Below are 72,089 nucleotides of genomic sequence, written 5' to 3' on the forward strand. Positions count from 1 at the left end.
ACAGAAAAAAAGTTGTATAATTTTTTAGCTTTCAATGCAAGCCTATGGGGGGGGGGGAAAACGGAGCTCCGGATCCGGATCCGGAGCTCCGAGCGGAGCGGAGCGGAAGTGGGCGGAGCGGGGGCGGGGCGGAGCGGCCCGATCCGGAAAATGGCGGATCTGCAAGTGAAGCGGAGCGGGGGGTCCGTGCACACCCCTACTTAAAATGAATCCTGATGTAGACATATTCTAGGAGAGCTTTCTCCAACCTGGGTCTCTCCAGATGTTTTAGATGATAACTTCCACCATCCCTGGACATTGCCTGGGCTGGCTTGGGCTGACGGTAGTTGTAGGCCCAAAACATCTGGAGGGAACCAGTTTGGGGAAGGCTGTCCTAGGAGAGTCTATCACCTTCCTAGGTGGTGATTGTATGGCTTGATTTGTCCTGCTCCCTCTTAAACTGATATCTCCCAAGCCTAAACCTGATTCCTTCACTCTTACTCATTTCTAGACCTTGGTTCATCTACCGTATTTCTTTGATTGTAAGACAACATCGATTGTAAGACGCACACTAATTTCAGTACCACTAACAGAAAAAAACACACACCCTAAGACTCACCCACGATTCTAGGACGCACCCCATTTTTAGAGATGGGAAAAAAGTGTGTCTTAGAATTGAAGAAATAGGGTAAATTAATATCTGTCTTACATCCTCTAAATTCGTATCTGCCTATCATTTGTTCAGCAAGGCCAGGTGGGGATGATTTCAGTTGTCTTCAGAAGAATCCTAAATCTGAGTGACTATTTCCATAGTCTGAAGGACAATGCATTCTTTCCAGAGACTGCCTCAATTTGCTAATGCTGTCAAAGTGAAGAGCTTAATTGCCAATGCCTTGGTGGGACTTGAGACAAAAATGTAGCTCGTCAAATAAACTACGAGCAATTCTTCCTCTTCCTTCCTTCTCCCTCCTTTCTCCCCTGTCCATGAAGTGCCAAATAATTAAATGGAAGAAATAACAATCTGTATCCTAGCAATGTTGGCCTTGGAAGCCACCAATAAAGGGAACAATTATGAGAAGATCACACATCATGGATTCTTGCAAAAAGATGAAATTAATGGTATAAGCAGAGACCCTTTGCTCACTGCCATATCTTCTTTTCATTATCTTCCTCTACAGTTTCCCTTCCTTTTCTCAAATACTTCCATCTTCGACACCCCACAGCCTCTGCCCCCATTTCATTTACAGATACCACCTAACCATTTATCTGTCAAATTTGAAACAGTAGCTCTGCAGATGCAAATACAAGTGTCAGCGACAGGAAGAAAGATCTCTAAAGAAACAGGAAAAGAGGCAAAATACTGACCAGCTCAAGAGCAAGGAGAACTATGATCAAGGCTGATTCAAGGGGTACTACTTCAGGGGGTGAATTTGAAGTGTCATTAAGGGAGCAGGGCCATAGCTAGACCTAAGGTTTATCCCTGGATCATCCAGGGGTCAAACCTGTTCATCTAGGTGACTCACAGGTGATCCAATGCTCAGGCACGGGTGAACCCTGGATGATCCCAGGATACACCTTAGGTCTAGCTGTGGCCCAGGTTAAGAACAGAAGAAGAGCCATGCTGGATCAGACCAAGGGTACGTCTAGTCCAAGGGCTTGTCTATGCCTAGGGAGGGAATGAGGAGGATCTCACGATATGCTGATCGTGGGATCCTTCCCCTGGATTCTCACAAGGTGCACGACATCCAGAGAGGAAGGAGGATGTTGTGGCTGCCTTTTTCTTTTTCTTTTTTTCTTTTTTTTGAAGCAGTGGGGCTGGTCACACAAGAACAAAAATGTAAGTCTTTTTTAAAAAACCCGACAATAACAACAACCCCCCCCCCCCAAATCCCCTCCTTGCTATCTCAGGGGTGGCAAAATTGCTGCCACCCCCACCACCCCCGATAGGCACGGAGCTGTACCATGCAGCTTCATGCCCATTTCTGGTGCTGTGCTTCCTTGCGAGTACGTGGGCACCAAGCGGAATGGTGTGAACCGCCCAGAGAGCTTCGGCTATTGGGCGGTATAAAAATGTAATAAATAAATAAATAAATAAATAAAACTCCCGTGGTCTCGGGATGGTCCCGGGACTGCAGGAAAATTGAGGGGTTGTCCCTGGTTGCCCCCGGGATCCCCTGTGTGATCCAGGGACAACCCCGGGATATAGGGCTGGTGTAGACATGCCCCAAGGTTCTGTTCTCAGAATGGTCAACCAGCTGCCCACGGGAAACCCACAAGCAGGACATGAGTAGAATAGCAAGAAGAGACGGTGCAGCTCTGTAGTAGAGGACCTGTTTTGCTTGCAGACATTTCTGGAATGTCACGGCCAGTTTGACCAGACCAGGAGTGTTGACCTGCTTTCAGCCTGAGGGCCAAATCCCATTTTGGGAGAAGTTCCTGGGGACTGCATTCCAGTGGGAGGTGGGGCTGAAGACAAAAGGAGCAGGGGCAGAATACCTAAAAATAACCAGCTTACTGCCGCTAACTCATCCTCAGGAAAGGCATTTCAACCTTTTAGAATGGGGGGGAAACTGCAGAAAAGTCGGAAACTGCCAAACCATCAGTGGTTGGTGCAGGAGCCTGGAGAGTCAGACCAGGATCCCAGGACCACTGAGTTTGGCCCTTGGAACTGTGCTTCTGTACCCCTGAAGGACACAAAGCTAGGCAAGATGGAAACACAGACTGACCTAGTATAAGGCAGCTTCCTATGTTCCCTATGGTACTCTGAAGCCTTACCTACCTGGATGAGGCCTTTCTGGGATACAGCAGTGGTGACCATCGCACAGGTCAGCAGTCCCTACCCACCAGCACAGCTCCCATTTTTTCCCCTCCTGTAAGGAACCCAAGGTGGCTGACCTGATCCTCCTCCTCCTCTCCATTTCATCTTCCAACATCCCGTGAGGTAGGTTAAGCTGCCAATCAGTGCCCAAAATCATGCAGTGAGCTTCGCACCTGGCTCACACCTAGAACCTGGACCTCCTGAGACCCAGTCCAACACTCTAACTACCACATTGACATTCTCTTGGAGTCATAGAGCAAAGGTGAGGCTAAGCTCAGGATTGCCACATGGTTGATGCAGTGCATAGTAGCCATGTGCCCGCCCCCCCTTTTTTTTTTACAGAGGGCAGTTCTCTATTTGAAGGGCTGCCAAGGGACTGTTCTCTACTTTGAAGGCATCCTCTAAAGGACCATCCAGTTTAAAGGTAAAGAACCATCCAAAAGAAGGACTAGGCGTTGAAGCTTGCCATCAATAGCACCACCTGGACACAGCTTCCCACACCATGGTGAAATGTACTGTATTTCTGCTTTAAATATAATAGTAACGTCTAAATATGCATATATACATATAAATGACCCTATGCAAATTTTATGCAAATTGGCATCTCATTTTGTCATCTTTTGTGGTGATGCATTTCCTCATTTTGGGTGAATCATAAAAGTCCAGCCCACCTCAGTGCTGTGGTTCACAACACTTGGCCTTTTAACTTCTGCTTATCTGGTAGGCTCCAAAACTCCCCACCCCAACTGCTATAAAAATCTCATTATTTTACCTTAAAATTTTTTTAAAAAACCAACTGCCCCAAGAACGCTTCGCTAATTCACCTTATCAGCACATAGAACATCCTTTGCGTTTATCATAGGGACTAAGTTAACGCCAGAGCCGTTTGTCTTTCCATTCTTGCCTGCTCCGTTTTTGAACTTTCAGGGGCTTTGTTAAAAGATAATTAGAAAATTGAGGGCATGGAAAGAACATTTGCGAGAAAGTGGTTGAGCTGATGTGAGAACACTACAGAGGCTATCTGGTCCCTCTCCAGTGGAGTAAGAAAGTATTCTTACCCATCCTCACTCCATCCACATCCCTTGATGAAAAAGAAAGAAAAGATGTCTTTGTTTAGAAGGTAAACCTCCTATTAAATTTAATTACTTCCCCTGTGGATTAAGTGGTGAAGGTGTGATTTCTACATGAAAGGTGGTTTTGTCTTTAAAATGCCATGGCAAAAGGATGGCTACTGGCAGGGGAGATTCTAAAATAAAGTGCTTCTCCACATGGGCCCTGCTACCTTTTTCTAAGATGAGGGAGAAGACTCAAAGGTTTGAAATACTGAGTATTAGGGGTCCCAGAGGGACATAACAGAATATGCCTCTTAAAAAGGACAAAGGGTACGGAAGTTTGATATCTTCCCTTCTCAGCCTTCAGAAGGGGAAAACAATACATTAACCAAACGTCCTCCTTCAACGATAAGTTTCTTTTATGATTGACAAATATAGCAAATGACTGAAGAAATTGCTTGCTCACTTCCCCTTCTTCAATTCAGCCAATACGTTTCTCATTCAATTTTGTTGCCATGATTTATTGCGTTCAGGATAAACCCTGAGCTGGATGTTCGTAAGGATGCCGCAGGAAATGGCAGGCCTGTGTTAAGTGCCCACTCCTCCCTCCATGGTTGTGGTTGGTAAAACAAGTGTGCCCTCGTCTCTGCTTCACATTATTGCCACTTACACAGCAGCTGAAATATAATGTATCTCACCCTCGTGGGAAGACTGTGTTCAGACTGGACTTCTTCAGTTTGTTGTCCAAGTGCTTCTAAGTGTTGATGGACAAACTAGGCATCTGCTGTTCTCTCTTCTTAGGTTTCTTTATTTAGGGTGACCATATGAAAAGGAGGACAGGGCTCCTGTATGTTTAACAGTTGTATTGAAAAGGAAATTTCAGCAGGTGTCATTTGCACTGTATGTATGGGGAACCTGGTGAAATTTCCTCTTCATCACAACCATTAAAGCTGCAGGTGCCCTGCCCTCTTTTAAATCTGGTCCCTCTAGTATAGCTCCTGCACCTTTAACTGTTGCGATGAAGAGGAAATTTCACCAGTTTCTCCATACATAAAAATGACACCTGCTGAAATTCCCTTTTCCATGCAACTGTTAAAGATACAGGAGCCCTGTCCTCCTTTTCATAGGGTCAGCCTACTTTATTGCTTAAACTAAATTTGGATTGAACAGTCCTTCAAATAGAGGACTATAAAGTAAACATAACCAAGCTAGCTACAAACTGAGTAGCACTCTGCTTCTGAGTTTTCTTTAGAACGAGAGGTATGTGTGGAACCCTTTAAGTCCAAAGAATGATGTTGGAAACACGCTGTGTCCCTTTCTACACCTGCCCTTTTCCCTGGGATCATCCCTGGATCATCCCTGTGCATCCAAATGATGTACATGGGATCCTGGGGGCAGGCAGCGACGATCCCTCCATTTCCCCAGGATTTCTGGGGCCTCTTTTATTCCGGTTTTACCAATGGTCCTGGATGATCCCAAGGACCGGGGGCAGTGTGGGTGCCTGCCTGGGCTTATTCCCTCCTCCCCATGAGTAGCAGGGGTCAGCTGAGGGAAGGAGCTGTTTGGGGGGAGTACAGGGACATCAGCGGTGGGGAGAGGAGTGGGGCTCCCCCCCCTTTTTTCACTGGCGCACAAATGCACTCTGGCTCCTGTGGGTTAAAAAGGAAATGGCAGCTGTGATGGACATGACGTCCTTCTTCACTTCTGGACCCTCTGCGTCCCTCTACACCCTTAGGTGTAGAAAGGGCCTGTAATTGCATATGCTCAATGAAATTCCTACCTGAAGCTCTCTCGCATTTCCCCTCCAGTGACAAAATGGTGGAGGAACAGCCATTTTTTCTTATGGGGCAGTTGTTGTTAAAAAGCAAGAGGAGGTATTCATTCACGTTAAATTGGGCCCTGAAAAGCTTGGCTTATGTAAGTAAATAAAGCAAAGGAAGTGTTCATAGAAACCTGTATCTGATCTACAATAGGGTGACCATATGAAAAGGAGGACAAAGCTCCTGTAACTTTAACAGTTGCATAGGAAAGGGAATTTCAGCAGGTGTCATTTGTATATATGGAGAACCTGGTGAAATCCCCTCTTCATCACAACAGTTAAAGCTGCAGGAGCTATACTAGAGTGACCAGATTTAAGAGAGGGCAGAGCACCTGCAATTTTAAGTGGTATGATGAAGAGGAAATTTCACCAGGTTCTCCATATATACAAATGAGACTTGCTGAAATTCCCTTTTCTATGCAACTGTTAAAGATATAGGAGCCCTGTCCTCCTTTTCATATGGTCACCCTAATCTACAATAGGGTGACTATATGAAAAGGAGGACAGGCCTCCTGTATCTTTAACAGTTGTATTGCAAAGGGAATTTCAGCAGGTGTCGTTGGTATATACAGAGAACCTGGTGAAATTTCCTATTCATCACAATAGTTAAAGCTGCAGGTGCCCTGCCCTCTTTTAAATCTGGTCACTCCTGCAGCTTTAACTGTGGTGATAAAGATGGAATTTCATCAGGTTCTCCATATATACAAATGACACCTGCTGAAATTCCCTTTTCTATGCAACTGTTAAAGACACAGGAGCCCTGTCCTCCTTTTCATATGGTCACCCTAATCTACAATCTCTTGGGCTCACTGGAGGCTCTAGAAAGTTTGATTTGAATGCTTCTTGTTCTCTGGCAGGGAGCACATATTGAATTGGAATGTTTTGAAACAGGGTCGAAAGCAGAGAACCGTTGCTAAAATGATATTCCATTGAAAATTTTATTTCTTGTGATTGATCTACACAAAGTGTGGAAGTTCTGACATACATAGGAATATATGTGCTGATGAATACATATTCTGTTAAAATAAATATTTGTCTCTAAGCGTTCTTTAAAGACAGCCCCAAAGCAAATAATAATAATAATAATAATAATAATAATAATAATAATAATAATAATAATTCCCCCTCCCCCCCTTATGCTGCTGAAATGAGGAGAGCTTGGAGTAATCAGGAGTGGATTTTCATGTGAAAGGACTGTGAGCTCTGTTCAGTTTTGGTACTAAAAACAAATCTTCAGACTGAGAATTCTTTACGTCTATTGAAAGGGTTGGCACGTCACTAGGTTTCAGTTAGCAGAACTTGAGGTTCTAATAATAATAATAATAATAATAATAATAATAATAATAATAATGTAGATTCCATAAGCCTGAAGTACGCCCTCTCCTGCTTCAGGGCTTGGTCAGAAACTTCACAGCTTCAAAGCTGAGAAACTGGTCCCCGCAGCTTTGAAAATATGCAATTTTCATTTGTCAGCTTTCTTTTTTTTTTTTTTGCTGGAAACTCCTACCTACTCTGAAATAGGTTTTTGTTTTGTTTTTATCCTTGGCTGGCCCTAAATCACACCCTGAACTCACCAGTGTCTGATTCACTGGATGCTTGCCCCACTGTCTCAGTCATCACATAGAATCACAGAATCATAGAATAGCAGAGTTGGAAGGGGCCTACAAGGCCATCGAGTCCAACCCCCTGCTCAATGCAGGAATCCACCCTAAAGCATCCCTGACAGATGGTTGTCCAGCTGCCTCTTGAAGGCCTCTAGTGTGGGAGAGCCCACAACCTCCCTAGGTAACTGATTCCATTGTCGTACTGCTCTAACAGTCAGGAAGTTTTTCCTGATGTCCAGCTGGAATCTGTCTTCCTTTAACTTGAGCCCGTTATTCCGTGTCCTGTACTCTGGAAGGATCAAGAAGAGATCCTGGCCCTCCTCTGTGTGACAACCTTTGAAGTATTTGAAGAGTGCTCTCATGTCTCCCCTCAATCTTCTCTTCTCCAGGCTAAACATGCCCAGTTCTTTCATTTGCTCAGGAAATTGCTCACTTCCCCATTGGGTGAATGGCAGCCGTAAAGGAGCATTTAGACCTTTATTCTTGTGTAATTTGGGCCTTTACACCTGCCATTTATGCAATGGGGAAAATATGTGATGGAGGCTGCCAAGTGCTCATCAGGCCTTGTGGATGATTGGAGCATGTGTTCGCAAGTGTGCTGTGGGTGCCTGACTGGGTCCAGAGGGGTGGAATGTGTGGGAGTTTGCTGGACTCCCGGACTCAGTTGGGCACTGTGACAACCACCCTTCACTGGGTTTACTTTGGACCACTCTTATTCTTTCTGGAACCCAAAGGACTCTTGACGAAGGCTCAGGTGCCTTAGTCAAGAGTTTGGGATGCTAAAGCCATCCTGGTGGTGCGCCTACTTCTGCTTCAGCCCTACAGCTATACAGAGCCACACCCTCGCCACAAACTTCTCCCACCATAGATCAACCTGTACCCCAATGACCACACCAGGAAGGGATCTACACTAGTCAAGTTAGAACGTGTCTTACCATTTTTAAGTGTGGATTTGGTAGTATTTCGCCACATGACGTTCAGTTTGAGACGTTTTATTGTTGTCTGTTCTCCGTTTTTTTATTTTGAACTTCTCTGAAATAAGTCGTTGTATTTGGTATGATGTGGCCGATTTCAGTGTATTAAATGGGTTTCCTGTAATTCTTAATTAGCCAATCACATTCCGGGGGGCGGGGGCATGTTTATGTCATTTCCATGCCCAAAGCTGGAGCCGTTTCCCCCCCCCCCAGCCTCTTTTTTGCAGCCTTTTTTAAGTTTCAGTTTTGGGAGGCTGCTTCCTGGTTTGTTTGCCGGTGGAGAGAAGAGGACGTGGGAGGGAAAATTGGCACACGGGGTGGGGTGGGGTTGGGTTGGGTTGGGTTGGGTTGGGTTTGGGGGGGGGATAACAAACGGATTTGTTTTGTTAGTGTGGCCAAAAGGAATGCATTCCCATGGAAACAGAAAAGTAAGTAAACGTTTTAAAAACTGCTACGTTTTAAATCATTCAAAAACAAAACATTCAATGACTGCAAAAACAATGTTTCATGTACTAGTGTAGATCCCCTCCAGGTGTAAATGAATGTATTTTTTTTAACAAGACGTTAATGCAAGTTCAAAAGCTCAATGGTTTCTCTCAGCTCACAAGCATATGGTTTTAAAGTACAATGTGTAACGGTTTAACATGGTAATTTCACTTCAATGTTTCAAATGTAACTGTTTAAGTACTAGGGATGTGCTCCGCTTCTAATCAGACCAGCGAATTAGAAGCGGAGCGGGGTGCTTCGCCTCCCCTTAAAGCGGAGGCGAAGAGGATTGGGGGGCCGGCGGAGCATTGCGAAGAGGATCGAGGTGAAGGCGGATCCTTCGCCTCAATCCAGAGCTCCGCAAGAAAGGTAAGTGGGGTTTACGGGGCCCCGCCGCTGTCGCCCATGCGGCGACAGCAGCAGGGCCCGGTAACCCCCCTTCCCTCCTCTCCCTTACCTGCGTCCGTCCGCGGTCCCTCGGCTTCTTCAATTGAGCCCGTGGCTCAATTGAAGAAGCCGAGGGACCGTGGACGGACGCAGGTAAGCCCCCCCTCCCCCTTGGTCCCTTACCGGGCTCTGCAGGTAAGGGAGAGGAGGGAGGGGGCCTTACCTGGCGCCACTCCCCTCCACTGCGGAGCTCCGATTCGGAGCTAGAGCTCCGCGGCGAAGAGGAGCGGACTATGGGCGGAGCAGCACGGAGCAGGCCGATCAGAAATTTTCAGATCGGCCCATGGGGCGGATCGGGGGGATCCGTGCACACCCCTAATAAGTACTCCTACCTACTCTACCCCTTCTAAACCACACTATTCTCCTTCCCACACACTAATCCACCAAAACATGTAGACCCTTCCCATCTCAATTCCACATCTCTCTCTCATATATTCCCTCACATCATACCTTCTCTCTGCAGCAGCAGCATATATAGTCTCCACAGTCCTCTGACTCCTCCCCTTCTCTCACACCAATCCAGATGCTCCACTCAAACATCCAATCAGCACTCTCCTTCCATCCAGCACTCACTCCACCTCTATGGCTTCATACTTACCACTCTGCTACAAACACCCAGTGAGTACCTTCTTTAATCTCTGCAAACCTTAATAAACTTCTATGTTACACTTAACAACATAGCTATATGCAGTAAAACATCACAGGCACCCATATCATCCCTATCTGAAAGAGATTCAACACCTTTGCCCTGGGCAGGGTTTAGGAAGCATACCTCCATCCAGATAGGTTACTTTAGAGGCAGAGAAGATTGAAAATAAAACATCTCAGCTAAGGAGAATCTGGAGACAAATAGACATAGTAGAGAAGGAGGCAGTTAAGGAGGATGGTGAACAGGCAGGGGAGGGAGACTTAGGCTGCATCTGGGAAGGCACACACAAAATATGAGAGTGTGCTTGTTACCCAGGCAACAGCCAGGTCAACTGAGATGCATCTGTAAATGGGAGGAACCAATGGACTTCTAGGGGTGGTGAGGCAACCAAGCTGGAATGGAAAATGCTGGCCCTTCTTTCTCCACTCTGCTGCCTTGAGTGACTTAGCCACAAGGGGGCTCCAGTGCACAGCCCTACAGGTTCCCGGTGTGAATTGCTCCTGGTATAATGAAGAAGCTTTAAACAGTCATTAAAGGCATCTCTCTCTTTTCAAATGTTGTGCTGTTTCCTGGTCCTACATATGAAGAGGATACCAGGTTTTCTGCCTGGAATTGCCACCAGGATTCTCTGATGCTAATTACGTTTGATTGGGCTTTTGTTAGAAAAACCATTCATGCATCATTTGATGTTCCTGCCACAGCCTTTGCAAATGGCATACCCTTGTCATGCGAGCTGGCACACACAAAAATGTAACTTGAATCTCACTTATTCTGTACACATTGCATGGGTTAGCTTTTAAAAAGGCTCTCCCTAGGGTCTAAATGGTGCATAATTACATTGTCGCATTGGCCCTGGAGCTATGAATTAAATTAGATGATAAAAGTGCTGACATCATGTTTGAATGCATCTATTCTGCTACCGGGAATGAGCTTGTCCCAGCTTGGAAATTCATTGCTGTAGGTAATGTTTTCCATGCTGTGTTGGGAGGGTTTCTCTTTCTTTTCAGAAAGAACATCTATCTCGTCCAGCACACAGTGGCCAACCAGCTGCCAATGAGGAACCCACAAGCAGGACATGAGTACAACAGCCATGTTCCCCAGCAACTGGTATACATAGTCATACTGCCTCTAATTCTGGGGGTAGTGTAGTTATCAGGACTAGTAGCCATTGGTAGAGAAGCAGAAACTCATAATCAGGTTTAACGTTGCTTGTTCAGGCTTGGGCGACCACCTTACTTCTTTATTGGCTTGGCTCCTGTTCCTTTCAGAATAGCCCAGCTATTGAAAAATAAATTGGGGAAGGTTTTTCTTGTCATTCATCTGCTTATGAAGACAAATGTCATCTGTCCAGGGATTTGGTGCCTTTGGCCAGTATGCGTAGGAAATCTCTCTCTCTCTCTCTCTCTGCTCATCTACACCAAGCAGGATATTGCACTATGAAAGTGGTATGTGGTATGTGTCAATGGGGCCCAACAGTTGTCAGTGCACTTCAATACCATTCTAAAGCAGTAGTGTGGCTCCTGCCTTTTATATACTGTTTTCATAGCAGAATATCCTGCTTGGTGTAGATGAGCCCCTCCCTCTCTCTCCCTCTCTCTCTCCCTCTCTCACGCACACACACAAACACACACCCCATTGTGGGAATTGTCACTCCATGTATAAAAACAATGAGTTGTCCCAAGAAAACCGGCCACCGCAAAAGCTGAAAGTTTGGGCGGGAAGCCGGCCGTTGTGTTTGGGGAGGAGCTATAATAAATGCTCCCTAGCTGCTCCCGGGTCACGTGCAAGGGGCTAGGTGGGGCTGCTCTATATAAGCAGCCTGTGCCAGCCACTCGGCCTCTTTTGGGATTGCTGACCCCCATCCTCCCTCCGCTTCTAGTATGGGATTAGTCGTTCTCTTTGGAGAGGGGGCTGAGTAGGAATTTTTTACCCACGGGTTTTTTGCCTACTCCATACTGGAGGTTTTAGGGGAAGGATGAATAAATAGGTTAATCTGTTGGCAGGGATGTGCGGGAATTGCATAGTTTAGCTAGGACGGTAAGCACACTGGCACCTGTTTTGGTGATTGGGATATCCAGACGGCCTCCTCCATGGGGCTCCGCGGCTTACATGTCAGGATATGGTATGCCTTTGGAGACCCTCCTGTTTCATCTACTCGCTGTCGTTACGGCAGCGAGCGGGGGTGGAACAGGGCGGTATCCCCACACTCACATAAGTGACTGATAAGCAAGGAGCCGGGATAACCGGCTGCTTGCTTGGAGTGTGGCTTGCCCACATGGACAGGCAGAATGGCCTGAGTTATGATTAATTCCCGCACAGTCGCATGAAGATCCAGGGAGGGTTGAATTCCCCAGTTAATTATCAATAAAGAGGCCCAAGTTGTATCCTAGCTCTGTGTCTGTGTCTTATTTACTGCTTCATCCTCCAACACGCAAATAGCTGGTGCAGATTAATAATAACACGTGATTTAGAACATAGCCTTGAGTATCCCTTTGGCACACTTGACAGTTAGTTGTGTCTATGTCCTGTTGAATTCAAAAGGCTTTAGGTGCATGGTGACATGGGCATGGTGCAGACATAACAATGGTAGGGTGACCCTATGAAAAAGAGGACAGCGCTCCTGTATCTTTAACAGTTGTATTGAAAAGGGAATTTCAGCAGGGGTCCTTTGTACGCATGCAGCATCTGGTGAAATACCCTCTTCATCACAACAGTTAAAGCTGCAGGAGCCCTGCCTAGCATGACAAAGTACAAAAGAGGGCAGGGCTCCTGCAGCTTTAACTGTTGTGATGAAGAGGGAATTTCACCAGGTGCTGCATGCATAGACCTGAGACCTGCTGAAATTCCTTTTTTGATAAACTGTTAAAGATACAGGAGCAGTGTCCTCCTTTCCATATGGTCACTCTATCTTATGACCAAAAAGAGGAAAGAATTGATAGTGTCTAAAAGCCCTAGCAGGAGCAGACCAATAGCAGATGAAAAGGGGCTGATGGTGGGGGGAAAAAAGACACCACTCTTGAACAATTCAAAGTTTCTAAGGTCTTGAAACCTCAACAAATGATGTTTACTTGTCGGGACCTCCCCATGAGTCCTCAGTAATAGGCACTCCGCTAGCAAAGCTCCTGGATATTTGGAAGTAGGTGTTGTTGTGTTGTGACAATAATTGAGAGCTCAGAGAGTTATGTGTGAGGGGAAAGAGCAGCCAGCCTGGGGCCTGTCCTTTAGTTTGCTGCTGTGAGGTGGTGGTGGTGGAATGCTGTTATTGTCCGAAGGCTACAAGCCATTTATTTCCCCTCTTGAAAGAAGCCACCTCGAGAGTGTGTTCTTTAAAAGGGTTTGAGTGTAGAGACAAAAGCAAATCGCCGGCTGGCTTGAGAGAAGTATCCAGTGAAAACATCCACAGGGCCGTAGTCTGCACTCAGAATTCTTGCGTTTGCCACCTGTTTGGCTGGGCGTATTCGTCCACTCTTTGGCTCAGTTTTGTTTGATGGTCTTCTGCCCCTGTGCTGCCCTCCCCCACCCACCCATGTGTAGAAGAACTTGTAGGTGTAACTGAGGGGGTGGCAGAAGCACGGAACGTCATCGTAAGCACTCCGATCCCCACTGTGGAGCCACTGAGCCTGGGAGATGCCATTTTAATTTCCTGCTGTGCCCCCAATGTCACATTATTCAGGGTTTTGTGGGAAATCAATATGGCAGCCCCAAGACTTGGGTGGGCAACATTTTTTGCCCCATTCCGCTTGCCCCACTCCCTCAAACTCAAACACACACACACACACAGAGAGAGAGAGAGAGAGAGAGACTCCCTTCCCATTATATCAATATGCATGGATAGGTCAGCTGCCCAGATATCTGTTTCAGGAAGAATCATTGGTGCACATCTTCTTCCCCATCTCAATCATGTTGGGATGGGGAGGCACTTCTGTTTGGTGAGCAGTACTGAGTGTGATACAGCTATGGAAATGAGGACTAGGCTCCTGTATCTTTAACAGTTGCATAGAAAAGGGAATATCAGCAGGTGACATTTGTATATATGGAGAACCTGGTGAAATTTCCTCTTCATCACAACAGTTAAAGCTGCAGGAGCCCTGCTGTCTTTTGTATCTGGTCGTTCTAGCTATACTCCTGCAGTTTACCTGTTGTGATGAAGACAGAATTTCTCCAGGTGCTGCATGCATACAAATGGCACCTGTTGAAACTCCCTTTTCAATACAACTGTTAAAGATACAGGAGCCCTGTCCTCCTTTTCATGTGGTCACCCTGCCCCTGCAGGATGGTGGGCCTAGGGAGATGCCTAGTGATGCCTCCTTCTGATGCCAGCCCTACTAACCTGCCTGGCTGCTCTAATCACTGTGCCAGGGTGATGGGGTGGCGATAATCAAATCCACCCCAGAAAGTAGGCCTGATCAGAAGACATCTTAAACCCTGCTGGTTAAGGCTTTTGTTTAAGCAGCAGGGTTTACGATGCCTTGTGTGATGTGTTTTGCTAAACCCGGCTCACTCACTCACTCACCACAGTTCAGACCATCTGCAGCAGGGGTAGCGGCTCTAACCATGGCTTAAAGTGTTGTCTGCGATACCACAGAGCCTCAAGTATCATCTGAACAGGCCCAATATGTTAGTTTGTTAATAGGTTAGTTAGTTGTTTTATTCATTGCCCCATCTTAAAGGGTATAAGTAAGCTACACAAATAGCTTACTTATACTTACTAATTTTTAAAGAAGACTAATGTAGAGAATTACCCTAAATATTTTATGTTAGCTCCAAAGCATCAGTTGGTCTATGGTAGTGATTCTATAGACACTACCGCCCTGGGATCCTTGTGATATAGGGTGGGATAAGAACGTTTTAATAAAATAGACAGTTTTGAGGGTTGTTGTCCATGTTCTTCCTTGGAGTTATACACCGCTTGTAATTCTCCTACTACTTCAAGTCAGTGATTAGAACTAGAAGGCCCTTGTTTGTTGTTTATTCATTCAGTCGCTTCTAACTGTTCATGACTTCATGGACCAGCCCACGCCAGAGCTTTCTGTCGGCCGTCGCCACCCCTAGCTCCCCCAAGGTTGAGTCAGTCACCTCCAAAATATCATCCATCCATCTTGCCCTTGGTCGGCCCTCTTCCTTTTGCCTTTACTCCTTGCTTTTGGGCAACTTTCTGGAAGGGAACTTTTTCCCTTCTGGGGTGTGTGGTCTCTCCCATGCTAAAAACAAAACAACGAAAGGCATATTATGTCTGTGAGCCTAAAAAGTTATTATTTCTCTCTCTCTCTCTCTCTCTCTCTCTCTCTCTCTCTCTCTCTCTTTCTTTCTTTTTGTACTAGCCATAAAAAACGAGACTGAATGTTAACCTGCTTGTTTTTCATTTTATTGATATTCTTGATGTGTGTTCATGAAATAGCTATAATAGAAAGAAGGCTAGCCACAGGGATTGTGTGTGAGTGCATGTTTAAGCCACTGAGATGATGTCGCTTAAATACAGCTTAAGATGAATGACTTATAATCTTCAAAAGCCCCCCCTACACACACACACTTTTAAAGAGAAGCTAGAATCTTGCTTGACTCATCAATAGATCAACTGGAGATAAGCTGATAGGAGGTGAGAGTCAATATTACTGGCATGAATGGAAAGGTGTTGAAAAGCGTTCTTGCAATATGAGAAATGACTGCTCCAATAAGTGTTCGGCAGCCACCCACCCATGTGCCAAAATCACACACTTCCCTTTCCTGTGTCAATGGCGGCCACCGCTGATGCAGGAAGGGGAAGTGGATGATTACGGCAGGCAGGCAGGTTGCTGGTGAGCACTTCCTGGGGCCCTGTGAGCCTTTTCTGAGGTCCACACAGCCAGATGAGTGGGAATGGGTGGCTGTGGGGTAGGGCGAGTGACCACTAAGGCAAGCACGATGGAGTTCACCCACCCCAATATAGAATCAAGTGGATTGTCATAGGGCTCATCTACACGAAGCAGGATATTCCACTATGACAGGGGTCTATAAAAGGCAGGAGCCACATTACTGCTTTATAGCGGTATTGAAGTACACTGACAACTGTTGGGGCCCATTGAGACATACCATATACCAGCAATAGGGGGACGTGCCCGGGGGAGGGGGAAGCAGCTGCCAGTTCAGCTCAAGAAAGCCATTGCTTCACCAACAGCTCTGAGATTGAGAAGTAAACGCTCACTTCAACTCATAATAGGCATCGCTCCACCACTAAGAAGTAAACGCTCACTTCGACTCATGATAGGCATTGCTCCACCGTTTTACTCTCTTTGGAAGGCTCTAATGGCCTTCCAGTGCAGGAGAGAGTGGGGGCACGTCCACGATGAGATGCCCTAGGGGAGCTCATCCCCTTGCACCACATCTTTTCAGTTGTTCCCCAAAGTTAGGGTGGGGAGCAGTGCTGTGTTTCTATCTCTTATTCTTGGCTTAGTATGTGATTTCAGGTTGTGTTTGTGCATTTGGTGGGGCTACTGTGTTAAAAAACACTGGGAAAAGTCCGTTCAGATGAAGAAAAAGAAGTTTCCCAGAATCCCAAGTTACCCGTTTTGCCTATGCCCTCCTCTAACTTTGGGATCATGTGATCATGACCGGGAGCTGACTCTGCCCCTCAGCCCTTTGAAAAAGGTATTTTTCCTGCCGATTTTTCCAAAAATTCTAGCGTGCGACCCGCGCCACGCAGAGAGGTGAGAGTAGTCTCAAAATGACCCCCATCCACGACTCTCTGTGCACAAGAATTTTCAGAATGATAGCTTAAAAATCAACCCAGTTATCCCCGATTGTTTTCCGCAATGCAATCCTATGGGCGAAAACCTCCGTTTGACCCACGCTGTCCCTGTTTGTAATGTTTGTTTACCCGATTTTTTAAAAAATATAGCATGCGAACCACATGACACAGAGAGGTGAGAGTAGTCTCAAAATGACCCCCATCCACGACTCTCTGTGCACAAGAATTTTCAGAACGATAGCTTAAAAATCAACCCAGTTATCCCCGATTGTTTTCCGCAATGCAATCCTATGGGCGAAATGTTTCAAGATGGCGATCGGAGCGCTCCGCCTGAACTAGGAGCTCCGAAAAATGGCTGCTTTTCTTCGCCTTGCTTCTAGGGGTCCGCGGTCTGCTTCTACTCCGCCTCTGGGTAAGGCGGAGCAGGCCAATCCGCTACTGCTTCTCCGCTCCTAATCGGAGCGGAGCACATGCCTAGTTCACATGACAGGCTAAGCCATAATATTTAGATCAAAATGCTTAATGACTGTAGCTTAGTGTGTCATCTGAACAGGGTGATATTTTTAATAGGGGTGTGCACGGACCCCCCGCTCCGCTTCACTTGCAGATCCGCCATTTTTCGGAGCGGGTCGCTCCGCCCCGCCCCCGCTCCGCCCACTTCCGCTCCGCTCCGCTCGGAGCTCCGGATCGGATCCGGAGCTCCGTTTTTGCCCCCCCATAGGCTTGCATTGAAAGCTAAAAAAGTAAACAACTTTTTTTCCGTTGAAGTTAGAAACCTCACGTTTGGCACCATGACACCTCATGGGCGTATACACACACACGCCAAGTTTCAAGGCAATCCCATCATCCCCTGATTTTTGGCGAATTTTTGAAAATCGGGCACCCCATTCACACCCCTTGGGATAGCTCCGTCAATTTGCATGTTAGAAACCTCAAACTCGGCACCAGGGCAGCTTATCCATGTGTCCACATGCACGCCAAGTTGCAAGCAAATCCCATCATCCCCTGATTTTTGGCGCGGCTCTACCCTCTAACGCACCTCCCATAACCCTAATTCACACCCCTTTAGATAGCTCCGTCAATTTGCACGTTAGAAACCTCAAACTCAGCACCATGATAGCTTATCCACGTGTCCACATGCACGCCAAGTTTCAAGGCAATCCCATCATCCCCTGATTTTTGGGGAATTTATGAAAATCGGGCACCCCATTCACACCCCTTGGGATAGCTCCGTCAATTTGCATGTTAGAAACCTCAAACTCGGCACCAGGGCAGCTTATCCATGTGTCCACATGCACGCCAAGTTGCAAGCAAATCCCATCATCCCCTGATTTTTGGCATGGCTTAACTCACCCCAAATTGTCCCATTCTACAACTACGTCAATTTGCACGTTAGAAACCTCAAACTCAGCACCATGATAGCTTATCCACGTGTCCACATGCACGCCAAGTTTCAAGGCAATCCCATCATCCCCTGATTTTTGGGGAATTTATGAAAATCGGGCACCCCATTCACACCCCTTGGGATAGCTCCGTCAATTTGCATGTTAGAAACCTCAAACTCGGCACCAGGGCAGCTTATCCATGTGTCCACATGCACGCCAAGTTGCAAGCAAATCCCATCATCCCCTGATTTTTGGCGCGGCTTAAACTTTTTAACTCACCCCAAATCAAGTCCCATTCTACAACTACGTCAATTTGCACGTTAGAAACCTATCCTTTGGTCCCATGACAGCTTACCCATGTGTCCCCATGGACACCAAGTTTCAAGGCAATCCCATCATCCCCTGATGTTAGGGGAACTTTTGAAATTTGAACACTCCAGTATGTCAGGGATTTAAAGTTGCAATTGCAGACAGCTCAATGGGGCCAGTTCCAAGGCAATCCCAACATGCCACGAGATAACCCTAAATCTTCTGGCACATTTGAAAAAGGGATTATTGAATTTGATAAAGTCTAAGTGAGCGCAGGAAGGACTTCTCCCCTTAGTCAAAGCAAGACACATACACCATCGCTGCAAGGCGGGAAGGGGAGAAGGGAGGGAAAGCAGGCAGGCAGCATGCATTGTAGTGCCGCAAGGATGGCTTGAGCACTAACGCATAGCAAACCAACCCATAAGTGGGCGCAAAGTGAGGCAAAGATGGCTGGTTGTTTCTTTCTAAGCCAGCAGTTACGCCTTGAGGGGCACAGAGGAGGACGACTGGGAGCAAGCGTGCCGGAGGGTGCTGGCCACGAACCGCAAAGCCCATCTCCCAGGCACCAGGCGGGCAGAGCAGGCGAGGAGTCAGTCCTGGCAGATGCCCCACCACAGCAGCACCCCGGGGGAGGCGGGCAGACAGGCAGGCAGGCATGGGTTGGCGGGCCCAGAAAAGCTGGTACCTTGCACAAGTAAGCCATAGATCTGTGGGGGAGTCAGTCCCAGCAGATCCAGCTACCTCACAAGGATGGCTCCCAGGCAGGCGGGCAGGCGCCTCCACTGTAGTGGCTGTGCTCAACTCGGCGGGCGCACTACAAGACGAGTTGAAGTGAGAGCTCACTTCTCAGGAAATGTAGTGGCTGTGCTACGGGAGATCGGTGGACTGCTGGAGCTTAGCTTTTTCTCTGAGGGGAAGTCCATGAGTTGAAGTGACAGCTTGCTTCTCAAAGACAGGGTTACAGCGGAAGAGGGGTGGGACGAGACCGGGGAGACAAGCTCGACCAGTGACTACTACTAATCCCCACATCCTGGAGGACCACAGCATCCCACACAAAGTGGCTGTGGTGAAGTCAATGGCTGTCATGAGTCGAAGTGAGTGCTGACTTCTCAGGAGGAAACTTAAACTGTCCCTAGTATGCACTAAGTGGCTGTGCTATGGGAGTTCGGTGGACTGTTGGAGTACCAGCCACAATTGGGGAAGTGAATGAGTTTCAGTGAAAGGTTGCTTCTCAAAATCAGCACACAGATCAAGGACTCCATTTGATCCCCGAGCTATCTAAAGGGTGACCCGTGGACTGCTGGAGTTTTCCTCCGGTTCCCGGTGGCTGGGATGGGTCTCGGCTTCTCAAAGCCATGGCACTGCTGCATATGCAGTGCAGCTTCTCGAAAGAGAGCTGTCCCACGGAAAAACGGTGCATTACTGGAGCTTAGCTTTTTCTCAAAGGGGAAGTCAATGAGTTGAAGTGAAAGGTTGCTTCGGAAGTCTATGGCTTTCATGAGTTTCAGTGACAGCTTGCTTCTCAAAGAGGGCGTTACAGCGGAAGAGGGGTGGGACGAGACCAGGGAGAGGAGCTCGACCAGCTGCTGCGACTAATCCTCACCCACATCCTGGAGGACCACAGCATCCGCAGTAGTGGCTGTGGTGAAGTCAATGGCTGTCATGAGTTGAAGTGAGTGCTCACTTCTCAGGAAAATTAAACTGTCCGTACACACTAAGTGGCTGTTCTATGGGCGATCGGTGGACACCTGGAGTACCACCCGCACATAGGGGAAGTCCATGAGTTGAAGTGACAGCTTGCTTCTCAAAGATAGGGTTACAGCGGAAGAGGGGTGGGACGAGACCGGGGAGAGAAGCTCGACCAGTGGCTACTACTAATCCCCACATCCTGGAGGACCACAGCATCCCACACAAAGTGGCTGTGGTGAAGTCAACGGCTGTCATGAGTCGAAGTGAGTGCTCACTTCTCAGGAGGAAACTTAAACTGTCCCTGTGCAGTCAGTGGTTGGGGAGAGAGGCACGGCCAGCTGTGCCTCCACCGTAGGGGCTGTGCTCAAGTGTCTGAACTTGGAGTCGAAGTGAGAGCTCAAAATTGCTCCATATGAGACCAGGGAGAGGAGCTCGACCAGCTGCTGCGACTAATCCTCACCCACATCCTGGAGGACCACAGCATCCGCAGTAGTGGCTGTGGTGAAGTCAATGGCTGTCATGAGTTGAAGTGAGTGCTCACTTCTCAGGAGGAAACTTAAACTGTCCCTATGCACTAAGTGGCTGTGCTATGGGAGTTCGGTGGACTACTGGAGTACCAGCCGCAATTGGGGAAGTGAATGAGTTTCAGTGAAAGGTTGCTTCTCAAAATCAGCACACTGATCGGGTCACCCAGAGGTCCACAGCCTCTACGTAGTGGCTGTGCTGAAGTCAATGACTTCCATGAGTTTAAGTGAAAGGTTGCTTCTCAAAGGCGAGGACTTGCCTGTTTCATTTTCGCAGCGAGACAGGCAGCTGCAGTAACACTCACAACCACACACACAAGGACAGCTTTTGCACAGAGGCTCATGAGTTCAAGTGACAGCTTACTTCTCAAAACCATACTTCGGGATCAGGGAGTACGTCTTCCACTCCCAGGGCACTCCAAAGGGCGACCCGTGGACTGCTGGACTTTACCTCCCTCAGTTGGGGAAGTGAATGATGAGTTTAAGTGAAAGCTTGCTTCTCAAAGACGGGTTACAGCAGAAGGGGAAGAGGAAGAGGATGAGACTGAGGAGAGAGAGGTTGCATCGGAAGTCTATGGCTTTCATGAGTTTCATGAGTTGAAGTGAGTGCTCACTTCTCAGGAAAATTAAACTGTCCGTACACACTAAGTGGCTGTTCTATGGGCGATCGGTCGACTGCTGGAGTACCTCCCACACATAGGGGAAGTCCATGAGTCGAAGTGAAAGCTCACTTCTCAGATAACTTGAATTGCGAGACTGGGGAGAGACGCTCGGCCAGCTGCTGCAACTAATCCTCCTCACCCACATCCTGGTGGAACAAAGCATCCACCGAGAAGTGGCTGTGGTGAAGTCAATGGCTGTCATGAGTCGAAGTGAAAGCTCACTTCTCAGGAGGAAACTTAAACTGTCCCTATGCACTAAGTGGCTGTGATATGGGCGTTCGGTGGACTGTTGGAGTACCAGCCGCAATTGGGGAAGTCCATGAGTTGAAGTGAGTGCTCACTTCTCAGGAAAATTAAACTGTCCGTACACACAAAGTGGCTGTGGTATGGGCGATCGGTGGACACCTGGAGTACCACCCGCACATAGGGGAAGTCCATGAGTTGAAGTGACAGCTTGCTTCTCAGGAGGAAACTTAAACTGTCCCTACGCACTAAGTGGCTGTGCTATGGGCGATCGGTCGACTACTGGAGTACCACCCGCACATAGGGGAAGTCCATGAGTTGAAGTGACAGCTTGCTTCTCAAAGACAGGGTTACAGCGGAAGAGGGGTGGGACGAGACCGGGGAGAGAAGCTCGACCAGCGACTGCTACTTATCCCCACATCCTGGAGGACCACAGCATCCACAGTAGTGGCTGTGGTGAAGTCAATGGCTGTCATGAGTTGAAGTGAGTGCTCACTTCTCAGGAGGAAACTTAAACTGTCCCTGTGCAGTCAGTGGTTGGGGAGAGAGGCACGGCCAGCTGTGCCTCCACCGTAGGGGCTGTGCTCAAGTGTCTGAACTTGAAGTCGAAGTGAGAGCTCAAAATTGCTCCATATGAGACTGGGGAGAGAAGCTCGACCAGCGACTGCTACTTATCCCCACATCCTGGAGGACCACAGCATCCGCAGTAGTGGCTGTGGTGAAGTCAATGGCTGTCATGAGTTGAAGTGAGTGCTCACTTCTCAGGAGGAAACTTAAACTGTCCCTGTGCAGTCAGTGGTTGGGGAGAGAGGCACGGCCAGCTGTGCCTCCACCGTAGGGGCTGTGCTCAAGTGTCTGAACTTGAAGTCGAAGTGAGAGCTCAAAATTGCTCCATATGAGACTGGGGAGAGAAGCTCGACCAGCGACTGCTACTTATCCCCACATCCTGGAGGACCACAGCATCCGCAGTAGTGGCTGTGGTGAAGTCAATGGCTGTCATGAGTTGAAGTGAGTGCTCACTTCTCAGGAGGAAACTTAAACTGTCCCTATGCACTAAGTGGCTGTGCTATGGGCGTTCGGTGGACTGTTGGAGTACCAGCCGCAATTGGGGAAGTGAATGAGTTTCAGTGAAAGGTTGCTTCTCAAAATCAGCACACAGATCAAGGACTCCATTTGATCCCCGAGCTATCTAAAGGGCGACCCGTGGACTGCTGGAGTGTAACCTCCCTCACCCTCAATTGGGGAAGTGAATGAGTTTCAGTGAAAGGTTGCTTCTCAAAATCAGCACACTGATGGAGTCACCCAGAGGTCCACAGCCTCTATGTAGTGGCTGTGCTGAAGTCAATGACTTCCATGAGTTCAAGTGAAAGGTTGCTTCTCAAAGGCGAGGACTCGCCTGTTTGCTTCTCAAAAAACCATACTTCTGGATCAGGGAGTACGTCTTCCACTCCCAGGGCACTCCAAAGGGCGACCCGTGGACTGCTGGAGAGAGGCAGCCTGGCTAGTGGTGGTGGTGGTGCCAGGCATTGCCTTGCCCCCTGCTTGCACCTCACCTAAACGTGCAGTCAATCATGGACAAACGGTTGTAAACCGCCCAGAGAGCTTTGGCTGTGGGGCGGTATATAAATGTAATTAATTAAATAAATAAATAAATAAATAAATAAATAAATGGAGTCTTTTGGAACTGGGTGGAAAACTATCCGGATGAGTTGACTAAGCTGTACCGGACGCCACAGAAATGAAATGAACTCAAGTGCGGTGCTTTGCCCTCACAGTCAGTCACACACACGCACGGTGACAAACTCTGCCTAGTGCCTACAGAGAAAAAACCAGCCTGCCTGAACTGTAGTGTGCCTGCCAACCCAAGGAGGGGTGGAATTAAAGGGAGCCTGCCTGTCACTCCCACGAGGGCTTGAGGGTGGGGTATCCCAGCAGGGGGAGATTGCCCTTCAGAAAGACCAGCTGCTCCACCAAGTCCGGCTCCAAGCGAGAGCGGTGAGGGGTCACTATGTCGCCCGCCATAGAGAACACCCTCTCGCTTGGAACACTGGTGGGTGGGCAGCTGAGTCGATCCATGGCCACCCGCGCCAGGTCCGGCCAAATCTGAAAACGGGATGACCAGTAGGCCAGGGGGTCCATGGAGGAGTCCTCGATGGGCTCTGACAGGTAACGCTGCACGGTGGTTGCAGCGTCATCCTGGCTGGTGGCTGGGGAGGGTCTCTGCCCAAACACGGTGTGCAGAGCCTCTTCCCAATACCCCTCGCCTGTGCTGCTGCTGGGAGGGATGCAGGTGAGGCTGCTGCTGGTGCTGCTGGTGCTGCTGCGGGGAGGGGTGGCCTGCTCCTCTGCCTCACTCTGCCCCACCCTCTTGGCCCATGCCGCCCGCACTTCGCCCACCAGCGTTTCCACCCAGTGCTGCCTGCTATTTGGCCCACAAAGCCCATCCTTCACACGAGGGTCGCACATGGCTGCCAACATGTGGACCCTGTCGGTTTGGATGGGCTCCAGCCTCCGCGTCACGCCGTCCCTCAGCCTAGTCACCGCTTCGCGGACCTCGGGCTCGAAGCGCCTGCCGGTGACGGGATCCCTGTACTCCAGAAAGTCGCCCATCTGTTTCTGGAGATGCCTGCATACAGGGATCACCTGGCTGAGGAGGGCAGAGCTTTTGCTCAGGGTCTCGGTGGCGTTCAGGAACGGCTTGAGGACCGCCACCAGCTGGGACATGGCGTCCCACTGCTGCTTGCCCAGGTGGTGGACGCCCATGTCCCTGACCCTGAACAAGTCGTGGATGGCACGCTGTTGCTCCACCATCCGCTCCAGCATCAGGTAGGTGGAGTTCCAGCGTGTCACCACATCCTGCACTAGCCTGTGCTGCGGGAGATTCAACTCCTCCTGCTTCTCCCGCAGCAAGCGACTGCCCTTGACGCTGTGGTGGAAATGGCCTGCCACCTTTCTGCAGCTCTCCAGGAGGTTACGGATCCCGGACAGGGGACCGAGGTTGGGCTTGCTGCTGCCCATCCCAAGGCCATCCCTCACCACCAGGTTCAAGACGTGCGCGATGCAGCGGACGCCCTCGAATCCGCCGTCGCGCACCGCCTTCACCATGTTGGCTCCCCCGTCCGTGACCATGTAACCGCGGGTGACCTTCTGCCCAGCTAGCCACCCATCCACCATGCGGTTCATGGCCTCCGTAATCTCCCCTGCCGTGTGGGACTGGTCCATCACTTGCGTGTGGAGGAGGGCCCAGCAGTAGCCCTCCTTGCCAGTCCCTGTAGTGCTGGATCCTTCCTGCCCCACGGCTGCCCACCAGTGTGCCGTCAGGGACAGGTAAGCGTGCACTCCGCCCTCGCTGGACCAAATGTCCGAGGTGAAGTGCACCATCCGTGCCTCTGCCTGGCACAGACGACCCAGCACTAACTCCCTGCAGGAACGGTACAGGGAAGGCACCACCCGCCTGCTCAGGGTGGTGCGACACGGCAGCTTGTAGTATGGCACCACAAGCGCCATCAGCCTCTTGAAGCCTGCGTTGTCGACGAGGCTGAATGGCTGGTCGTCCAACGCCACCATCTCACCGATTGACGTGGTGATCTGGGAGGGCGTTGGAAAACGCCATCTTGTGGTTCCATACTTCCCCCACCCCATTTCCGGCAGGGTTGCCTGCCTAACCCTTGTGGGGATGGGAGATGGAGAGCTGAGACTGGAAGTGCCAGCAGCAGCAGCAGCAGCAGCAGCAGCAGCAGCCGCCGCCTTCGGCTTTCCCCTGGAACCAGTCGCCTTGCCCGCCTCTTTCCCCAGCAAGACCGACTGGTGCTGCCTCTTAAGATGCATCTTCATGCTGCTGGTTCCATAATGCCCTGTCGATGAACCCCTGCTTAGGCTGAGTTTGCAGTGGCGACAGACAGCAAAGCGGGGATCCGCTCCCAACTCAAAGTGGTCCCACACGATGCTTGTCTTTCGTTTCCGTGGTGACACCACCAATTGCCCGCCTGAGCTCTCTGGTGTTGCCACAGAAACAGGGGTGTGGGATGAGACTGGGGAGAGAGCCTCGGCCTGCTGCTGCTCCTCCTCAGCCCCCACATCCTGGAGGCCCACCGCCTCCTCCTCCTCCTCCCCCCCCTCCACTGTGCTGAGGACCTCGTCTAGGTCCATCATCGGGCTCGTGGGCTGAAAGGAGAATGAAGGAGTTGGGGATACTCCTCCTCCTCTAATGGCACTGCTGCCACGTGCCTCTTGCAAACGGGCACTTTTCCCATTCCCACCCTCAAAAAGAGAACGCCGGGCACAAGTTGCAGAAGAGAGTGGCTCTGCCTGCTGCTTGTCCTGCTTCTGTTTTGGAGCAGTCAGCCAAGGAGTTGCCCGTTTGAGTTTCACAGGAGGAGAGGAAGCCTGCTTACTGCTGGCAGACTGAGCCTTGCTGCTTTCAGCACGCCTGCTTCCTCTTTTCATGATGACTAACAAAATATTAATACTACTAATACTATGTATAAGGTACTACTAAGAATATGTATAAGAAGATATAATATGTTTAAATGTAGGGAAATGGGACAAGAACAATAAAATATACTACTACTAATATGTATGAGAATATACTAATATATATATATATATCTACTACTAAGAATATCTACAAGAATATAATAATATGTTTAAGAATATTACTAATAAATGTAGGGAAATGGGACAAGAAATGGGACAACCACTACTATAACAAGAACAAAATATGAATACTACTACTACTAATATGTATGAGAATGTATACTAATAGACTACTAAGACTATGTCAAAGAATATAATATAATATGTTTAAGAATAGGGAAATGGTGTGCGTATGCTTTCCCCAAAATGCTCAATCTGTGGCTGCCTGTTGAACTTGACAAAAGCAGCCCACTCCGTTGAAGTTACACAGAGAAGAAAAAGAGAATCCAATTTTTTTGGTATATTTGGTATATAGAAGATAGAAGGAAACACAATCAGGATTTAAGAGAGGGGAGGGGGGAAAAGAACCAACCACTACTATAATATGTATGAGAATGTATACTAATAGACTACTAAGACTATGTCAAAGAATATAATAATAATATGTTTAAGAATAGGGAAATGGTGTGCGTATGCTTTCCCCAAAATGCTCAATCTGTGGCTGCCTGTTGAACTTGACAAAAGCAGCCCACTCCGTTGAAGTTACACAGAGAAGAAAAAGAGAATCCAATTTTTTTGGTATATTTGGTATATAGAAGATAGAAGGAAACACAATCAGGATTTAAGAGAGGGGAGGGGGGAAAAGAACCAACCACTACTATAAGAAGAACAAAATATGAATACTAATATAATATGTATGAGAATATATACTAATGGACTATGTGAAAGAATATAATAAAATATGTTTAAGAATATAAATGTAGGGAAATGGGACAAAAAGTGTGTGTATGCTTTCAAAAGAAAGCTTTCACAAAAGCAGAACAGTCAGGCTTTAATACAGGGAAGGGGGGGGGGCAACCAACCCAACCAACCCAACCACACACTCCAAAATTCAAAAATAAAGTTTATATTAAATCAAAGTAAGGGGAAAACACAGGGCAAACTAAGCTACAAGTCAGAAAGAAGCAAACAAACACACACACGCGCCAAACTAAACCTATATTAAATTAATCTATCTCCAAAGCAGGAGCACTAGCTAAGTAAGTGTTCCCTCCACGAACGCCAACCCACAAAGAGACACAAAACAGAAAGTTCTCAGGGTGGGTCTGCCTTAGTCCCCCCTCCAACGCTGGGATTGGAGGAGGATGCTTTCTGAGGAGATGAATTCTCATCAGGATTGGGAGTTGAATGTGCCTGTCATCGCTTCCAAAAAAATAAAAATAAAAAAATAAAAAAAACCCAAACCCCGATTTTTAAAAAAATATTGCACGTGAACCACAGCACGCAGAAAGTTGAGAGTGGTCTCAAAATGACCCCCATCCACGACTCTCTGTGCACAAGAATTTTCAGAACGATAGCTTAAACCCCCCCCCAGTTATCCCCGATTCTTTCCCTCAATGCAATCCTATGGGCGAAAAGCCGAAACGGAGCCCCGCGGTTGACCCTATTTTTAAAAAAATATTGCACGTGAACCACAGCACGCAGAAAGTTGAGAGTGGTCTCAAAATGACCCCCATCCACGACTCTCTGTGCACAAGAATTTTCAGAACGATAGCTTAAACCCCCCCCCAGTTATCCCCGATTCTTTCCCTCAATGCAATCCTATGGGCGAAAAGCCGAAACGCAGTTTGAGCCCCGCGGTTGCCCCGATTTTTAAAAAAATATTGCACGTGAACCACAGCACGCAGAGAGGTGAGAGTGGTCTCAAAATGACCCCCATCCACGACTCTCTGTGCACAAGAATTTCCAGAACGATAGCTTCAAAAACAACGTAGTTATGCGCGATTATTTGCCGCAATGCAATCCTATGGCGAAATGTTTTCAAGATGGCGACCGGAGCGCTCCGCCTGAACTCGGAGCTCCGAAAAATGGTCGCTTCTCTTCGCCTTGCTTCTAGGGGGTCCGCGGTCCGCTCCTACTCCGCCTCTGGGTAAGGCGGAGCAGGCCAATCCGCTACTGCTTCTACGCTCCTAATCGGAGCGGAGCACATCCCTAATTTTTAATATTCATATTTCCCCTACTAATAGCATTGGTTGTATGGTGCTGAAAATATCCATTCTTTTTTTTTTTTTTTTTTTAAGATAAATGTGTTTTGGTAATGGTGGGTGATATTTTATCTAATCAAATGTTGATCGTTGATGGATTTGGCTTGGTTTTGCAGGTGATACACTTATACTCTGAAGCACTTTATCAGAGCTGGTAAGGTGTAATTAATGAATAGTAATTGCAGATTTCTGCTGGCAGCTGATCCATCTCACCTGCCATGTATGATGAGGTGTAAAAATATGAAGGAAAAGGTGAATGCCCTGGGCCATACATGATATTCTGAACTTTTGATCAACTCCCTGTTTGAATGATGAAACGTGACACAGGATGCTGCTGGTGCAGGTGCATTTTATACTGGACTGCTAAACATATGTTCCTAACACAGCTCAATCAGATCTGATTAAACTGTTAAGCAATTATCTTTCATGACATTTGTCAAAATAAGAGGTGGTAAAGCCCTAAAGTTTTGGTCTTTCAAAGTCTTTCCAAAAATATACCAATCAAAAGAGATTAGGGAGAAAAAGCATAGAGAATTATGATTCTGAATGGGTCTGAAAACCACAGGAGAAAGCATACCTGGTTTTGACAGGTCATTTCCTGTTGACAGGTCATTTCCTATTTGATAAGTCCTGGGGTCAGCATTAACTGCCTTGACTGGTAGCCTGTGTGTGTGAGAGAAAAGAAGATGGAGGTTATACTAGGGCTTGATGAATTTCAATTTATGGGTCAAAATGCTTTTGTCGGGGAAGAGGGGGGAGAAATCTTTGCTCATTTTTTTTTACCTTTTCAGCATCATTATTCTCGCTGTGTCCTGTTGCTTCATTGCCATGTCTCCCTTTAAATGCTGCTTTCTCCCTGCCCTCCTGGGTTAGTCACATCAGTGATTCCTTCCAATCAGGGACAGCACACAATGAATGAGATGAGGTCAAAATGTCACAGAGCCAATCTGGCTGTGTGAGAAAATCACTGGTGGAAAGTGAGGGCATGAGAAAGCAAATGAGGATAATGGAAATAAACAGGTGAGTGTTTTCATGATCAGTGCCAAACAACCAAAGAGAGAGGGGTGGTATTTATTTGTTTGGACATTGCTTCAAAATATGAGTAATTACAGCTCAGCCCTGGATAATATTAACTTAATACATAGAGCAAAGTTGCATCCATGTGATGTAAAATCTAGAATGTCCATTTTCCCCGGACATGCACCCAGACAGGCATTCATACACGTGTGTACACGTGTGCCCGTACATGTGTACATGCCAGCACCCATTCGCATACACACAGACACGCACCCTCACCACCCCAGGACACTCCACTAAGAGCTATGTCCATCCCCTTTGATATTTTCCCTTTCGCAAGCCTCGCTTCCCTCTAGGAATACCTCATTCCTTCCAACTTTCCATTCGTGGTTTTGGTAGCCCGCCAACAATAACACGGCTGCTACATTGTAACTTCCCCCACGCATGCCTTATCTGCTGTTTAAGAACAGCACCACAGTTAATTGACTGTGAAATGTAAACAAAGACACGCATGGCTGCAAACTGCCTGGCTAGCTTAGCTCCAGCGAGGACCCGATCTACCCCAGCGAGAGCGCCATTGAAAGCCTGTGCAGGAACACACATGGGGACACCTGGAAAGTGTAAAGGAGCACATAAAGCAAGGAGGGGGGGAGTAGCCAGATGCCCCCAGTAAGAACTCCATTTACCCCCATGCAAGTGGCACATAGGCACTCATTGAGCCCCTAGCCTTGTCAGCTCTAAAGGACACTGATTAAGTTAAGCCTGTTGAATCCACTCCACCAACTAGCTGCCCAGACATCGCCATATAAGGGAAGGGTTACGTGCAGGTATGCAGCGCAAAGCACACCTGGGAGCAGGAATTCCGCCTGTGGTGATGGTGGCAGCCAGATGTTTTCTTTGCTGCAGTTCCTTTCTTGGCCACCGCTTGAGTGCACCTGCACAGCTGCGCATGCCTGGGTGACATGACAGATGAGGTGGACCAATAAGATGTGGGCAAATGATGTGTAACGTCTGGACTATATATGCTGTGTTTTGAATGTAGCATGGTGTGACCCTGTCTTTGCTGTGTGAGTGCCAGGTCATCACCCTATTCTTGAGAATAAACGTTTGGAGCCCAACACCTTGCCTGTGATCTTTCGTGAGTGTTTTGATATTGGACTTTGGTGCGCTCGGATTCGGCATAATTTATGTGACACATGCACTTTAAGATGTTGTGAAGGTTTCAGGCCTACCAAGGGAAGTAATAAAGTCAGGCCTAGAGGCCTGAGATTTTTCTGTTGGGGGTATCCCTGAGAAGAGTAACTTCATTTCTCTAGTTAAGATTTATTTCCCTGATTAAGTTTCATTTCTTCAAAGGTTAAAATAGTACTTTCTGTTTTGGAGGAAGAGGGTGTAAAAGGGGAGGAGATAGCCAACCAGCCAGCCAGAGAGAGCCAGAAAAGAGCAGAACATGATGAAAGAGCCAGAAGCAGCAGCATGAAGATGTAAATGCAGCTAGGGTACCAGAACTTGCACTTTGCAACTTTTATTTTCCTTTAATGCATTCGTATCACTCCGCTCCATTGACTAAATAATTTGCCTGTTTCAATTTGCTAGGAAATGGTTATGTGGAGACACAAGGGTCTGGCGTTTCACTCACTCAACATCACAGCCTAAACCCCATGTTATTCGGAGTGGGGAGGTAAGAAGAAGGAAGGTGGAACTCTTCAGGAGGAAAGAAATCCTTAAAGAGTTGCTCAAGCGGTCCAGGACATGGAAGGAACCTTGACAGACATCGTTCTTTTGTTTGCAATTACTATGTGTTGTTTGCTGTGGGAATCATTTCCTGTGCTGAGCAGCAAGTCTCTTATGCCCCTATACAAGATAAAATTTTGAAGGCTGGAGGGAGTAGATTAGTATAGATCTTAATGTTCCAGGTCACACATTCAAGACCCTTTATTTCCAAGTTAAACTGACATTGAATTATGCATGTTAAATACATTTTAATGCTTGAGGGATATAATTCTTTTTTTTCCTGAAGATGACTGTACATCTTGCTAGAATGGAGTGAACAATGTTTGCCTGTACGTCCCAGTCCAGATGTGAATCTGCAATGGAATTCATGGCCTGCTTCTTCCAGATTAACCTTTTACTTTGTCTTTCAGGTAAATCATAAAACTATATGGGGAAATCATAAAATAATATGCCTTTGAGACAAGTCTGGCTTATAATAATGATGTCCTGAAGTATGCCCTACCCCAGAATTGGTTATCTTTATCAAAACTCAATTTGGTTCCCTTGAAACTTCTCAGATATTTCCCTAAGCAGGAACCATCAGATTCTAAAATCTCCCTTTAGACAAAATTTGATAGAAACACCAGCCAAGGTCTTATTAACATTCCTAACTGCATGAGAGATTATTCATCAATTCCAAACTCCCAACAGAGCATCTACTACTAGTGAGAAGAAGATGACACCCTCTGCAAAGCCTGTCAATTGATCTGCATTTTTTTCAAAAAAAAAGATTGGAAAAATTATCAAACTTTGGGGTGAACCAAACTTAACAATAGAAAAAAAAAAGAATAATGAAAGAGACCAACATTCATAGGCCAGTATCCAACTGTGTTATTCCATTAGCGCAAATGATGTTGCACTAACAGAAACTAAGGGCCTAGCTAGATCTACCTGTTAATCCGGTGTGGAGTAGGGGCGAGCCCGCGCTGCAGGTAGCATGGGCCGTTGCCCCGGTCTACACGTGATACACAACAGGGTAAGGGAAAGCCCCGTCACGTTAGCCATTTTTAAAAAAACTTAAAGGGGCCATGTGCGCAGGAGCGCACCAACAATAAGGTAGGTCTTCCCCCCCCTTTTTTTAAAAAAGGGTTCCCCGCTCCCCCTGGCCTCGATTTCCCCCACACAATGTCTGATGCCCCCCGCCTGCTCACCCATCTGCCCCCCTGCCCGCCCCCTCGCTTGCTTGCCCACCCCACCCCCGCCCGGGGCTGCGGAAATACCGGGCCACAAGCGGATCCGGTTATCCTGGGTCAAGGGAGGGTTTAGCCCGGGCTGACTCTGGGATCCCCTGTGCGTCATCTGGATGCAGAGGGGTGAGCCCGGGTATCATCCCGGGCTAAACCCTCGTCTAGCAATGGCCTAAGTTCTGAACTATGCACAGGAGAAGAATCCAACTGAAGTTACTTTCCCACAAACATGGTTGTGCAATCTGTTGCACATAACTCTAGTGCAATCCATTGTGCAACCCATTGTGCAACTTCTTGTGCATAACTCTTGTGCAATGTATTGTGCAGTACATTGTGAAACCCATTGTCTAACATGTTGTGCAACCACTTGCTCATGCATAATGAGCAACCGCTTGTATAATAGAAAGATTCAGCAGAGTTCCACTAGTGCTGTTTCAGATTGTGAAATGACATTGTTGGATACTTTCCATGGATTCATCCATCCCTACTTGAATCCAGAGTTCCTGCGATGCTCCAAAAATGAGGTTTTCATGATTCTACCAGCTGCTTGTAGCAGCCATTTCTTGGCAGCCATCATACCTCTCCCTGCAAGAATGCCCCAGAATGATGCTACATCCAGGGCATTCTGGGAAATAAAATGGCAGCCAACAGGAAGAGGTGGATATGAAGAGCTCTGCTAATGCTTATGCCAAAGGAAAGAAGAAAATGAAGAGGTTCATGTAAACACACGCAATGAAGCAAACACCCAAATTAGAAAAGCTATTGCTTCCAAAAACCCTTGGCAACTTTTAGAGGCCTCTGACATTGTTTTCACCCTCTTCAATTTTGGTGCCCTCTTTTTGCCCCACGGCCTAATTTTGAGCTGTCCAATTCTGACCCGGATGTTATCTCAAGAGAATGTTTGGCTCACCATTTCTCCAATGGGAACCTTGGGGCCCTGCTAGACCTCAGTGAGACTCCGGGGGAGAAGAGGGGAGACCTCGCATTATGAATAACACGAGATCTCACCCTTATTCAGACGTGAGCTACAACAAGCTCTGGAGGAGAGCTGTCGCAGCCGCCATGCTCCCTGGCCCCGTTCTCCTTCCCCTGCCCCGCCCCCCATCCACAATCTCTGATCCCCCGCCCACCCCCTGCCAGCCCCCTGCCAGCGATCTCCGATCCCCCCCGATGTCCCCCCCCGCCCGTAATTCCCCCCGATGTCCCCTGGGCTGCAATTCCCCCCAATCTCCCCGGCCTCCGTTTCCCACCTCCCATGTCCCCACCACAGCCCTGATGGCCGCATCACTCCTGTGGAGCGCTGCGGCCCATCCGCTGCTTTTCCCGGCTACTCGGGAGTAAATCTGGTAGCCGGGAAAAGCGGCGCACCTGGCTACATGCCCGCAGTCCCGGCCTCAGCCCGACCTGAGGCCAGGACCGCGGGAAGAACCGCGCTACAAGCGGTTCCCATTCGGGCAGTGCCAGGGCGGCTCGCAGCCTGGCTGAGGACGCACAGGGATGAGCACGGGCCTCGCACTGCATTAACCCCTGGTCTAGCAAGGCCCTTGATGTATGGAAATCCACAGTGTAATGACATTTGGGCCAGGGGTAAGCTTTACTAAAGGTTGTGGCATCACAGAGGCTTGCTACAAGGTACCTGCTTTTGCTGGCATCTCCATCTTTATCAGAGTAAACTACTTTATCCAAATCACGGCTGCCTCCTCATGCCATAAAATCTTTCACCATGGTCATTCATCTGCTTGTGATTTATTACTCCAGTTGGATAAGCCATATCGTACTGGGCAAGGGAAAGACCTTTAAGTATTATCAGGAGGGTGGAGTGAATGAAGAAGTGCTTAGAGGGAGTGACGGTGCTCCGGTATTATACTGGATTACTTCTGGACCAGTGAAGCAAAGGAAAATAAGAAGCCCGAAGAACTGGCGTGGGGGAATTCAAGCTATTTTGCACTACCAGATGGAATTAATTGGAGACAACATTCACGGAAAACACGGAGAGGAAATCCTCACACCAGTGAGTGACGTTCCGTAATAGTCATTAGTTTTATACATGCGCTCAGGAACCAGACGAAAAAATGAAGTAGATTAAATAAATGAAAACTGGAGCTGGGCATTGGAGAAAATGGGACGAGAGTCACTGAGAATGAGCTTGCTGTGTAATGGGAAGTAGTAATATACTGAAGTCTACAGGCTAAATTAGAAGTCCGTAGATGATATCTTCTGATATTTACGCACAGCCTTTTATCGTAATAGATCCCAAAGTGCTTTGCAAAGTGCAGCAAGGGTACCAGGAGATCTTTCTTAACCTGCCACTAAAATGGATCTGCGGTGTGGAACATTTTATCTCTCTATACTTTTTTTATAGGTCTTCCATTACTTAGATAGCGAGAAGACTTGGAATATTTATTGGATTCATTGTATAGTATATAATAGAAATAGATGTCTCCCAGTATTGCATATATGAAAAAGAGAAACGTGTGTGAGGCATGGCCACGTCCACAACGCAGTTATCTAGAAGCTGCTTACACATATAGCCCAATTCTAACCAAGACTAGAAGTCTAATTATTTGTTTATTTATTTTTATACCACCCAATAGCTGACATTCTCTGGGCAGTTCACAAAAATTAAAACTACAAAATACAGCATAAAATGCAATATAAAATATAAAAGGTTAAATCTATAGTCTTAAATTGTATTTGTTTGTTTCATGTCAACGTGCCCTTCAGCCAAAGCTCTCTGGCCAGTTTACAAAACCAAACCATAGCATAGAATTATGGAGGCTGAAGGGAGACATGATAGAGGTGTACAAAATGATGCATGGTGTGGAGAATGTGGCAGGGAGACATTTTTCTCCCTCTCCCATAATACTAGAACCCAACGGGATCATCCCATGAAGCTGATGGGTTTACGATTCAGGGGAGTTAAAAGAAAGGACTTCTTCACACAGCTCATGAGGCATGGCTAGATGGGGTGATATCCTGGGGGATCGTTCCTGTGCTTCCACATGATGCACAGGGGATCCTGGGATCCCTCCCTTTCCATGGGATACCACCCTACCCTTCCATCCTGACTTTTCCCACGGTCTCAGGACATGTGACCAGCTGTCCTGGTTTTATCCCAGCTCCTTGTGAGTAACCACAAGGAACTGGACATGGGCCACAGAGCCCCTCAAGATCTCTGTGCCCATCGAGGGTGGGGTGGGGCAAGTGGATAAATACTTTCATGCAGGAGCGCTCCTGCACTATTCTTTGATTCAAAAACCAAAACAAAATGGTGGGTGCAATGTCCTCTTTCTCCCGGGATGTCCTACGCCGTGTGTAGACTGAAGGGGAGGATCTCACAATCATCATATTGTGAGATCATCCCCCTCCACCCCCTCATCTAGCCATGACCATAGTGAAACTCCGGAATTCACTTCCACATGATGTAGAGATGGCCACCAATTTGGATGGCTTTAAAAGGGGGTTGGATAAATTCCTGGAGGAGAAGGCTCTCAATGGCTACTAGCCCTGATGGCTGAGTGCAACCTCCAGTATCGGAGACAGTAAGCTTGTGTGCACCAGTTGCTGGGGAACCTGGGTGGAAGGGTGCTGTTGCACCATGTCCTGCTTGTTCATCCCTGGCCGATGGCTGGTTGGCCACTGTGTGAACAGAATGCAGGACTAGCATCTTAAAATGTGTGTGTGGGGGGGGGGGAAATATGCCTTGCCTATGTGTAGAAGAACTCACATTTATTTATTTATTGCATTTATATACCACCCCATTGCCGAAGCTCTCTGGGCAGTTTACAAAAGTTTAAAACAGTAAACATTAAAAACAAATATACAAAATTTAAAAACATAAGAAGAATAAAAACAACAGTATCCTTGTGAAAACCCATGACGTACTGAAGTATATAAAAAAAGCAGCTTTAAAAACGGTCCGGAAGCTTCAGCTTTACTAACAGGGACTGGCCAGTGAAATCACATTACGCCAGTCCTTTCACAACTTCATTGGCTGCCAGTCCAGGTCCGGGCCCGATTCAAAGTGCTGGTATTGACATTTAAAGCTCTAAATGGTTTGGGGCCAGGTTATCTGAAGGAACGCCTCCTCTCATATTTACCTGCCCGGACCTTAAGATCATCTACAGGGGCCCTTCTCCGCGAACCCCTGCCAAAGGAAGTGAGGCAGGTGGCTACTAGGAGGAGGGCTTTCTCCGCTGTGGCACCCCAGCTGTGCAATGAGCTCCCCAGAGAGGTCCGCCTGGCGCCTACACTGTACTCTTTTCGTCACCAGCTGAAGACCTTTTCATTCTCTCAGTATTTTAACACTTAATTTTAACTTAAATTTAAATCTTACTGTTCTAACTCTGTAGTTTAGTCTTATATCAATTTGGCTGTGTGGTTTGATCCTGGTTGTGCTTTTTATACTGTATTTTGTATTTGTGCTTTTAAGCTGTTGGTTGTTTTATTATGGTTTTATTTTTTGTGAACCGCCCAGAGAGCTTCGGCTATTGCGCGGTATAAAAATGTAATAAATAAAATAAATAAAATAAAATGGGTGGTGGTGGTGGTGGTAGAGACAGTCTCCATTACACACACTTAAGTGGCACCCGAAGGCAAGATGTTTAGTCCTTAAGTCTAGCGGCTTTGACAGCCAGAACAAGAACAGAGGTTTCATAGTGGGCTGCATTGGGGATATAATTAAAATCTTTAGCTCATCTGGAGAATTAGCAAAAGGACACAGAGGTCAGTGAAGAACACTCTTTAGCACAGCCTTGGAGTTACATTAACAATGAGAAATGAAGCGCAGTCTTCCAGGTGGCTGGAGACTTGGAGTGTTCCAACATTTTGGCAGAAAAGCATTCACGATGTCCTTTTGCTAAACTGTTAGGTGGTGGTGTGTTTTTTCCCTGTTGATTTCTGACCCAAATTCATGGCTATTTTAAAGACTTTCATGCCCATGAACCACCTGAACTATCTGTTCAGGACTCAGAGCCCCCTTAGAGCGGTGTGCAAGTGGCCTCTTGAAGTTCTCCACTCTATTTGTGGGCAGAGAAATTGGGGTGGGTGGGACAATTTCACTGAATTTCTCCATGGGGAGGAGAAATTTTCCAACGATTTCTCACCCGTAGGCATCACCATTGGCAAGCATGGTAGAACAGCGCAGACAAGCTGGAGCGTGTTCAGAAGAGGGCAACGAGGATGATCAGAGGTCTAGAAACAAAGCCCTATGAAGAGAGACTGAAAGAACTGGGCATGTTTAGCCTGGAGAAGAGAAGATTGAGGGGAGACATGATAGCACTCTTCAAATACTTAAAAGGTTGTCACACAGAGGAGGGCCAGGATCTCTTCTCGATTCTCCCAGAGTGCAGGACACGGAATAACGGGCTCAAGTTACAGGAAGCCAGATTCCGGCTGGACATCAGGAAAAACTTCCTGACTGTTAGAGCAGTGCGACAGTGGAATCAGCTACCTAGGGAGGTTGTGGGCTCTCCCACACTAGAGGCATTCAAGAGGCAGCTGGACAACCATCTGTGAGGGATGCTTTAGGGTGGATTCCTGCATTGAGCAGGGGGTTGGACTCGATGGCCTTGTAGGCCCCTTCCAACTCTGCTATTCTATGATTCTATGATTCTATGATTCTTTTTTCCATATCGGTTTTTGGTCGTTCTGCACTGCCCCTGCAAATGGCAAGGGCATCAACCATGTTGGCAACCTGGCCCCCATTTTCCATCCTCCACAATACCCCATAGACCTAGCATCATTCCAAGGCATGGCAGGAGGGGAACAGAATGCAGCCGCCACCACACACACACACACACACACGCACACACACATACACATACACACAGGTGGAGGAGATTTTGCAAAGTGTCCTTTTATTTCTAGGGGGTAAGAAAAGAAAAATCCCAGGACTTTTCTGAAAACCCCCCACACACATTTTGAGAAATTTTGGCTCAGCTCTAGTTTCTGTGAAACATGGGCAGGAGGATGCTACTGTCCTGTGATGGGCTTGTCTTAGGCATCTAGTTGGCCACTGTGTGAATACTGGACTACATAGGCCTTTGGTCTGATCCAGGATGGCCTTTGTTACGTTCTTATGAGATAGGTACCTAAAGATGTCAGGAATAGAATCTGGGTCCATCTGCATGCAAATCAGGGGCTCTACCATCAGATTCAACAGTCCTTTCCCCATATCTGCCCACCCTCATAATGCCTACACACATAGGAAAATGGGAAGCTGCAATATAATGAGTGAGAGCATTGGTTTGTCCAGTCTTTTTAACACTGGAGGCATTTGTTGTGTGCCTGTCATGCCCTACTCACAGTTGTTCACATGTTCTTTAGATGACACCGTGATCTTCCCATTTCACTTCTTTCTTTTTTTAAAAAAAAGAGCATTGTCAGCAAATTTGTTTTAGAGCAGGTAAAATTGCAGTATTATTTGTGAGAGTGAAAGAAAATGCTGTTTCGGCTTGTGTATTTGCACTATTCTGCTATGCCGCAATGCCACCTAGAGGTTATATAGCAGAAAAGCAGGAAAGGAAATGCTCTTTGTGTAGTGCTCCGAGGACAGTTCTGTGACAAAATCTGAAATAGGTACAGCAATTTAACAGCTCTTGTGTAGAAAAGCCACGATCTGGCAGCAACAATTTCAGACAGGAATTTTTCCAGCCCTACCTGGAGATACTGGGGATTGAACCTGGGACCTTTTGCATGCAAATCATGTGCTAAGCCACACCCTTCCACTTTGCATGCATACAATGCAGTTACTACTGCAACATTATTATTATTATTATTATTATTATTATTATTATTATTATTATTATTATTATTTCTAAACCACCCAATTGCTGAAGCTCTCTGGGTGTCTTGTCTAGCCCTGCTCCCCCTGGGTTGGAAGAAGGTATTTCAGGTGATCAATCAGAATCAGACTCTGAAGTAGAGGAGTTGGCGCCAGAAACTGGCCAGCCTACACCAGTGAGGGAGGCAGCTCTCACGGGCTCTTCACCAGCTGGGAGTGAACCCTCCCCAGAGCTTATCTCCTCAAGGGCAAACAGTACACAGTCAGTGGGAAGCCAATATTCTTCTGAGGGGGAGACCACAGAGAATTTAGCTGATCCTAGAGTACACTGCAGACTAAAGCGGGTGGAGCTAAAGGAAGGTGAGAGAAAGTCAGCCTGGCTAGCATCCCATCAGAAGCTGCATCACAGGTAGTCCTTGTGAAGTTAATGTGTTTTGGAAAGGGCTTTCCATTCTTCTTGAAAGGACGATTGTCTTGCTTAGTTTGCATAGTTTTCCCTAGAGGAAAATTCCTAGAGATTAGACTCCCTTCAGATGAGAAGAGATGCTTATTGCCTGAATAGAGCCAGTGTGGTGTAGTGGCTAGAGTGTTGGACTGGGAGTTAGGAGATCCAGGTTCTAGTCCCCACTCGGCCATGGAAACCCATGAGGTGACTTTGAGCCAGTCACAGACTCTCAGCCCAACCCACCTCACAGGGTGGTTGTTGTGAGGATAACCTGGAGAGAAGGAGGATTGTGTATGCTGCCTTGGGTTCCTTGCAGGAAAAAAGGTGGGATATAAATGCAATAATAAATAAATAAAAATAAAAATAAAGCTTTGTGGGTTACTTGTCAGGCACCATTATTTTCTCCCAAGAAGGTGGGAGGTTCTGAGAAACATGACACTGGGCAATTTGCAACAATTTAATACCTGCTCAAAGTGTTTGCCCCTCTTCCTGCTAATCTCCTACGGGGAATGGCAGAGTATAGGGAGAATTCCATCGTTTGATCCAGGGAGTCGGGCTGTTTCATAGTTGCATTTGTTCAGAAATTAATGTTCAGCTTTGGGGGAAATAATTCCTATGCAGAATATTCAAGGAAGGGAAGAAAAGATGCCACACTCGTATTAGTAGTTTAACATTCCTTCAGACAATTGGCAATGAATAATTTGATCATCTTGGGCAGGGGATTTCCGTTCTCCCACGGGAAGCATTAGATGTCATCTCTCTAATTTGCTAGTTAAATTTTGTACATGCAGCTTGTGTAGAAGAATTGATTGGAACTCATTTAACTGTTGCATGCGCTACACATCGGTAAATAGAAAGACTGTGCTGGCATTAGCTGAACCTCTGAGCCACAAAATACATTTCACCCCCTCATTTCATCTGAGGGAAAATGGCACCATTATTTTGTGAATAATTAACTCCCAAATCTAGTCAGCATTGCACATCCTGTTATAATAATTAGAATCATGCTCTGTTATTTATATGGGTTTATTTTTGTTTGCTTAAAGAAAAATAAATAAAGTGCTTGCCTAGCATAGATAGGGTTTAATTAGATAAACTACAACTTCTCACAAAGCTTAAGAAAGAAGAAAATAAAAGATGCTACTTGTAATCTTGAAAGCTGCAAATTGGGCTGGAACCAGCCCACCTGAGGGATCCCGTCCATTTCCTGGTCTGGGCAGCTCACAGTTTGCAAGGCAAGGCAGATGGGAGTGGCATCTGTAGGCTGCAGAATATGCTGACCTATGAGGTCCATATTAAAGCTGGTGGAGTTGACACGGAGCTTGTTGCATGGAGGCAGCAGGAGGAAAGACTGACTGAGCCAGACACAAGAGATGCAGGACTATGGACATCAGTAACTTTCAGACCAAATGGAATGTTCCAAATGTGAACCAAAATTCTCGGCATGTATCGATACTGTTGACCATGGTATCCCCCAGGAATCACTCAGTGCAGCCCCCCCCCAATTTTGGGGGGTTAGTGAGCCCAGTTGAAATATTGAGTGTCATGGACACATACACAAAATGGCTGCCGTGTGTATGGGGGATTGCCCGTTCATAAAATGGCTGCCACAAAGGGCGTGGCCAGTCACAGAACACTTGTTACCCAGAAGGTAAACGGGTGAGACTAAGGCCATGGCTAGAACAGGGCCTGGAGGGGGGAGGATCTTGTGATGTGGTGATCGCGAGATCCTCCCCCTCAGTCTACACATGGAGCATGACATCCCGGGAGGAAGAGGACATCACGCCCACCATTTTGTTTTTTGTGTTTTTTTACCGGAAAAGAGCTCTCGAGCAAAAATGGTAAGTGGTGTGTTTGGTTTTGTTTTTTTTAAAAAACACCTCCTGCTCCCCCCACCCCACCCCCGATGGGCATGGAACTCCTGAGGAGCTCCGTGCCTGGTTCCCGGCTCCTCGCAGTTACTCGCGAGGAGCCAGGACAAAACTGGGATGGCAGCCCACACTTCTCGCAGTCTCGGGATGATCCCTAGAATGCGGGAAAAGTTGGGATAGAAGTAGTGCCCATTATCCCAGGGAAAGGGAAGGATCATTCCTCCCTGCCCCCAGGATCCCCTGTGCATCATGTGGGCGCACAGGGACGATCCCTGGGCGATCCCTGGGATAACGCCCCATCTAGCTGTGGCCTAGAAGAAGAACAATTTGGCCAGGAAATAAAGTACGAAGCAGAAGTGAGGTCTGAGATCTACAAACAAACAAAAACGGGGGGGGGGGGGAAATGAATGTTTTGAACCCAAATGAAGATGGTGCTGGAGGGCAGCACTTTGCTTTGCTGGCTGGCAACCTCCCACTTAAATGGTTTAAAACAAAAGAAATAAAATTAAAATTGGTGGGGGCAGGAAGACTGGAAGGAGAGCCATCGGCATGCAGTAACAGAAGCACCATGTTGGAGATCCCCAACGTTGTGGCTCAAATTACAGGAAGCCAGATTCCGGCTAGACATCAGGAAAAACTTCCTGACTGTTAAAGCAGTATGACAATGGAACCAATCCCCTAGGGAGGTCATGGGCTCTCCCACACTCAAGGCCTTCAAGAGGCAGCTGGGCAGCCATCTGTCAGGGATGCTTTAAGGTGGATTCCTGCATTCAGCAGCATGTTGGACGTATCACCCCCTCAGTGAGCAGTGGGTCTCTTTAAGGGGTACACTATAGCCTGGAGTCCAGCATTCATCTTCTACATTTTGTGATACCTTGATAGGCCTGGTTGGCATCTCAGAGGAGGGAAAGCAGGGGAATGTAGGGTCTAGTACAATTGGTGAGGCTGCCTGGAGATTATGAGAATTGCAGTCTACACACCTGGAGGCCCCCAGGTGGGGAAGGCTAGTCTAGGCTGTGGGTTCTTACATCCATGTCTCATAAGGTCCCCATTTCCACCCCAGTCTCCCATCTGATTGTTCCCGGAAGAACCTTCAGGTCCTCAGGGGGCATATGTTCTCTCAGATGCATATCTTCCAAGGCAGTGTCTGGGTGACTAACTAAGGCTAGTGGATGTCTGCCATGTCAGCAGAGGAAACCTTCCTCACAGCCAAGCATTGTAGGAGGGATGTCCTAGGAGACTGCCCACAGGCAATTTCCTAGCACATCCCACCCACAATCCCTGGCTCTCGGGAAGGACCCCCTGAGACCCAGGCATTTGGGGAGGGGCCATAGCTCAGTGGTAGAACAGCTACTTTGTATGCAGAAGGTCCCAGGTTCAATCTCCGCCTTCTCTAGGTAGGGCTAGGAAAGGATCCTATCTAAAACCATGGAGAGTTGCGGCTGCCAGTCAGTGTCAACAATATTGGGCTTGAAGGATCAATGGTTTAACTCAGTATAAGGCAGGTTACTATTTTCCTAACAGTTCTCTGAAGAGTCATGCTGGCAGCTTCCTCCAGCCAATTTAGCTCTCCAGAGAACCCACCAGCCCTTTGGCTTGTGCTGGGAGGATGCCCTGAAGAGGGCATCTGGCCGAAAATAACTGCCTGTCCCCTATTTCACTCTATCATCACAGCAGGAGTGCTGGACCAGTGGGACTCTCTGGAGCACCCACTACTTTCGCCAAGCTGTTCCGGAAAGCTCCATCAGACCTGCTGTCCTATGGTGGCAAATACCACAGTGGAGAGCAACTGGCAGGACTCTCTGGAGCACCCACTGGAGGAAGCAGTGGTGGCCCCTCCTGGCAGGGACGGGACGAGTGCACAAGTGAACACTCCTTCTGCTCTCCCGCCCTCATGGGAGGGACAACCTGTCCATGGCGGTGGTCGTGCTTTGAATCTGAATCTCAATTTGTAGGCCTTAGGAACAGAAGCGATTCTTTCCCCCTCTCTTCTGGAATTCCTTACCCAGTGGCCGCAACGGATGTGTAACCCTGTTAGATGTTAAGATCAAATACTAATTACCTTCCTACAGAGGCAATCAGATGGAAGCTGGAAACTGAGACACTTGTGGAGAATTAGCGATCATGGTTCCTAGAAGACATGCTAACCTTGTCTAGTGTATGTAGCTATTATCAAAAACACACACTTGTCTCCCTGTTTTGATCTTGCTGTCGGTTCATTGCAACTTGTGAAGCTGCAAGGACTTTCCCGCATGAGACAGAAAACAGCTTAATGAGCTCCATCCGTATAAAAATGCGATCTCTCCCTCCGACTTGTTGCAGCACTGAAGAGGCTAAGCTGATTACTTGAGCCAAACTACATAAATCAGGCACTGTATAAGTAAATTTGCCATCAAACTCAATATCTCAAGTTGTACAATGCAGCTCTCTGGGCTATATTGCATTATGGATTGGTAACCTTTTTTGTGTGAAGTGTCTATGCATACTTAACAGACAAATGGGTGCATTCTTCCCTTGGAAAAGTTGTTTGCTATGCAAGTAGAGTATGCATTAGTCAACTGAATCAATAAATGCTAAATTCATTAACCATTGCATGAAGAATATGAGTCAAGGAGCATGTTTCTAAATTCATGCAGGCTGGGCTCCTTCTGGGTAGAGTCTTTGCACAGTAGTATCTGGAGATGGACTAATCTCTCAATTTTGGTTTCTCTCAAGTTTCTCATTCCTCCAATCCGAAATTCGGTTCTTCCTAAATTTAGAGATTTTTTTTTTATTTTAAGTTTACACAAAAATCCGTAAGCATTTGTATGCGTATGTTTCCCCTCACATATACATTTTTGTAAGCATTTTGGCCTAATATACTTTTTTTTTTTTTTTTGTAAACAGCTTTTCTAATACCATGCAAAACTGAAAATGATTTCCTCTAATTAACACATTTTGTGTACATTTTTTGATGGGAGAATTCCATTGCCAAATTTGGAAAAGTGAGAATTCAGAAGAATTACGGAGTTTCACAAAATGGGTTGAAAGTGTGAATTTAGGTAAGTTTGTATTAACATGTGAGCTGAACGAATTTCTCCCCCACCCATCTCTACTGACATCCCAATGGCGTGCTCCACCCCCACCCCCTCAACATCTCTGATGTCTACATGCTGGATGTAATTTTGGAATACGTCCACCTCCCCTCAACTAGGGATGCACGAGAATTTGATTTCAGCTCAAAAATCTCTTGAAAAAGCTCCGTTTCCAACCCCCCCAAAGCAAATGAGAACGGGAGCACATGACTTTTGAAAATGTTTGCAAATTCCCAAACATTCACAGATTGTGCACTTTAAGAACGTACAACGAAAAATACACACTTTCCTCATTCAAACAAAGCAATAGGTTGCCAATGAGAACGGGAGCAAGCCAAACTGAGCTTTGAAGTGAAGTTCAGATAACTTCAGTGAGCTCAAGCACCTCTGGTTCTTCCGTTCCTACCTCCAACCTGGGGCTCATCATGACCAAGCAGGATATTCCACTACGAAAGTGGTATATAAAAGGCAGGAGCCACACTACTGCTTTATAGCGGTATGGAAGTGCACTGACAACTGTTGGGGCCCATGACACAACTACACCAAGGAGGATATAACACTATGAAAGTGGTATGAAAGCAGTACACAGCCTGTGTCAATGGACTCCAACTGTTGTCAGTGCACTTCAATATTATTATTATTATTATTATTATTATTATTATTATTATTTATTTATTTATATATATAGCACCATCAATGTACATGGTGCTGTACAGAGTAAAACAGTAAATAGCAAGACCCTGCCGCATAGGCTTACATTCTAATAAAATCATAATAAAAAAATAAGGAGGGGAAGAGAATGCAAACAGGCACAGGGTAGGGTAAACAATCACTGGGTAGGGTAAAACTAACAGTATAAAGTCAGAACAAAATCAAGTTTTAAAAGCTTTAGGAAAAAGAAAAGTTTTTAGCTGAGCTTTAAAAGCTGCGGTTGAACTTGTAGTTCTCAAATGTTCTGGAAGAGCGTTCCAGGCGTAAGGGGCAGCAGAAGAAAATGGACGAAGCCGAGCAAGGGAAGGAGAGACCCTTGGGCAGGTGAGAAACATGGCATCAGAGGAGCGAAGAGCACGAGCGGGGCAATAGTGTGAGAGGAGAGAGGAGAGATAGGAAGGAGCTAGACCGTGAAAAGCTTTGAAGGTCAACAGGAGAAGTTTATACTGGATTCTGAAGTGAATTGGAAGCCAATGAAGAGATTTCAGAAGTGGAGTTACATGGTCAGAGCGGCGAGCCAAGAAGATGATCTTAGCAGCAGAGTAGTGAACAGAAACCAACGGACTGATGTGAGAAGAAGGAAGGCCAGTGAGAAGAAGGTTGCAGTAGTCCAACCGAGAAATAACCAATGCACGAACAAGAGTCTTGGCAGAAGAGACAGACAAAGATGATCGAATCCTGGCAATATTATACAGGAAGAAACGACAGGATTTAGCTCCTGCCTCAATATGAGGAATAAAGGAGAGCGAGGAATCAAATATAAAGCCAAGACTACGAGCTTCCTTGACTGGAGTAAGTGTACCACTATAAATACCACTATAAAGCAGTCGTGCGGCTCCTGTCTTTTATATACCGCTTTCACACCACTTTCATAGTGGAATATTCTGCTTGGTGTAGATGAGCCCCTGGTGCCCTGGCCATGCCAGCTGGGAATGATGGGCCATGCCAGCTGGGAATGATGGAAGTTGTAGTCCAACACATCTGGAAGGCAACATGTTGGCTGCTGTACTTTAAGACTTTAAACCTAGGAAACCTGAGAGCCTTCATCTTCACTGAAAATGGCAGCTCTCATCAGGGATGGGTGGCTGCCAGACAGCTCAGGTACGTCTGTGAGTGGGTGAAGGCAGTGGCTCCAGGTTTGGGGGGATAAGCTGGGAGAGAGGAGTCTGATGGACTCCTGTTTAATCCCGCGCTCAGCTTTCCCAGGCGCCCGCAATGGCCAATCTACTTTGGGTGAACAGACCTTGCCTGGGATCTGCATATCAAGGGCTCATCTACACCAAGCGGGATATTCCACTATGAAAGTGGTATGAAAGCGGTCTATAAAAGGCAGGAGCCACACTGCTGCTTTATAGTGGTAATGAAGTGCAATGGGGCCCATGACACAACTACACCAAGCAATATATAGCACTATGAAAGCAGTATGAAAGCAGTATATGGTATGTGTCATGGCCTCCCAACAGTTATCAGTGCACTTCAATATCACTATAAAGCAGTCGTGTGGCTCCTGCATTTTATATACCACTTCCATACCACTTTCATGGTGGAATATCTGCTTGGTGTAGATGACCCCAAAGTGGGTCAGCCTGGGCGTAAAGCACCCTGAGTCAAATCAAGGCCAATTCAGAGGTTCCAAAGTGAATTGGTGTGTATGGGTTTGTTCATGCACAGCCCTGGTATTATCCCCAGCCTGCATGGCAATTGGAGAGAAGGGCTCTGGCTAAGGCAGTATTTGAAACCCCAATTCTTCAAATGTGTCTAGTGGTCCACCCTATGATCTTATCCTGTGACCCCTCTTGCCATGGCTTGAGTGTCTCATCTGCACAAGCCAATCATCTCGTCTTTAAATCTGTACGTTCTCAAAGCCATCATAAGTTCATTTTTATTTGCTTGTTTCACCACCCAGCCCTGTTCCTTCAATCTTTCATAATTATCCCTGACTAGAGGAGAATGCATGGTCCATTTAACCTTGCACAGCACATTTAACATAGTCAGTCCTCTCAGCAGGGCTGGGACAAGCTTCTGCAAGATCTTGGCCAAAAGTAATCTGACCTGACCACATCCACTTCCATTTATATTTGCCACTAACTTTCTCCCTACCTTTTTAACTTTCCAACATCCAGTTGTTAAAATGTACGATCTAATTTACATGGCTGTGGCCACTTTACATACATGCCAGCTAAGGTGTCCAGGTGTCCAGGGCACATAGGAAACATCACACATTCAAAAGACATTCAAACCAAGAAGATTAAAAGATTTAAACACAACAACGTAGAACATGGGCTGCATAGGTGGGTGTATGATCAAAACAAAGCCCTATGAGGAGAGACTGAAAGAACTGGGCATGTTTAGCCTGGAGAAGAGAAGATTGAGGGGAGACATGATAGCACTCTTCAAATACTTAAAAGTAGGGCTGTGCTCCGCTTTGCTTTGGAGCGTAGAAGCGATAACGAGGTGGCCTGATTTGCCTCTGGAAAAGGTGGAGGAGAAGCGAGTCGGGGGGGCTGCGGATTGAGGTGAAGAGGATCGCCTCAATCCAGAGCTCTGAACGCAGGTAAAGGGGGGAGGGGGACTCTGCTGCCACCGCTGCTGCCACTGCTGCCACCGCAGTCCCTGTAGCGATGGTGATGGAGCCAGGTAAGGGGTCCGGGAGGAGGGAGGCTTACCTGTGTCCATCACGGTCCGTCGTGGGCCTCAATTGAGGCCCTGGCTTCAAGTGCATGAGGCCGCAGCCTTCTGTTTCGCTCAATTGAAGCCCGCAATGGACCGCGATGGACACAGGTAAGGGGGCAGGGGGGTTGCCTAACTGGCGGCGGTGGAGCCAGGTACGGGGGCAGGGAGGAGGGAGGCTTACCTGAGTCCATCACGGTCCATTGTGGGCTTCAATTGAGGCCCCGGTTGAAGCTGGAAGTGAAGGCCGAGGCCTCTTCTGGCTTCAAGCCGTGACAACGGACACAGGTAAGGGGGTGGGGGGGCTGGTTTACCTGGTGCTGCCGCCACCTATGTGACGATGGTGGCAGAGCTGGATCTCGCTCTATGGAGTGGAGCGGGGGACAGGCGGATCGGCCTGAAGAGGATCGGGGGGGGGGGTGTCCGTGCACTGCTCTACTTAAAAGGTTGTCACACAGAGTGCAAGACACAGAACAATGGGCTCAAGTTACAGGAAGCCAGATTCCATCGAGACATCAAGAAAAACTTCCTGACTGTTAGAGCAGTACTACAATGGAACTAGTTACCTAGGGAGGTTGTGGGCTCTCCCACACTAGAGTCATTCAAGAAGCAGCTAGACAACCATCTGTCTGGTATGCTTTGAGGTGGATTCCTGCACTGAGCAGGGGGTTGGACTCGATGGCCTTATAGTCCCCTTCCATCTCTACTATTCTATGATTCTAAAAGGAGGGATGCAAATACAGTCCTTCCATGGGAAATGAGTAACATAAATGGTAACTAGGGATCTGCAAAATGTGAGTTCATTTACTCTCTGCTTAGATGCCAATCTAATTCTTAGAAGTCAATTCAGCCTGTCATATTGACGAGCCCTTTGTTAGTAGCTTTAATATTCAGCAGCGTCTGGAGCAGATGAAGACTCAAAAACATGGTGGTGCATAATTTGTCCTATTAATTTGGTAAGCTGTGCTGCTTTGCTCTCATTTTTATTTTGTAAAGTGGTATTTAGCAATCCTACATCGTTCTAATCTCTTCTTGATTATCTTCCATTATTTGGACACCTTCATAAATTACTTGCCAATTTATGATGATAGTTTTACAACTTTTTCAGAGGTTAGACAGTCAGATAGCTATCTTTCTTCTTCTTCTTTTCTTTGAGGAGAGTGAGGTGGTAATTATGCTTGTACCTTGGGCTGGTGATTAAACTGTGCATTATACACGATGCAGCAACTGGGCTTAATTTAAACTAGAAATCAACCCTGGGACCCAACCCATTGCTGAGTTCCAGGGCTCATCCAGAGAATTTATGCTGGTTAGAGTTTCTCTTAGCACATGCAGAGTTCATTTTCTGAACCACTGGGTCATCATAGCTATTCACACATGCATAATGAAAAGAAGCTGTTCTTGTGTTTGACTGACTCTGCATAGAGGATTTGTTTCAGCCAGAAGCAGGCGGTAAACTTCATACATATTCTTGATCACCTTTCCAAACAAATGGCTTGCATCTACGTGCAGGGTTGGTCTAGTTCATCTTGCCTTTTGCTGTTCCCTTTGCCCACTCGGTCAGGTCTTCAAATACGTAAAAGGTTGTCACACAGAGGAAGGCCAGGATCTCTTCTCGATCCTCCCAGAGTGCAGGACACGGAATAACGGGCTCAAGTTACAGGAAGCCAGATTCCAGCTGGACATCAGGAAAAACTTCCTGACTGAGCAGTACGACAATGGAATCAGTTACCTAGGGAGGTTGTGGGCTCTCCCACACTAGAAGCATTCAAGAGGCAGCTGGACAACCATCTGTCAGGGGATTGGACTCGGTGGCCTTGTAGACCCCATCTGGCTCTGCTATTCTATGATTCTAAGATCTGTAAGGCAGGCTCCTTCCCTTGGGTTAGTTTTGCTGCAATGACCCAGTGTTTTGCCAGCCCTCCCTGCTGTGATGGATCAATCCAACAATGTGGCTTAATGTTTCCAGGCCCACTTCAGTCCTTCACAACACTCTCAAGTATACAGTGTGGGTTAATGGTTCAACTGCCCACTTGAATGTCCTGGTTGGGGCATCTGATTAGTAGAGCTGGGCGTCCTCCGGATGAAAATCGTGCCTACTTATATATTCTGTAAATTAAGGCTGGACTCACCCTCATTTATGAATGCTTTGTCACTGTTTGACTTGCCCCCACGATTTACATATTTAACTGAAGCTGTTTAAGATTTTGTTGTTTTTAAACGAATATTGTCTGTTTTTGTTTGTATTTTATGCTTTTTATGGTTTTAAATTTTGTATATTTGTTTTTAATGTTCACTGTTCTTAACTTTTGTAAAACACCTCGAGAGCTTTGGCTATGGGGTGATATATTAATAATAATAATAATAATAATAATAATAATAATAATAATAATAATATACACCACTGGCCATGGAAGTCAAAGAACTATGGCAACAGGAAAAGGTGACAATCATTCCGTTAGTCACATCAGTCAATGGCAAAACATCGAAAAACTACACAGAAAACCTTCAGAAACTGGGCCTACCAAAATACATCCACACGAACATCCAGAAAGCAGTCTTACTTAAAACAAGCTCAATTGTTAGGAAATTCCTGGATCTGCTTTAAAATGGTTTATAATAGGGCCGTGCACTGCCTTGGGCTAAGGCCCCAAATCCGATCTGAAGCGGGCTGATTCAGCCTACCTCGTTTTGCTTCCGAGGCGGTTCTGGCACAGCCCGAGGCGCCCTGAAGGCGAAGCTGATTAGCTCCAAAGCTTCGGGGCACCTCAGACCAGTTTGGAGGGGCACCCGGCAGGCCTTACCTGCTGCCATCACCACTGCCTCCTCCTCCTCACTCCTCCTGGCTTCCAGCGCCACCGACGCATGTGAGAATAACCAAGCCATGCGTGATTTTAAGGTATCGGGTGTGTGTGTGTGTGTCTGAGTTATTAGTACCTCTATGGCCACTGTAGTTTGTGTCCATAGAGGTACTAAACTACGAGTGCAATCTACAGGATTGTGCCCTCACTGAACAATCTTGCCACCCATGACACAATCACAGCTTAGCTTCTGTGAGAAGGGAAAGTTGTCAGTTTGGATGGGATCAAAGCCTCACCCAATCTTTTTTTTTTTTTTTTTTTTGTGAACCGCCCAGAGAGCTTTTTGTGAACCACCCAGAGAGCTTCGGCTACTGGGCGGTATAAAAATGTAATAAATAAATAAAATAAATCTATGGAAAAGGCAGCTGTGTGGGGCAAATTAAGAAACGGGAAGCTTATTTGAAAGGAGATTCCAGAAGGCAGGCACAGGGAGGGGGTTTAAAGGTGGCAAAGGAAAGACATATAGAAACCCATGGGAAAGAACAGTGGAAGAGACCAAGGTTTCAGGAACTAGGAAACCAAGGCCATAGCTAGACCTAAGGTTTATCCCTGGATCGTCCAGGGGTCAAACCTGTTCATCTAGGTGACACACAGGGGATCCAGTGCTCAGGCAGGAGTGAACCCTGCATGATCCCAGGATAAATCTTAGGTCTAGCTGTGGCCCAAGAATGCATAAGGTTGCCCTAAGAAAATTACTCTTTCTTTAAAGGTAACATATATAAGGAGATCCTGTGAGCTTTGGCTTCTGCCACAACTTCATTGTTGTTACCTTGGCCAGGTCTACACTGAGCAGGGTATAGCACTATGAAAGCGGTTTGAAAATGGTATATGGAAGGTGTTCTGGGGCCCAGCAGTTGTCAGCGCATTTCAATATTGTTATAAAGCAGCCATGTAGATCCTGCTTTGGTAATCCTTAGGGATGAATGGATTTTGCTTAATCTTTTTTGTCAGTGGTTCACAGATCTTTCACATGTCTTTCCTTCATTTGCTCATTGACGGAATCAGATATTTTTTTCAGAGATGTACAAGAATTTCATTCCATGTAGGGCTGTGCACAGACCCCCCAAACCGCTTTGTGACAATCTGGAACTTTCGGATCAGGCCCAGTCAATCTGACCCTCCCCTGCTCTGCTCCACGGAGTGAGATCTGGAGGGCGGGATTGAGATTTTGCCCCCCTCTTCCCCACTTACTTGTCTCTGCAGATGGCGGAGGCAGGTAAGTGGGGAAGGGGGTACAAAATGGGGGCCAAATAAGCCTCTTTCTCCTCCCCCTTACCTAGCTCCATCGCCAGGTAAGAACCCCCCCCCACTGAGCCTGGGCCTCAGTTGAAGCCAGCACCGGACCATGACAGACACAGGTAAGCCCCCTCCCCCTGCCCCCTTACCTGGCTCTGCAGCCATTGCCACATGGACAGAGGCAGCGGTGGTTCCAGGTGAGCCCACTCCCCCCCACTTACCTTTGTCTGGAGCTCTGGATCGAGGCGAAACGCTTCGCCTCATTCTGCAGCTGCCCCAACCCGATTTGGATCCACCTTTGGCAGAGGCGGATCGGGTCTCTCCACTCCAGATTCGGGGAACCCAAAAAAAGCAGAGCACAGCCCTAATTCCATGTCTGCGTTTGCACTAATGCACATTAGCAGAAATGCAAATTTTCTGCAAATCCCCCCCCCAATTAAAAAAAAAAAGGCCTTGAAAACTGTGCCCCTCAGAAAAAAACTGTTCAGCTGTGGAATCCACAGGTAGGAGTCATAGAAATCTGAACTCATTTGAACTCCATACTGCAGATTTCCCCGACATCCCTAGTAATCCTAAGGAGGTGGTGACAGTGCAGAATTTCACAGCCTTTAACCTTTTTTCCAAAGCATTTCTCAGTGTCACTTCTGTAACAGACATTGGGCCCAGTCTTCATCCAGCCCAAAGCGATTTGCTCATCGCTAACCCAGCGAATCGGGATCGCAGAGTGAATGGGACGGTGTCACAATGCTTTGAGACATCTGAAATTTGTCGACATGCTGATGTCACGAGGGGGATGAAAGCAGTTGAGAAGTGACAAGAATGTTTCCTGAATAGGCAAACATGTTTGGATTAATCCCCCCCCTGCCATTTTCAAAGCTGTTTGATGCTCCTGCAAACGTGCAAGAAAAAAACGATACTTTCAGCCCAGACCTAAGTGCTTTCTTTCCATGTGTGTGAGAGAGAAATCAAGTAAGGATATGCAAAGTGGGCAGAAGTATTCTCAGGCAGCTCATAGAATCATAGAATATTAGCGTTGGAAGGGGCCTATAAGGCCATCGAGTCCAACCCCCAGCTCAAGGCAGGAAGATGTGATCATTCAGAATGACAATCATTTATTTATTTATTATTGCATTTATATCCTGCCTTTTTTCATCTAAGTAACCCAAGGCAGCGTACATAATCTTCCTCCTCTCCATTTTTATCCTCACAACAACAACCCTGTGAGGTAGGTTGGGCTGAGAGAGTCTGTGACTGGCCCAAAGTCACCCAGTGGGTATCCATGGCTGAGTGGGGACTAGAACCCAGATCTCCCAACTACCAGTCCAACACTCTAGCCACTACACCTCACTGACTCATGAACTAGTAACTTCAAGTATCTTACATGGATTGCTAAACAACTACCGTATTTCTTTGATTCTAAGGCGCACTCCCCCCCCCATATAAACATCTCTAAAAACGGGGTGCATCTTAGAATCACGGGTGCGTTTATTATTTCTTAGAATCAAAGCTTTTTTTCTGTTGGTGGTACTGAAATTAATGTGCATCTTACAATCGATGGCATCTTAGAATCAAAGAAATACAGTATTTCAGGTGCCCTCACTGCAGACATCCTGGGCTATTCTATAGAGCTTGCAAAGGAGTGCCTGTGGCATTACACCCCACAAGTCAGTTCCCAAATGTATGTCTGTGGTTTGTAAGTCTGTGGTGAGTTTAGAATGTTGGCCTGAGTGGGCGGAGTTAGAATGTCTTGGGAGGGGGGAGGAGTGTTATTATTATTTATTATTATTATTATTTATTTATTTATATAGCACCATCAATGTACATGGTGCTGTACAGAGTAAAACAGTAAATAGCAAGACCCTGCCGCATAGGCTTACAATCTAATAAAATCATAGTAAAACAATAAGGAGGGGAAGAGAATGCAAACAGGTACAGGTAGGGTAAGCAGGCACAGGGTAGGGTAAAACTAACAGTAGAAAGTAACAGTAGAAGTCTGCACAACATCAAGTTTTAAAAGCTTTAGGAAAAAGAAAAGTTTTTAGTTGAGCTTTAAAAGCTGCGGTTGAACTTGTAGTTCTCAAATGTTCTGGAAGAGCGTTCCAGGCGTAAGGGGCAGCAGACGAAAATGGACGAAGCCGAGCAAGGGAAGTGATATATAAGGGAAGGACTGAGGGGATTGGGGGGGACTTGTTAAGTACTCTTAGAGTCTTTAGTACTCTCTGTGTTTAGAGTACTTAAGTTCCGGGAAATTTGAGGGTCAGTGTAGAGAGTGGTGTCTTTGGAGTGTGGTGTGCAGATAGTTATTATTATTATTATTATTATTATTATTATTATTATTATTATTATTATTATTTATTTATTTATATAGCACCATCAATGTACATGGTGCTGTACAGAGTAAAACAGTAAATAGCAAGACTCTGCCGCATAGGCTTATTAATCAATATATTAATCAATGTATATTAACACATTAAAAAGTGATTAAAAACATAACATACATGATTAAAACATCCTGAAAACATCCTGAAAACATCCTAAAATTTCACTGGATAAGCCTGCCAGAATAGATCAGTCTTCATTGCTTTTTTCAGAATGCCCCCATATCACACCAGTGTGCATATGCATTCTATTAGTTCGTTGAAACAAACACTGGAAGGAGAAGAGAGGAGCTATTGACATTGCTATGGGAAGCCAAGCACTAGGGTGAGTTTCTGAAATGTGGGGACTGGGAGGGAGTTGGTTTGGGGGAGGGGGAGAGAATATCTGAAGATAAATATGCCTTAGTGTAAAGTTTAATTACAGGAGCCATCTTGGATTGATAGCCTGGTGGTAACTAGGATGGGGCTGTAAAAAGAAACTTAATGAAGCAATGCAGAATTCTTGGTATAAACCCCTTGATTCAAGTTTAATAGCAATAATAGTTGCTACTGGGAAGTGGAGTGATGATATTACAGCAATATCTCTTGAAGCTCTTTAAAAAGCAAGCTCCATCAGCAATCCATATAGCATGTCTGCATACTGCTTTCCATTTTTGTATTTTAAGGCTGTCCCCAAACCATATTTTTCAAGATATGGTGATCCTACCATGTGGGAGAACGTTCAGGAGACCAAGGCCGTAGCTAGACCAAAGGTTTATCCCTGGATCATCCAGGGGTCAAACCTATTCATCTAGGCGGCACACAGGGGATCCAGTGCTCAGGCAGGGGCGGACCCTGGATGATCCCAGGATAAACCTTAGGTCTAGCTGTGGCCCAAGTGGTGAAATGACTTGGACCTTGAAATTCTCTCAGGCAGGAGATGAATGTCATTGTTGGCTGATTTTGTCCATCTTTATTCTAGTTCAGCTCTCTTGTAGCTTTATACAGCTACTGGGCTCCCTAATGCTGCCCGGAAGGATAGCACGAGAGGAACAAACACAGTTCCCAAAGTAAGTGGAGCTCTAACATAGGGTGGGTTTCTCTGTTCTGCTAGTATGTGAGACATAAGTGGCCTCTTGATCCTGTGAGTCACTATTGCTGCCACCTCCACCTGCCCGAAAGGGCAAGACATTGATCTTAGAGCAGGAGAAAGAAGAGTCTGAAGGGGCAGTGGGTACTCCCAGTCTCTCACAGAGCACCTTTTTCTGCCAGGGACATGGACTACAAGTCCCAGAAATTTCCCACCACAGGAAAGGCCTCATGGTAATAGCAATATTAGCACTCAATGGGTAGGATATTCACATTACATGGGTCAGGATATTTGTCAGGCTCCCAGCTGACCCAAGCCCTGGGCAGACCTCTTTGGAGAAGGAGGATTTTGATGCCTCAGCAATCCTCACTCCCACAGGAGACACAGGGCAACCGGAGGAGTCCTGTTTCAGAGATGCCTTGCCTGAGCTCGCAAAGAATTCCTTTGACCCCAGTCATGCAGTGGTCCCTGGCTCTTTCCTCTCATTCCACAGTTCTCCAGAGCTCTAGTGGTGGCAGACCAGCCGTGTCATTGTTGGAGTGCCAGCCTGGCCACCAGAAGACCCTTTCCCTCAGGTTTTACTCAGGAGGAAGGGTCTACTTTGGAGTAAAGATCTATTTAGGAAAGACCCTGCTGTAGCTAATGAAGAAGCAGACCCAGCTGCAATTGGTGCACCAGGGTCAACTAGAATATAAGTTCTCAATCTTTGCTCAGATCTTTGCTGGGTTAACAACTCCTATTGGATTATATTTGTCCAGCCATATGCTCAAATTATTGTATGAACCTGCTAGTTAAAACTGTTATGGAACCAATATAGGGTTACAGAGTCATTACTGTCCTCCCCCCTCCTCCACTGAAGGGATTGAGGCAATTGTGCATATTATTTAAATCATTTCTTAAAGAAATGCATAGGCCACCTTGAATGGTGAAACCCTCAAGGGTGCCACAGGGAGGATAAAAAATTATTTCCCATTGCCACAAAAATTAGGACCCCAAATAATGGGTATAAGTTACAGCTACCTAGATTTCAGTTAAATATAATGAAAATCTTCCTGATGGTAAGATCTGTACAACACTGGAACAGTCCACCTATGGAAATTATGGGTTCTCCATCTCTGGAGGTTTTTAAGAAGAGAATGGACAGCCACCTCTCAGGAATGGTTTAATTGGTGTTTCTACTAGGGATGTGCTCCACTCCGATTAGAAGCGGAGAATCAGAAGTGAATTGGCCTGCTCCGCCTTGCCCAGAGGCAGAGTAGAATTAATAGAAGTATTAATAGAAGTATAGCTTTATGCATTATGTATAGCTATTATGCATTAATAGAAGTATAGCTTCCAAATCACGTGAGGTACTGGTTCCTCTCTATTCGGCCCTGGTTAGGCCTCATCTAGAGTATTGCGTCCAGTTCTGGGCTCCACAATTCAAGAAGGACGCAGACAAGCTGGAGCGTGTTCAGAAGAGGGCAACCAGGATGATCAGAGGTCTAGAAACAAAGCCCTATGAAGAGAGACTGAAAGAACTGGGCATGTTTAGCCTGGAGAAGAGAAGATTGAGGGGAGACATGATAGCAGTCTTCAAATACTTAAAAGGTTGTCACACAGAGGAGGGCCAGGATCTCTTCTCGATCCTCCCAGAGTGCAGGACACGGAATAACGGGCTCAAGTTAAAGGAAGCCAGATTCCGGCTGGACATCAGGAAAAACTTCCTGACTGTTAGAGCAGTGCGACAATGGAATCAGCTACCTAGGGAGGTTGTGGGCTCTCCCACACTAGAGGCATTCAAGAGGCAGCTGGACAACCATCTGTCAGGGATGCTTTAGGGTGGATTCCTGCATTGAGCAGGGGGTTGGACTCGATGGCCTTGTAGGCCCCTTCCAACTCTGCTATTCTATGATTCTATGATTCTAGAAGCGGACCGGGGACCTGTAGAAGCACGGCGAAGAGAAGCGCCCATACACAGAGCGCTTCGCTTTTCGCGGCACGATCCGATCGCCATTTTGAAAAATTTTGCCCATAGGATTGCATTGCGGAAAAGAATAGGGGATAACTGTGTTGTTTTTAAAGCTATCTTTCTGAAACTTCTTGTGCTTAGAGAGTCGTGGCTGGAGGTCATTTTGAGCCTACTCTCAGCTCTCTGCGTGCTGCGGTTCGCCTGCTAGAATTTTTGGAAAAATCGGGTAAAACAGCGGGAAAAAATGTACCTTTTTCAAAGGGCTGAGGGGCAGAGTCAACTCCCGGTCATGATCACATGATCCCAAAGTTGGAGGAGGGGATAGGCAAAACGGGTAACTTGGGATTCTGGGAAACTTCTCTTTCTACTCTGAATGGAGTTTTCCCAGTGTTTTTTAAAACAGTAGCTCCACCAAATGCACAAACACAACCTGAAATCATATACTAACAGAGAGGAAACACAGCACTGCTACCCACCCTAACTTTGGGAAACAACTGAATAGATGTGGTGCAAGGGGATGAGCTCCCCTAGGGCATGTGGACGTGCCCAGTACACTCTCCTGACCTTGGAGGATCATCAGAGTCCTCCAAAGGTAAATCACTGGAGAGAATGCCTATCATGAGTTGAAGTGAGCGTTTGCTTCTTAAAGCCTGGTACCTAGACAGGACCAATCAAATTGGCAGATGATACCCCCACCCCTTGGGCATGTCCACTCCCCTCTTACTGGTAAAAGACAGATATAGCCTTTTTTAAAAAAAATCTTCTTGTTGTTTATTCAGCAACACTGCTGCTTTTAATTCCACCCCTCCTTTGTTTATTTATTTATTCCATTTTATATGCATTACTGGCTTTGAAACTATCCTTGGCTCACTTCCTTGTGTCCCCAGAAATGTCTGCTGCCTGCCTGACTTCCCTCCCTCCTCCCCTGCCCACCTCGCAGGGATGGTTTTTGTGTGTCTTGCTTCGACTCAGGGGAGAGGTTCTTCCTGTGCTCAAGTTCCAAATCAATTTTTCAAGTGTGGAAGAAGATTCATATTTAGGTTTATCTCTACTCCCCAATTCATGGCATGTTGGGATTTCCTTTGAAATGGGCCCATTGAGCTGTCTGCAGCTTTAAATCCCTGAGATACTGGGGTGTCCGACTTTCATAAATTCCCCAAAAATCAGGGGATGATGGGATTGGCTTGAAACTTGGCATCCATGTGGACACATGGATAAGCTCCCATGGGACCGAAGGTGAGGTTTCTGACATGCAAATTGACATAGTTGTAGCATGGGACTTGATTTGGGGTGAGTTAAAAGGTTAGAGCCTCGCCAAAAATCAAGGGATGATGGGATTGGCTTGAGGCTTGCCATGAATGTGGCTCTAGATGGCATCTGGGGGGGTGCCCACTTCAATTTTTTTTTATCTGTCAAAATGCCGGAGAACAGTCCATGTCTGCAAATGGGGTACCCGGTTTTCATAAATTCCCCAAAAATCAGGGGATGATGGGATTGGCTTGAAACTTGGCGTCCATGTGTACACATGGGTAAGCTGTCATGGGACCGAAGGTGAGGTTTCTGACATGCAAATTGACGGAGCTATCAAAAGGGGTGTGAATTGGGGTTATGGGTGGTGCGTTAGAGGTTAGAGCCCCGCCAAAAATCAGGGGATGATGGGATTGGCTTGAGTCTTGCCATGAATGTGGGTCTAGATGGCATCTGTCAGGGTGCCCACTTCCCTTTTTTATCTGTCAAAATGTCGGAGAACAGGCCATGTCTGCAAATGGGGTACCCGGTTTTCATAAATTCCCCAAAAATCAGGGGATGATGGGATTGGCTTGAGTCTTGGCATGCATGCGTATACGTCCATGAGGTATCATGATGCCAAACTTGAGGTTTCTAACATTAACAGAAAAAAAGTTGTATACTTTTTTAGCTTTCAATGCAAGCTTATGGGGAGGGAAACGGAGGTCCGATCCGGATCCGGAGCTCCGCAGCAGAGCGGAGCGGACTATAGGTGGAGCGGAGCGAAGCGAAGCGGCCCGATCCGCAAATCGCAGATCTGGAAGAGAAGCGGAGCAGGGGGTCCGTGCACACCCCTAGTTTCTACACATTGCAGGGGGTTGGACTAGATCAGCCTTTCTCAACCTGGGGCGCTCCAGATGTGTTGGACTACAACTCCCAGAATGCCCCAGCCAGCTGGCTGGGGCATTCTGGGAGATGCAGTCCAACACATCTGGAGTGCCCCAGGTTGAGAACCACTGGATTAGATGATCCTTGTGGTTCATTCCATCTCCACAATTCTATGATTCTATATCAGAATCTGGGAATACACTGAGATCTAGAGGCATTTGCCTAATATTTATTTATTTATTTATTTTATTACATTTTTATACCGCCCAATAGCCGAAGCTCTCTGGGCGGTTCACAAAAATTAAAACCATAGTAAAACAACCAACAGGTTAAAAGCACAAATACAAAATACAGTATCAAAAGCACAACCAGGATAAAAACCACGCAGCAAAATTGATATAAAATTAAAACACAAAGTTAAAACAGCAAAATTCAAATTCAAGTTAAAATTAAGTGTTAAAATACTGAGAGAATAAAAAGGTCTTCAGCTGGCGACGGAAGGAGTACAGTGTAGGCGCCAGGCGGACCTCTCTGGGGAGCTCATTCCACAACCGGGGTGCCACAGCGGAGAAAGCCCTCCTCCTAGTAGCCACCTGCCTCACTTCCTTTGGCAGGGGCTCACGGAGAAGGGCCCCTGTAGATGATCTTAAGGTCCGGGCAGGTACATGGAGGCATTCCTTCAAATAACCTGACCCCAAGCTGTTTAGGGCTTTAAATGTCAATACCAGCACTTTGAATCTGGCCCGGACCTGGACTGGCAGCCAATGAAGTTGTAAAAGGACTGGTGTAATGTGATCTCGCCGGCCAGTCCCTGTTAGTAAATGGGCGAGATACATTGTCCTGTAGCTTCTGGTCTAGGCCTGTGTCAAAGACTTCAGGAAAAGTCATGCATCTCAAGCTGATTCTTCAATTTTATTCTGTGTCTTCTGTGTTATACTGCATGACCCCCAAAGCTGCTGACGTGTGCTCTCTTGAGCTACTGCTTCCTCCCTCGTTGGCCTGTTTCGCATTGGCAGTTTAAAAGTTGGGGAATTGTTCAGATTTTTTAATCAGTACTTCCAGTCCAGACACAGACATATTAGAAGCTGAAGTTAATAGAATTACAGTCTGCGCTTACTGACCTCTGTCATGAAGGGTGATATATTTTGCCCTGGGGGAAATTCGGGGTGGGGAATAAAAGGAAATGCTACCTGACCTAGCAAATAAATGAACTTACCTTCCCCTCTAGGGACTGTTGTTCAGAACACGCTCATGATGTTATTCGGGCTTTTATGCATTCAGATATCTAGTCCTATATTTTAAGAAGGAAACGCTAAAAGAAAATTATGGTAATTCAGTTTAATTTCTTTGATGGAATTTCCTTTGAAGAGATGAATTGGATAGGGGGGTATCTTACAGGACTTGAGAAAATTTAGTCTGATACAATAGGATTTAATTCCCCTCCCCCATCAGCCCTGGATTAACCTTTAAGCAAAATAATAATAATAATAATAATAATAATAATAATAATAATAATAATAATAATAATATATTTCTTACCCGCCTCTCCCTCTGGATCGAGGCAGGGAATAACATTCAGTACAACAATACAATACATAAAACTGGTTAAAAGAGCATATAAATCCAATACAATATTAAAATAACAATCACAACATCATAAAATTCTTAAGTTTAAAATTCCTCTGGGTAGGCCTGGTCTAAGCATTTGTGGACACCCTCCAATTCATCAGATGCATGAAGAGTTAACCTCAATTTTGCATATCTTAGCGGAGGGTGGAGTGTAAACTGGGTGGTCAGAGAGAATTGAAATGCAAAAAGTACAGACAGTGATAATTACTTATCTTTTTTTTAAAAAACAACAACAACAACCCTAACTTTATCCTTGGTGCGCTCCTGCGCACATGGCCCCATTAAGAAAGAAACAAAATGGCCGATGTGACGGGGCTTTCCTTTACCCCGTCGCATTGACGTGTGGATAGGAGTGACAGCCCACGCTACTTCTAGCGTGGGCTGGCCCCTCCACATGCCCAGATTTTAAGGTAGGTCTGTCTAGCAAGGCCCTTAATGTCTTGCCGGCTAAGCAACGGAAGGGGCAAGGGGGCACCAGCTGGCCTTAATCCAGACCTGCCCCCCTGTACAATGGTCTTGAGAGAGGACCACTGTTTTCTAGTCCAGTTCATAACAAATCTGTGGAAACTGAATTAATTATTAGGGCTGATGGTTAGATGGGTGATCCTAGCTAATCAACGAACACTATGCAGCCCCTTTGCTTCAGTTCTAACAAAGATGTTTGCTAAATTGGGTTCCAGTTCAGCTTGACCCTATTAACTACCTGGATACCTGGAAATGAATCAGGTTCTTTCACATTAATTACAGATCTGGTCCATGAATGTAGGCCTTAAATTCAGGAGAAGGAAGAGGCATATGAGAACCAGCTCTAGTTTACACTTTCATTCCTGGAAGCTTAGCCCTCATACTACATCGATCCATCCATCTATCGGGCCTGTGCCCAGCACTCCCAATTTGTCTCGGAACCCCATTTGGAGCTTCAGAATTGGCCCCAATTCAACTCAGGGTGCCCCAGAACCACTCTAGTCCACATTGAATTTGATTCCGAATCTGAAGCAGGTTGGCTGTTGTGGTTTCCCAGGCATGTGCGGGCACCCAGGAAAGCTGGGTGCAAGGCCAACCGGGAGTCCATAAGACTCCCTACCCCTCCTGTTCACCCCTCCCCTGCTGCTTGCCACATGAACCCAGTGAGCTTATCCAGCTGCCATAGTTTGCAACAATAGATCTACAGCAGACCAGAGCCGTCATCTTCTTTAAATATGGTGGCTCTCCTGGAGAACAGGCAGCTTGCTGGTATGTGTGAAGGATTCAGGTATGTCCCATGGGTGAGCTGGTAGATAGAGGGCAGTGGCTGGCCATCAGGCTGAAGTGGGGCTGGAGCATCTCCTCTATGAGGGAAGGTTACACCAACTGGGATTGTTTAGCTTGGAGAAGAGGAGGCTAAAGGGAGACATGATAGAGGTGTACAAAATTATGCATGGTATGGAGAATGTGGATAGGGAGACATTTCTCTCCCTCTCTCAAAATACTAGAACTCAGGGTCATTCCATGAAACTGATTGGTGGGAGATCCAGGACAAATAAAAGGAAGGACTTCTTCATACAGCGCATAGTTAAGTTATGGAATTAACTACCACAAGATGTAGTGATGGCCACCAATCTGGATGGCTGTAAAAGGGGGTTGGATAAGTTCCTGGAGGAGGAGAAGGCTATCAATGGCTACTAGCCCTGATGGTTGTGTGCTATCACCAGTATTCAAGGCAGTAAGCCTGTGTGCACCAGTTGGAAGAGGGTGCTGTTGCACCATGTCCTGCTTGTTCATCCCTGGCCACTGTGTGAACAGAGTACTGGACTAGATGGACCCTTGGTCTGATCCAGCATGACACTTCGTATGTTCTTATGTTCTTACTTCAACTCAGATTCAGGGGGTGGGACCGAGGTGGTACAACCCCCCCCCTCTCTAATTAATGTTCCAGCTTACTTGACCTGTTTAGTGCTCCCATTTCTATTAAGATCCTAAATATGTAGCGGTTGTGTGATTATCACAAGCACTTACTGGATAGCACTGACGACAACTCACATATTTCCTCCCTCCCCTCCCTCCCTCTGCCTACACAAATTGTGTTGTTGTTTTTAGCAGTGTGTGTCCAAATGGAGTGTTTCGCCCCTGTTCTATACCTCTTTTCTCATGTCGGATATGAGCCGAGCTAGCCTGCCCTGTGCAGAAAGGCTGTGCCAATTAAACAATGTCTTTCTCTTCGCTTCTTCTTGTGAAGATTTATGTTTCTCACTGTCTAACACAGGGGTGGGCATCTTGTAAGCTTTGGCTCACAACTCACATAAACCCTCACTATTAGCTTTGCCAGCTAGGGCTGATGGGAGCTGAAGGCCAAAACAGCTGGAGGGCAACATGTTGCACACCCTTGATCTAACACACCTTTGATTTTTTTTAAAAAAAATTAAGACAATACCAGCAACTTTGGGCAGAACTAGACGTTACAGATGACACAAACGTCCACCAAAAATGCCATTCCCGAATTCACCCCCGGGCCCATGCAATACCTATTGAAACACAGATGGAATAGATTTCACAAAAATTGTACATCCCTAACTGAACCTGCTCAAACTTTTAATTTCGTTGCCTGAACGTTTTAACACAGACCTCACCTATTAATTTTGCAGGAACACTTACAGTTTTTCTGTAATGACACTGCAGCCAGGAGTGGGTTTAAAGGCAAACAAGTGATTTATTATGATAAGAATGAGGCTGATCCATACCAGCTAGAGAAGAAAAACTGTCTGATGAGATACTTAATCTTCCCTGATATTGTCAGTTTAGTAGAGTAGCAGGCTACCCGCCCCCCAGCCCCCTAAGATTGGGTTTCCAGTCTACGCCTTCATAACTTGATAAAAAGTATCAAACTTACGTGGGATCAAAGTTTCAAACTACATTTAATTCAGGCTCTTAAAGCTCTACTTGGAGAGTCCAAGACCTTAGCTAGACTTAAGGTTTATCCCAGGATCATCTCGGGGTCGTCCCTGCCTGCTCCCGGGATATCCTGTGTGTCATTTACAGGAACAGGGATGACCCCGGGACGATCCTGGGATAAACCTTAGGTCTAGCTAAGGCCTAAAAGAGCCAAAGGCTTCTCCACATCAAAGCCTTCTTCTACCCATTTTTTTATGTGCATTTTTCAAATGTACGCATGCTGTTAAACACATTTGAGGGGACAGGTAAATACATCACAGGTTTAGAAATGCATCTGAGGCCGTAGCTAGACCTAAGGTTTATTCCTGGATCGTCCAGGGGTCAAACCTGTTCATCTAGGTGACACACAGGGGATCCAGTGCTCAGGCAGGGGCGAACCCTGGATGATCCCAGGATAAACCGTAGGTCTAGTTGTGGCCTGAGTCTGTGTTCAGTCTGGAAGGTCCAAACTGGGTAAAATCCTGATAAAAAATGAATTTCGCACTCATCCCTAGTTAGATAGAATATCTTAGCATTTTGTTCCTTGCTTAGGTAAGATCTGTGACTTCTCTTTGAACTACATTTTTCTTTTCTTTTTGGGTAATCTTCATTACATTTTACATTTGCAGCAATGAAGCTTCTGACTCCAGTTGGTTGATGGCACCAAATGATTCTAATGCTTACCACAGAAAGGATATTTGTAGTTCAGGCTCAGTGAGAGAAGGAAAATTGTCAATGTGGCTGGCATTAAAAACTTACTGAAGGCCCTACGTACAGAATGAATTGTGTAAGGGAGCCTGTGGGTCATAATCTTTAATCTTCATGATTTATAAATAGACTTTATTTATTTTAATACATCAATAAGCAAAATCAAACATACTTAACTACTTAACAAATTAGTGCAGTAAGTCGTTATTTTCACTCATGATTCATCTCCATTTTTAACACTCAATATGCTGATTCTCTCTTTTCAATTTATTGTTATTATTCTACTTGTTTTTGTTCTTTAGATGACTTTTCTGTGTTTCAAATATGTTTTTGTCAACTGCTCCAGGCTAGTTGTAGAGTTTACACTCCCAACAAGGTCACTGAAAATTTTAATATATTATTTAGATGGGAATTCTACCAATTGGCTTCTTTGAATCAATTGGGACTTGATTTCAGTGGGTCTACACTATGGCCATAGCTAGATGGGGTGATATCCTGGGGATTGCCCCAGGATCATCCCTGTGCATCCACATGATGCACAGGGGATCCTGGGAGCAGGGAGGGCTGATCCCTCCCTTTCCCCGGAATCTCGCCCTATGCTTCTAGCCTGCTTTTTCCTGTGGTCTCGGGCTGATCCCGAGACCGTGTAACATGTGGCCAGGCATCACGGTTTGTCCTGGCTCCTTGGTTACTTGCGAGGAGCTGGGAACCATGCACAGGGTGCAGAGCTCCACAGGAGCTCTGGGCCCATCGGGGGTGGGGTGGGGGAGCAGGGAAAATCGTTTTAAATAAAAAAAACCCTAACCTTTTGCACACGAGTGCTCATGCGCTCTTCTCGTTTAAGAAAATAAAAAACAAAATGGCGGGTGTGATGTCCTGGTCCTCCAAGGCCATCGCATGCTGCGTGTAAACAGAGGGGGAGATCTCATGATAATAGTATTGCGAGATCCTCACCCCTCTGTCGTGCTAGACCCGTAGGTTTAGCTGAGGCCTATGACTAAATCTGGAACCAACCCATGGGATTGTATCCAACAGGTGTAGCCAACATTAGTTTAACTTAAGTTCCCATTCATTTCAATGGATCTGCTTTATGTACAACTAACTTTGGATACAATCCAGTGGGTTGTGGCAATGCTAAGAGGGACAATGGAGCCCAAGGAGCAGGACGGTGGAGCTTGTGGGTGATGGATTAAAAATACTGATTAACACCAATCAGCCAGTTGCTGTGGAATTCTGGTTCAAATGTAAGATTTTTTAGAATGCATAGCAATTAACATGAAGCTCATTCATTGTACTGTGGAGTTGGAACATTCCACTTCAGCTGTCTAGCTAGTTATTGTGCTTTTCTTTCCAACGTACAACAAAAAGTCTTCTCATTTTTTCTGTTTCTTTCTTTTTCATTTCCTTTATTTGCCTTTTCAACTTGCATGAAGAAACATTTAGGCAGCCTTCTGAATCACAGGGGAGGGTGATCTTGCAGAAATCCAAGATCTGGAACTAACGACATGACTGCTTGAGAACAGAGAGGATGAAAGCAGCATGTGAACCTGGCAGGACTATGGAGGAATAATCAGAGATCTCTGCAGACTGGCACATCTTTTTTTCCCCCCTGAGCAGCAGAGAAGGCAACAATAGCACAGGAAGAAGTTTGAAAAATGAGGTCAATGGCAACTATCTCCAGGAACCTGGTGGGGCTACGGACATCTGTTTCTCAAACGGCAGCCCCGTCTCCATGCTGGCAAAATGCTTTTGATATTCAGGAGGGTTTCCAAATCAGTTTGCAATACAATGCGGCCTTCTGCCAGTCCGAAGAAATAAAAGTGAAACAATGTGGTTGGCCATTTAGTTTTTACACAGCAAATGATCACATGAGCCAGAGTCCTGAAGGATTGAATCCTTGGCCCATCTAGTCCAGCATCTTGATTGCAAAAGTGATTGGAAAGATACTTCATGGGTGGCTGCAAGTAGGGCACAGAGATGACAGACCACCTCCATTGTTTGGTCCTTGGATTGGATAGTCAGAGGTCATAGAATCATAGAATAGTAGAGCTGGAAGGGGCCTACAAGGCCATCGAGTCCAACCCCCTGCTCAATGCAGGAATCCACCCTAAAGCATCCTTGACAGATGGTTGTCCAGATGCCTCTTGAAGGCCTCTAGTGTGGGAGAGTATTTAGAAGGTTTACTACTTCTAAATAGAGGATCCATTGAGCTATTGAGATAGTCATCCTGTTCGGACAAAGCACAAATTGAAAGCTGAATGGGTCCACTTCAGAAGTATTTGGAACGCCTCCCAACCACAGCGGCTCTGGTCCAAATTGAAGTGGCTTCAGACCCACTTCAGAGTTTCAGACTGTAGTTTGTTGTAAACCAAATTCGATACACTGTTGGACATCCCCCCAGGCAAACTCTACATAAAAGGCAAGCTCCAGGCAGTGGGGAAGGAGAGGAGGAGGAGTGAATACTGTTGCCAGGCTTCTTGTTTTTACTTCCAATCACAGTGCTTTTGGGAGGGACTTATAGCTTCTGTACACAGGAAAAATCTTGCAGCCTTACCAGGAATTTCATCCTTGCAATATTCCCATGAACATGACGCACTCCTTTACATGTGACCATGTGACTTTCGATTGAAACTTCCCTTCTCAGAAAGGCCCCATTGTGTTTAATGAGACAGGGCCATCTAGTGGCAGAGAGGTCCTGTGATACCCCATGATATCCCAGATAATATGACATTATCTCTGTGTTTTGTTTTGTTTTTAAAGTGAGATTTCCTAGGAATAGTGTCTGGGATGTTGACAACATGTAGTGGACCCAGAAACTTCGATGAATGGCCAATCACAAGCATGCAATAAATTGCTCATTTAGGGAAGCTCATAGAAAGTAGGGCTGTGCACGGACCCCCCCCCCCGCTCCGCCCCACTACCGATCTGCAAATTGCGGATCGGGCCCACTCCGCACCGCCTTGATCTGCCTAGGGTCCGCTCCGCTGTGGAGCTCCGGCTCCGAATCGGAGCTCTGCAGCAGTGGGGGTGGCACCAGGTAAGGCCCCCTCCCTCCTCCCCCTTACCAGCTTCCATCCTGGCCCACCACCAGCTTCACTAGAGCCCGCGGCTCAACCAGGAACTGTAGGCCCCGCTTGTGGCCTACACTTCCGGGTTGAGCCGCGGGCTCTAGTGAAGCTGGCGATGGGCAGCGACGGATGCAGGTAAGACCCCCCTCCCCCTTGCCCACTTACCTGGGTCTGCCGCCGTCACACACAGGCGGTGGCAACAGGGCCAGGTAACCCCCCCCCTCCTTCCTCCCCCTTACCTGCATCCGTCCACGGACCCACACCTGCTTCAACTGAGCCTGAGGACTCAAACAGGAAGGCTGTTTGAGTCTTCCTGTTTGAGTCCTCAGGCTCAGTTGAAGCAGCCGTGGATGGATGCAGGTAAGACCCCCCCTCCCCCTTGCCCCTTTACCTGGCTCTGCTGCTGTCACCACACAGGCGGCAGCGGCAGCAGCAGGGCCAAGTAACCCCCCCTTACCTTTTTTGCGGAGCTCCGGATCGAGGCGAAGGAACTGCCTTCACCTCGATCCACTCTGCAATGCTCTGCTGCTCCCCCGATCCTCTTCGCCTCTGACTTAAGGGGAGGCGAAGCACCCCGATCCGCTTCTGCTTCTCCGGTCCGAGAAGATACTTTCTTCAATTAGATACTAATTGAAGATACATTCAATTAAGCACAGCCCTAATTGAAAGGGCTTATCTGAATCTCTTCCAACTGTTTCTCCTTCTCTGTTGTGGGAGTGCCGTTTCAGAGGGGGAGGGAAGGTATCTAGAGTAACCTCAGGAAAGCTCATATTCCAGACCCTCCAGTCTCCCCCTTTCCCATCCACTGGAACCTTCTCTGAGGCTCCTTTTCCAACATTGGAGAGGCAACCAGCATGGTTCTTTCTGCACCAGCTATGAGGGGGGAGTGCAGGAATGGGGTTGGAGTATGGATCCTCCCTCTGAAGTGAATGTACTGTCTCCAACCTTGGATACGGAAAGCCAAAATATCCAATCCTCCCCCCCCCCCCAGATGCACCAAGAAGCCATAGGATTGATCTCTACATAATGGCATTTCTTTATTAAAATGTCTGAATTCTACAAAATAATCAAGGTGACAGAAAACACCAAAAGAACATGTAAAACAAATAATAAATAAAAAATACAAAGGAGTTGTAAAACATCCTTGGGCTGCAGCAGATCCCAACTTTAAAACCCTTTGAGAAGAGAAACATCTCTTTGCCTAGTGGCAATGAATATCCAGAGATGTGGCCGTATGATTCTCCCCGGGGAAACCCTTCCAAAAGATGCCTGAGGTCCCAGGTTCAGTCTGTGACTATTTCCTGCTGGAAATCTATTGATAGTGATGGGACAAGATTCTTGGCTTTTACATCAGACCCAGAGGAATACCGCAACCAACGCAACTGCAAATTTCCTTTAAGGTGACATTAAAATTTAAAAGGCACGGAGCTCCTGCCAGTTTTATTTATTTGTTTGCTTGATTATTTTAGATGTTTCTATGACATCCTTCAAAAATGTTCCCAGGAGAGCTTACCAAACCTCCCCCGAAGCAGAACTGTATAAAAACAGTTGGAACATACAAATAACATAGTAAAAGCAGACGCATCGTAAAAGAGCAGCATAGACCCTTGAGCAGGCGTAAAAGCGATGGATGGGATAAGCCTTTGCTCCCCCCGGGCAACATCCCTGTTTTGTTTGTTTTAGGATAGATCAAATCTTACAGCACTTCCAATATTTGAATGGGCGCCCTGTAGACACCACCTTAGAATGGCTACTTCTTTGGATATCTTGTCCCAATCCAGTACTCTGGGTTTCTCAGGTGGCCACATCTCTTTCGCTAGACCACCATTCAGGGCCTTGCTAGACCTACCTGTTAATCTGGAGAGGTGAAGGAGCGAGGCCGCGCTGCAACCTTTTCCTCCATTTTTTAAAAAAACTTAAAGGGGCCATGTGCGCAGGAACGCACCAATGATAAGGTAAGTCTTTTTTTTTTTTTAAAAAAGGGTTCCCCGCCCCCTGTCCCCGATTCCCCCCACAATGTATGATGCCCCCCATTCGCCCCCTCTCTCGCCCCCCTCTCTTGCCTGTCTGTCTGCTCACCCCCCACTCACCCCCTAGCTTGCTCGCTCACTCACCCCCTCACTCACCCATCCGTCCGCTCGTCCCCCCACTCACCCCCTCGCTCGCCCATCCGTCCTCAAGCCCCCCACTCACCCCCTCGCTCGCCCGTACATCCACCTGCCCCCCTCGCCCGCTCGCTTCCCCGTCCACCTCCCCACTCGCCATGTCCAATCCCCGCTTGCCATGTCCACCCCCTGTTCACCTGTCCACCCCCCGCTCGCTCGCCCACTCGCCATGTCCGATGCCCCCTCCGCCCCCCGTCCATGATCTCCCCCCCGCCCGATGGGCACAGGGCGGAGCTCTGTGCCCAGTGCACGGCTTCTCCCGGCTACTCATGAGTAAGTGAGCAGTTGGGAAAAGCCACGGAACTGACTAGACCTTCCGCAGCCCCGGGCTCAACCCAGGGCTGTGGAAAAACCGGGCCATAAGCGAATCCAGTTATCCTGGGTCAAGGGAGGGTTTAGCCCGGCCTGACCCCGGGATCCCCTGTGCGTCATCTGCATGCACAGCCGGGAGCCCGGGCCTCGCACTGGGCTAAACCCTCGTCTACGAAGGCCCTCATTTGGTGGTTTTCCAGTTTTAGCGTGGTCCCCATCCCCCTGAATTCTAAAAGATTAAAATGCTTCACTTAAGGTCAAACTACATGTTGTATTAATTGTGTATCATGCAGTAAATCCTCTCTCTGGGCATGTCTACACCATGCCTTATCCCAGGGATCACCCTGGGACCATCCCTGTGTGTCCACATAATGCACAGGAGATCCCCCGGGGGCAGGGAGGGAAGATCCCTTCATAACCGGGACGGCTTTTAGCCCAATTTTTCCTGTGGTCTCAGGATCATCCTGAGACTGTGGGAGGTGTGGAGGGCTGTCCTGGTTTTGTCCTGGCTCCTCACAAGTAAATGCAAGGAGCTGGGCACTGGACACCGGGCATTGATCCCTTCAGGCGCTCCATGCCCATTGGGGGTGGGGTGGGGTGGGGGGAACGGGAATGTTTTTTTCTTGTTTTTACCTTTTAGTTTTCGCTGGAATGCAAGTGTGCTCCAGCTCTTCATGTTTGTAAAAAAAAATGGCCACTGTGATGGGTGCAATACACAGGACATCGTGCGGCCCATGTGGACTGTGGGGGAGGATCTCATAATTAGCATATTGCGAGATCCTCCCCTGGTGTAGACATGCCCCCCCTCTCTCTTTTACTCAAGAGTAAGTGTCCATAGCCCCAATTCAGATCAGGACCATCGCACACCAGGAAAGGAGGATTGAACTTCTTACTCCCGCCACTTGCTCCTCAAAATTATTATTATTATTATTATTATATAATAATAATCACCCCCTCAAAATCCCTGCTTTGCAGATTTTTTTTTAAAAAAAACTAACTAACAAGGAAATGAAAACCTACATTGGCTTCCTGGCATCACCATGCTTTCTGGTCTCACTCTAGAAGTTGGTGGACGAACAGAAATAGCACTCAGCACTAGCTGGAGCTCCCTGGAGTTTGGTTGCCCACTGGTCAGGATGTCCCCCTCCATACTTTATGCTACTTTCCATCCCCTGTCCCAAAATTGCCAAAATATCTGCCTCCCATTTTGTAGTGTGTGAACAGGGTGACAAACCTGGGGGCTGGTATTTGGACTTGGTGTTAATTAAATCACTGTGCAGAAAAGAATCTTGATGCGATAGCCCTTCTTGCCTGTCTTTTAAACAGTGTGTGTGTGTGTGTGTGTGTGTATCTGTGACTGTGGCTTCAGCTAGACCTATCTGTTATTGCACGATGGAGGGCTGAAGTTGTCAAGATGTTTTTATCATGAGATCCCCGTCTGTTTACAAGCGGTGCACGATGGCCTCAGAAGGAGAGAACGTTGTGCCCGCCATTTTGTTTTTTTGTTTTAAAGAAACAGAAGATGTGCAGGAGCGCTCGTGTGCAAAAGGTAAGTGTTTTTTTAAAAATAATAATAATAATAATTGCCCCTTCTCCCCCCCCCACTCCCAATGGGTGCAGAGCGGGTCCCAGCTCCTCGCGAGGAACCGTGAGGAACCGTGACAAACTGCGATGCCCACACACACATTCCACGGTCTTGGGCTCAGCCCGAGGCTGTGGAAAAAGTGGGCCAAAAGTGTAGGGCAAGATCCCGGGGCAAAGGAGTGATCATCCCTTCCTGACCCCGGGATCCCCTGTCCGTCATGTGAACGCGCAGGGGCGAGCCTGGGGATTGCCCCAGGATTTCGCCCCATCTAGCTAAGGCCTGTGTGTGTGTGTGTGTGTCTTCACTGGTGCATATCAGTACTTTGTATGCAAAAAGATACAGACTGAAAAACAGCAAACTGTGCTTGTGCCAATTCTGAATTAAATTGTAGATGTTCTCTGAGTGGAATGCAAGGCAGAAGAACCCCACAGAGAAACAACAGAATGGAGTGGGTGAAATCTGTTCACCTCTGCTTCTCCTCATGTTCCACCAAAATATCAGCCTAACACCACCCCCACCCACCTCGATC

The sequence above is a fragment of the Elgaria multicarinata genome, chromosome 10 (assembly GCF_023053635.1).
Source record: "Elgaria multicarinata webbii isolate HBS135686 ecotype San Diego chromosome 10, rElgMul1.1.pri, whole genome shotgun sequence".
Classification (NCBI taxonomy): Eukaryota; Metazoa; Chordata; class Lepidosauria; order Squamata; family Anguidae; genus Elgaria; species Elgaria multicarinata.